Genomic DNA, 59361 nt, shown 5'->3' with positions numbered 1-59361 from the left:
TTAATATTTATACATATACATGCACCCACAACAAAAGCATCCCAAATATTATAAAAATGTCATTTACTGCAGAATTACGTATCTTACCTATTGTTCTACACCTTAGGAGGGCCCAGCCCCTCAGGACCTACATTCATACACTCTCCTTAATTGAGCTGGTGAGCAGCTGATTTATGCTGCATTCCAGACACAGTTTTAAGTCCGTATGTCACGATTTAAAGTTATGAACACACAACTTGGTAGTGTTCCAAGCAAAGTCACCACAAACCCTTCTAGCTAGCGGCTATCTAACATTGACGTTAGTTAGCGCTTGCTGGTACTAGCCATTTCTAGTCGCCAACATATTTTGGGCTTCATTTAATAAACATAACCTGTAGCAGTACACAATCGTATGTGTATTGTTTTGATTACAATGTGTGCAGTTACTTTACGTTGCCTATTTATGTATGTTTATTTCTATTTCTCACAGCGTCTGTACAGCATCAACAGGGATCGCCATTGTTCTTTATGTGTGTGTGACGTCAAAACTGTAACTGGGAGTACAACGATCTTGTACGAGTTCATGAGTAGTAAGTTAGTAAGTTAGAAGATAGAAGGTTGTAAAAACACAAGTTACGAGTTGCCTGGAATGCAGCATCACAGGCAGAACCAAAAATACTATGAACCCATAAACCCACTAACAGTGATGGGAAAAACGGCGTTATAAATAACGGCGTTACTAATGGCGTTACTTTTCCAGTAACGAGTAATCTAATTGATTACTCTTACCATCTTAATGACGCCTTTAACGTTATTGCCAAAAAATGCGGCATGCTACTATAATTCAAGCTGTTTTTTCATCAGACCAACTAGATCTCTGAGCCGAAAGACAAAGTGCACACTTGCTGACGATTGGCTGAGGTTGATTAAAATTTCATGGTAAGACAATAGAGGTAGAGTCGGGCGGGTGTTTAAAAGCACGCATAGTTGGACACACAACAAACAACACAAGGGAGGAAGTCAACAAGAGACAGGTATGGCGAGTCCAAATGAGGGGCAATAAATATAAAAAGTTCCAAAACATCTAGTGTGTTATTTGTATCGAACCACTATATAAACATAATATCTACATACATGGCATTTGATTGGAGGCTAATCCCACTTTGTCCCACAGCAACTTAATATAGTTTATATTGTGTACATTGTTTGTGTTTATAATGTAAGTGTCCATTTCATTATAATGTTCATATTTATCATAAATAATTAAACATGCACGTGTATTTTAAGTTCCATTAAAGAGGGGTGGGGTCATATTTGAGCACTTAAAAATGTACTTGAAAGTACTTTCTGAAGTAATTAGTAAGTAACTATTTTTAACTGAGTAACTAATTTAGTTACTTTTTGGAAGAAGTAACTAGTAACTGTAACTAATTACTTTTTGAAAGTAGCTTGCCCAACACTGCCCACTAAACAGGTCTTTGTCAAATGATAAAGTAGCAAATAACCTAAAACATTACACTAAAATTAAGGATTAAGGGACAATTCCGGCACAAAATTAACCTATGGGGTTAATAACTAGGGATGAGCGAGTACAGCATTATCTGTATCTGTATCTGTATCTGTTTACCACATGAATTATCTGTATCCGGATCCGTACTCGGACTGGGCGGGGCCTAAACCGGAAGTGGTCCGATTTAACCCGGAAGTGGGTCGGGTTCTCTTGAAATGTGCGGGGCTTTAACCGGTATGTTATTTAAGCATGCAATTGATATGAGTTGATCAAAATTTTTATATTTATTGCTGATTTGAAAACTATTTACATGACAGCATCAAGCTTCAGATCAATGGTGTTGTCATGGTAACAAACAAACTATATACAGAACGTTTTGCAACAATTAATACAACACATGCGGTTGCAATTATGAAGTAAAATGTAATGAACAAGAGTTTTCATACTCAATATAACTTTCTTTTTTTAAGTTTTTATGATCAGTGTGATTTATTATTTTTTTGGTTCTTTTTATTTTTTTATTTCCACACCAGGTATATGTGTGTGTGTGTGTGTGTGTGTGTGTGTGTGTGTGTGTGTGAGTAAGAGAGAGATACAGAGAGAGAGGGGGCAGGGGGGGGCAGCTGACAGTAAAAAAAGTCTCCGATGGCAGAGACGCAACGGGAGTTGCATTTAAACCAAGCAGCATGTCTGAAACCCACGTTCACCAGAAATCTACTGGTTACTATGTAAGGACTACAAACCGAAGTTAAAAACAAACCTGAAGCTGAAGAAACCCTAAACGTTAACGGAACAGATCCGCAGACCCGATTGACTGCCTGCCTGACGGAGCGGGAGCGGGAGCGAGAGAGAGAGAGAGCGAGAGAGAGAGAGAGAGAGAGAGAGAGGGAGCGCATTTCTCCATGTTCTGTGTGTGTGTGATTGATCCGAGCGGGTTTGTAGGCGGGGGGGGGCGCTGTGACTATCACAGAACGCTGCGCGGCCAGCTGAGGAGTTGTATTCAATCCGAGCACGGATATTGACTAATATTACTCGTACAATACTTGTACTCGGCAAAAGTGCTTTACTCGTTTCAGCCGGATACTCGGATCACCCCTATTAATAACATATGTTTACCAAGTCGAACGTTCTCTGGGACATGTTTTCATGCTAATCAAATGTGTCTCTAGCTTTAAACAAGCTACCCCAAACAGTGATTAGCTTGCTAATGCTAGCTTTTGGGGCATTGAGTAAATCTGTATTTTATACTACTAACAAGGCTCAAAATAGCACCACACTTCAACGGTAACATAATGAGGGTCCTTACATATAAACCGAAACATTGAGAACTTTGTAAGTATACAGACAGTTTATTAAAAAGATTATATTTATTAAAAAGATCATAAAGACAGTGGCTTTCATGTTTACATCATAGACAGCATAATGTAGAGAATGTGTGACGTGTACCAACAACACCAAAACAAATTCCTTAAATGTGTTAAAAAGCGTACTTGACAATAAAACCTTTTCTGATTCTGGAAGAAATGGACAATTTGACGGCGTTGTTTTCAACAGAGACCAGTGAAGTCTATTAGAAGCACTTTTCCGGTGATGGCTAAGCGTTACTGCGCAGCCTCCAACTGAGCTTGACGACGTAGATGTGATGTGAGATAGAAGGTAATTGAGCCTTTTAGAAAGCCTTTAGAAAGAAATAATGGACAAATAGAGACTTTAAACGCTTGAGAAGTTATTTGTTATTTATTATTTATTTATAAATTTATTATAAAGTGATTTGCTGTTAAAGTGGCTCCAAAATGAATGGCAGTCATGGGATGCTAACGAGGAGTGATGGCTTGACAGCATCAAAATGGTTCCATAGGACGTACACTTTGTGGATGCTCGCTTTCCCCCTTGGTTTATATGCGGGCACCATCTTGGAAAACAGTCATGAGCAGTCGAATGACGAATGCTGTACAACCAGTAACATAGCTTAAACACAGCGTTCGTTGATTCATGACTTCTATTCCAAGATGGTGCCCAATAGTGGTATAAAATAGCGATTTACCCGATGCCCCGAAAGCTAGCTTAGCAAGCTAACCACCGTTTGCGTTATCTTGTTTAAAGCTAGATACGCATTTGATTAGCATGAAAACATGTCCAAGAAAACGTTTGACTCGGTACATATATGTTTTTAAACCCTAGGGTCATTTTGTGCCGGAATTGTCCTTTAAGCAGACACAAAAAAATGTTATGTTTGGAACAGAGGCTAGTGAAAAAGGAGAAAGGCAGCCTTTTCACACACATTATAAACTAAAATTATATCATCACTTGCATTGTTACATAACTCCAAGCCTTGTAGAGCAACCTTAAATTAAATGAAAGGTTTGAGGTTTTTGTTTACAGTATACTGTGCATGTTACTAACATGTGCTGGGCAAGTTGCCACAAAGTAATTTCTAAAACACAATTCTCATTTACTGTTGGTAAGATACTTGCCTTCACTTAATTTCTTATTTTCCCTTTTCCACAAAAGGCTTGCAGTGTAGTCAGGGTACCATGAACAGGTGTCCTTTTCAAAATCGCATGAGAGTTGGTCTGATCCTGCAGGTACATCTCCATCTGCACAGTTCTCAAAGCCGATATCATCCAACATAAAGTCCCTGGCTTCCATAAATGAAGGGTGGAATGAAAACCGCAGCTGTAGAAAGAGAAGTGTTTTACTTTACAATCATTCTGAAACTCAATATTCAAAATGATTTAGGAAGAAGCAGATTACTGTAACACTGAGTTTTTTCCCCCGGGGGGAAAATAAGGCTCATACTGACCATACTCATACTGTTCACTCCCAGTGTATTATGCATGTACCTGTTGCCTTCAAGCACGCTACAAGTCCTAGAACCCCACAGACTTTATATACATGGAAGCTACATTTAGCCTCGAACCCTAGAAACCAACCAGTACATCCAATATCTTAGATCCACCTGGCCCAGGTTTGCTGTGTGTCTGTATGTCTGTAAAGACATTATGATAACCTGTAAAGGTTTTGTATGAGCAGCCTTTTCGTAGGGCTGGGCAATATGGAGAAAATCAAATATGACAATATTTTTGACCAAAAAATTTGATATTGATACTGCAACGATATTGTAGTGTTGGTGAATAATTGTGAATATAATGACTAAGTGGGTAATGCCATATAATAGAACAGTTTCAACAGTCTGGTAAGTTCATAAACTTACATAACTTTACTGTAATGCAGCCTTTACAAACAGGAAAAAACACCACTTATAAATTATTACGATGCTACGATATCCAAACTCTAAGACGATATCTAGTTTCATATCACAACATTGATATAATATCGATTTACTGCCCAGCTCTCCCTGTGTGTTCCTTTCGGCTGAAACATTTGGATGTTGATATGTAACACATAAACATGTGCATTGTGTTTATTTTCCAAGTGAGGCTATGTCTTGGGTTTTGGTGAGGACTGCCTAGCCTAAAAGCTAGCGTTAGGAAGTATATGGCCACTAAATAAAGTTTATTTTGTTGTTGGTTCTTTGCAATGCATGGAAATATGTTGGTGAAAGCAACCTTCCTGTAGATTCTCCTCTTACATTTCTTACTATTGAGAATTGTAAAAGATAGTGGAAGCAAATTAATATGTATAGTTCAATTTACAAGTTTAGAAACAGTTACACAGTGAGAAACAATAAATCATGTATAGAAATAAAAAAAAAAACTGAATCAAATCAAATTGTTAGGTGCATAGAGATTCCCATTTGTAATACCAACCAAATCCATACAGGAATATGTACGGTAAGGTAAGCATAATGACAAGCAAAACAAATTGATAAAAATTGAACATAAAGGTGTTTTATTGATCTCCTGGGGGAAATTAGTTGTTATATAAGAAAAGAAAACAGAGCAGAGAAAAATACAATAAATGTAGAGGTACAATAAATATTTAGAAATAAAGATTTAGGAGAGCTACACCATGAAATAACACCTTGAAGTAAAATTGAAGCTATATACAGATACAAAATAAGTAGAGGAGTAAATGTATTTTAAAAAGTCATACCTACCTTTTCTTCAAGGTCAGTGGTTTTCAATTGGACATTCTGGGTTCCCCTTTTTCACTATTGATTGTCTTTGGCTATCCTATTCTGCAGATAATCATGTATCATGCTCTAAGTTTAGAAACTACAGTTCCCATAATGCTTTGGGGATGTTATGGCTTCAGTGATGTAAGTTGACTACAACTTGAGTTCTATTTGCAATGTACCCGTAGAATGGACAACTATCACTGAATTCCACTGATGCTAAAGAAAACTAAAACCATTCTGATGATTCTCATGCAAGTTCTGCAGTTGCAAGAAGCATCTTTGTCCCTCTGATTTCAAAGCAGGTTTATGCACGACTGTTTTAGATGACAATGTCTGTAAACGGCCTGAAAGCATCCAGGACATTTCACTAACCTTGTATCCTCCTGGGCGATTACCGATGAAAGCTGTGGCATTCTCCCAACCGTCCATCATACTTTTGGAAATATCTGGCAGCAGCTTTTCCTCAGAGCTGCCTCTGACCATTACTACTTCCAGGTATGATGATGATGATGACTTATTATTGTAAATGTGATACCAGAACCTGAAAAATGTTGCCAGATCACAAAACAAGAAACAGCTTGCACAGGGTGTTTGGCATAGTTAAGAAAAATCCTAGTGAAATAATTGCTATGCATTGTCAGTCAAGGACATATCTAATTGTAAAACAGATATCTTTAAAACAGTGTTTGTTTTTAGTACCTTATCTGGCATCCTAGAGCTGCCAACTTGTCGACAGAATACTCCAACTTAGCCATTGACAAAAACCCTCCTTCTTTGCCATCTATATGCATGACATGTCCTGTATCCAGCAGAAAAATATCCAATAAGATTATCATCAAAGGCTAGATCGTATCATCTAAGTAAACATTAATATCACAAATTTCAAATGTCACCATATGCCACTGTTTAAAATTAGTTATCAATAGAGTAATGACACAAATGAAACATGGGAGAAGATTAATGTTTACCAAAGGGACTATGTGTGGTATGGTCCAGACCAGGTACTGAGGTGATGTTTGCCATCTGCCGTCTCCAGCGGTTGGAATCAGCACTGGTGTCGATCCAACCACAGGAGTGATGCTCAAAGTCACATGAACCTTAACATGAGTGTTAAAGTAATCACAGATTTTGCAAAATAACCTGAAAGCATTCTTGTTCCCAGTGTAGCATTGTTTATTCCGTTGCATTATACTATTTATTATTGTATTTTTTTTGTGTAATAAAAAGGTAAATACCTTTGCAAATACTGCATTCTAAATGCAAAATTCTTGAGTGTCTCATGTTCTTTGGTGACATTTGGTTAAAAAAACTTCAATTTAAGTAGATTTGATTTGAAAAAAGTTTGCCAAACTGTCAGCATACCACAAAACTCCTCATCTGAGCCATCTTTACAGTCCTTCTTAAAATCACAGACGAGTTCAGCAAGAAGACATTCTCCAGATGTACAGTTGAACCCCCCATCAGGACAAGAGGACACTATGACCAACAATACTGCACAGAGAGATTTTTATTACAAAGAGATAACAAGAAGAGAATCTGACGGGGGAATGTGACTATATATTTTAATGTCATGTCTTTTTCTCTTTCTAAAGCTATCCCACAACATAGACACATTCCACAATGTCCGTTGTACGTGAATGTACATTTTCCAAACACTTCTGACATTGCACATACTTGTCATTCTGTAGTTTATATGAGTGACAGCGCTACACCCCTTATTTAAGCAGGAGGCACATAAATAATGTACACTACCTTAAAGATAATATTGAGCTATAAAGACTCTTACCTGACAGCAGAAAAAATATGTGCTTCATGTCTGGAGAAGCATGACACATGGTGAGAAAACCCAAAGAAAACGAAAGATCCATAAAGCAACTTTTATAACAACAAAATGAGCAAAGGCCGCAAGTCCTTATCGGAAAACCCAGAAAGCTTAAAGTCCAGAGTTCTCATTAGTAAATTCGTTCACCATTACATTTCTGTCGCTTGTCTTTATTACCCTCATTGCAAATTCCACTTTAGCAAACCAGAGCTATATTTTGCAAAAACTACCTGAAGTATATAATATATAATATATTTAAAAACATGGCACTAGCCTAACTAAATGTAAGTTTTGAATTTGTCACGAGTATTTATATTAACAATACAGTGGGTAGCTCTTATTTCTCTTTTCACCATTTTGAGGAACGTGATAAGGCCAAGCTTTACTGGATCTTATCTGACTTACAAAACTGGGAGATAAAAAAAACACAAGGAAAATTACGTAGATCCTCCATGTTCTAGTTTCAATGTAAGAGGTCAATAGGTATTCTGCAAAATAAAGGGGAGAAAGAGCTTTTAATTTGAACTTTGTCAACTCTCAAACAGCTCTGGGTAAATCCTCATAAAATAAACTTACAAAAACACTACAAACCACTATGTGTGTAACAGTTCAGGTCAAAAACCCAGGGCATTGTAAGTTTATAACCTTCATTTGAATGTGCTTTGGAACAAACAACTAATAACTAAATAACTGACCCATCCTCTAACTTTTTCTGCTGCAGGGGCTGTAAACTGTGAACTGAGTTCTCTGTCAGGTGTGTCTGACTGGACAATACACAATGACATCATCTCACAAACAGCATACTATCATAGTGCTTGAGCCAAGGTTTGTGTTTCTTCAGGAAATTATTGGAAGAAAAGGGAGAAGTAATAACTCTGTTAATGGAATAGAGACGGGAAAAGCCACAAAGCACCCAAACACCCAAATTAAGATTACCCAACAGGGAAACTATTAAAATCGACAATGACAAAAGCCGTCCCAGCCTGCTAAAACATGCTCTGTCTGACCGGGGCCCAGAAGAGGCTGCTAGCATGGTGAACACATGCGTCTGTGGCATGCTGAAGGTAAACGCAGAGCAGAGCAGTCCACTTTTTATCAAATCTTAAACCAGGTTGTGACACCTTTTTCCCTTTCATCTATTATAACTATGCCAAATTAAGAATGACCCTTAACATTTTTGAAGACAAACAGTCACACATTTAATGTGGTACAAAGATAATCAGGAACTACACCAGTATAAAACTGCACTAGTCATCCTTACAGGTCTTATAGAAACAATCACTGCAGTCCCAAAGGTCCATATTTCAGCAGATTCCTCAGCTCCAAAAAGGAGAATAATCGAAGAGGAAGTGAAAATACAAAATGCTATGATATATGTTATGGCAAAGCTAAATGCCTCTGCCCCCTAACAGGATATTGTGTTGCTACACTCAGGATGCACAAAATTTTCTCTTCATCAGCAACAGTGCAATATCACTCTGCTTGAATAACCTCACAAGCTATCATGGCACTATTAATGTATAGAATTAAGTGACTTTCAGCCACCTTTAATGCAATCACGCACTGTTGAAAACTAGGGTGTTAAGTATGACTTCTAAGAGGGCAGTAGGGTATTGCAAAGTAGAAGTCAGTGGTTGTTTGGGTGTTACTAAGAGGTTGCAAGGAGGTTCAGGCAAACTAAGCAATTAATAGCAAAAAGGAGTAAGTGGATATGGATTCAAAGCCTAGTCAGCTCTGATTGGGCAGTTATTGATCGTTTTATAGTAAAGATACAATGGCTCAACAGTATATATAGTACATAATTATGCAGTAACAGACTGACTGACTGACTGATGTATTGATTCACGCCTCACGCTAAGCCCTCTCACAGCCTTTTCTCTCTATTGAGAAGGTACCTCATATACCAGGCCATGCAGGTTGCCACTAGTCAAAATGCCAAGGGTTCAGTTAATAAAATGGCATGTTTTTTGTTTGTAAATTGGGCATAATAAAAGACAGTACATTAGTAACTTGCATGGATAAATAAAAAAAAATCATGCCATCACTGAACAGAGATCACTTGATACAGTACTTCCTGCTATAGACCTATCATAGTCTTTAAAAGTTTATTCTCTCTTTATTGTTTCATAACATCCATTATTTTTTTACTTTGATTTGCAATGAAAAGTTAGCTCTTTCCAGAGCCCTTGCAGAAACCAGTGGCTAGATATCAAGAATGTGCATCAAAGTATATGAGCATTGATGCTGCACTTGACCATTGACTTTGATGAGTCATGTTTAACATAAATCTCTTACACATCATTTTGTTCCAGGACAGGAAGTGAGTGGGGCCACTTTTTGCCATTTCTGGAGCGTGACATCCGTGCAAGCAAGACTATGTGTATGTGTTGTGTGTGTGTGTGTGTGAGTGTGTGTGTGGGTGGGGGGGGGGGGTGTTTTGTCTATGCTGACCCTACTTCCCTCCCAACCCCCCCTTTTTACCAGTAGCTAATGTTGAAATGTGCCAATCTGAAACATGACACTTTATCAATGAGAAGGAAAAAAAACTGACAGTGTCCGTAGTATTAAGAGTCCCTCCTTTGCATGTCCATGCTCATAAGTCATCTGCTTGCAATGCGTGGACAATGTCTAATACTCTGAGACTTATCAGAAGAATGCTGACCCAGAGGATAACTCTAGCAGCCTTTGTACTCTTCATCCCAACATCTCAATGTTCAACAAGAAATGGTACAGTATGCACTCAAGCTTTCTTATGTGACATAATCTGCATGTAAGGGCTATGTTCTAAGTATGTATTGTGGTAGTGAGTGCATTTCTAATTGGTCACAGTATTCTATTCTTTTTTTTTACTTCTATTCGCAGATTCCCCATTCTCACTCTCTAACAAGGCCACTGGTTTCTGTTTGCTGAAAAGATCAACCCGCTGCCTTGAGATGCGCTGGACAACCGGTGATCGTCTTTTTGTTACCTCAACCAAAAAGTGCCTGGGAGCTCAGGGCAAAAGTGTAGGGAGTGAAGTGAGCCTCTACGATTGTGATGACAGGAGTGAGCTACAAAAGTGGGAATGCAAGAATGAAACTCTGCTGGCCCTCAAAGGCCAACAGTTGTACATTGAAGTCAAACCTGATGAAACAATTGCTCTCTCCAAAACTGTCGGGCTGAATAACGACTTCACAATCACAGGGACAGCCAGCGGTGCTTGTTCCAGAACATACAGAGGTACAGTATAAAAACTCAATAGCCAAGCCTTAAGACTGAACAACACAATACATGAGCAAATATGCATGATTTTTTACTGGGATTCCTCAAACACCTACAAAATTATTGATACTTAGTGTCAGGTGACAAATGATCAACTTGAATGGTGCATCAAGTGCTTCCTCACTAGAGTTTGGTTGTGCACGCCTTGAGTAATCTGTAGTAAAGAGAAGCAATAGTTCAATTTAAGTTTTTATGTGAATAACCTCTTTTTTCCCTTTTAGAACTTTACACCATTGAGGGAAATGCGTTTGGTAAGATCTGCTCGTTTCCCTTCCTGTACAAAGACCGGTGGTTTGGAGACTGCACTACGTACGACTCCTCAACGAAGCGACTTTGGTGTGCGGTTGAAACAAGATATGAACACGAACAGTGGGGACACTGCCCGACTACTTGTGAGTACTGCATTTATGATTTTAATCTCACTACAGTGAGTAAAAAGCATGATTGATGCACATACCAGCACCACACATATGTATGTTCAGGCAAATTAATTTGGTTTCGGAGCACACATTAGATTATACAAGTAATCAACAAGTTGTTGTTCACTAGTTAACATATTTGATGCTTAACATATAGCTCTCAATATAAGAGCAACATTTAAGGCTGCAGTAATACAATTAAAATGTTTAGATGATTAAAGTATTTTGTTTTCTCTATTTCTGTATTGATGCACAGCATCAGACAACTGGGAGAAGAACATTATATCAGGAGCGTATTACCAGCTCAACACACAGTCGGTTCTGACTTGGGCCCAGGCTGAAGCCAGCTGTAAACAGCAGGGGGCCTCCCTGCTCAGTATCACCGATGTTAATGAGCAGGCTTTTGTCTCAGGTAAGATGCCACCTGGTGGATGTTTGCTTGTTTTGAAACAGATACTGACCCAACACAGTGGTTAGATAATAAAGATATTAAAAACTGTTTATATTATGGGTTAAAACTGTTTTATTATTCAATCAAAAAGCTCTTAAATGAGTATTCCATTATGTTATGCTTTTAATTATACATGATCATATACATGTACCATTTTTTTTATAAGTCATTTGAACTGCTGTTTAATGCATCAATTCTAAAGAAGTATAAAACATGTTAAATAAGCAGTCTAATTGCCAGTATCTGTTTCATTAGAATATTAGAATTAGAATAAAAAATTAGATAAAATATCCTTAAATACGTTTTAGAAATGTAAGACTTGATTGATCTTGTTCACAGTGCAGTTCTCCATGTTTGAGTGTTTCTAAGATGAGATTCAATTGCTTTTTTTTTTATTGTTAGTCATTTATTGTTAGTCATAATAGAGACAAAAATTGTAACTCTGTTTTAGTGAATAAGCAAACAGAAAATCATTGATAAAATGACGACTGTTTATTTTTTGCACACATTCTTCTCAAATTGATGTTTGATCAAATTACACATCAACTTTTAAAACACCAGTTATTTCAGAAAAAATGCTTGAGGTCTACATACTGTTGCGTTAAACATTGAGTTCAAGGATCATTGTGACATCGTGAGCACAGAGGAGAGATTGTGTAATCCATTTTGTTCAGGAGTCATATGAAGCCTCTGCACTTTGGTTTCAAACTGAAAGTCTCACAGGAACTAAAGTGTCCCAATCTTGCTAAATTTATACAGCATAACTTTATCAAACATTATTAGATACACTGATACATACAGCGTTTGGTTTAACCTGATACTTAATAGGAACATGATTCCTCTTGTAAGATTTCCCTTATATGTTTTGATGTGTTTGGTTTATTTTTTTTGTGCTAGAGCTTGAATTCTGTCTTTTTGCTGACTTGTTGCAATGAAAAAGAGGAACAATATGGAAAAGAGGAACAATTTATTTACTCCGTCCTTTTCCTTTTTATGTTCTTCTCAACCACACAAACACATATAAACACACAGCACTATTGAGATCCGGAAAACATAAACTTTGGACCGGGTTGGTCTTGGACCCACAACATGGCTGGCAGTGGTCTGATGGGAAGCCCTTCCGTTATCTGAGATGGAGTGCAGGTAAGTCTTCACTCCAATAAAACAGCCTGAAACATACATGTTACGTTTCACCCTCATGTTTCTACCCACAAGGAGATTTTAAAGATTAAAAAAACTCTAAAAACCAACTGTACGATATCTTCCCAGCAGTCAGTGACTAGCTGCGAAAGAGACAGACAATTCCTTCAGGAGTTGGTAGAGAACAAATACATTGCTAATAGAGAGTGAGATTTTCAAGGATGCAATGAATATAAATCTCCACTTTTGTTTTAGGAAATCCACTTCCTAATCCGGGACACAACTGTGCATTTCTTGACTCTACTGGGCAGCACTCTTGGCAAAGTTCATCCTGCATCAAGAAACTGGGCTACATCTGCTACAAAGACAAGGCCCCGCCATCTCCTCCACAAAGTACAGAACCATATTCTGCTCAATTTTATTCCAACCTCCTCTGGCTGTTTCATGTGATGACGTTTACTCTATAATTTCAGTCAATCAATCCCCTTTATCTTTTGCTCATCAGTTGAGCAAGGATTTTGTCAGCCCCTTGGATTCCCTACAATGGCCACTGCTTCCACCTTCATCGTGCTTTGCAAACATGGTCTGATGCTCAGAGAGAGTGCCGCAAAGAAGACGGAGACTTAGTGAGCATTCGCAATGTGGAGGAACAAAGCTTTGTCATCTCTCAACTTGGATTCGGTATGTCAAGACAAAAGACATTAAGACTGAGTTTACACTGTCTTCTTTTGTATTCAATATACAAATCCCAAAAACTCAGTAAGTCTGAGTAGGAAGGCAGGACACATGTATACACTGCAAACGCATGTGTATTATCGTCTATTAGTTTTATTGCTGACTGAGTTAAGGATGTCTACAATTGTCCATGTCTAGCAATGTTCACATTGTACAATTAGTTTTATTAATATCAGTTTGTAGAACATCATGTTAACAATGTTAAATGTTTTCCACTGGTTGACATGCGGTACTTTCTTGACTGCAGGAACCTCTGATGAGCTCTGGATTGGACTGAATGACAGGAAGACAGAGGGGCTATTTGACTGGAGTGACCACTCTACTGTCAGCTTCACCAGCTGGGAGTTTGGGAAACCGTCTGTCTCCACTGACACAGAGGACTGCATTCTCATCAGGGGAGAGGTAAGGCATCCTGGTATTATCCATCCCATTTGTGCAAAAAACATTCTATCCTATTACCACCCAGAAACAAAAACAGAAGAGAAAGAGAGAGCATTGTGAATATGAGATGTAGTCTATCTATCCAGTACATCCAATCCACAAGAATGCAATTGTTTACAGTGTTGTTTTCTTGCAGAATGGCAACTGGGCGGATCGCTCGTGTGATGAGAAACATGGTTTTATCTGTATGAAGCAGAGTGCCACTGAAAGCACTGGAGATGAAATAGATGTAGATATAGGCTGCAAAGCTGTGAGTACACTTACATGTAATATATGAAAATAGTATATGACCTCTATAACCACCTGGTTAATCAAAGTGCAGGATTAGACAAAGAAATTTATTTTGAAAACTGATTTTAATATCAGGTTCAGTGGGAGGTCAGCTAAGCATCTGTCTCGTGTAAATCCAATGTCTTTTATGAACAAAATGGATATGGTTCATTTTAAAATCACAACTTAACAGTTCTAATCAGCGCTCGGTTTTCTACAGGGATGGAAAAGACATGGCTCATACTGCTACTTTGTAGGAACGGAGACAAAGACGTTTGATGAAGCTAAAGAGGACTGTAAAACTTCAGACTCCTACTTAGCTGATGTTACAAATGGGTAAGAACAATTCATGTGTTTAAGAGCCATGGTATAACGGTGTTTGCAAGTCCTTAACAGTATATTTCACATAATTCAATGAGACATTAAAATCTGTAAATATTTTCAGGGTGGATAATGCCTTCCTCATCAGCTTGGTGGGGATGAGACCAGAGAAGTACTTCTGGCTAGGCCTCTCAAACCAGAAAGACACTGATCAGTTTGTGTGGACCAACACAGACTCAGTGAGGTTTACTCACTGGAACGCTGAAATGCCAGGTATGGAGAAAGATGCAATTTACTCTTTACTGTAAAATAGAGGGCATAAACAGCATTTCCACAATTTACATTAATTTACAATTTTCCCCCTCAACAACTCAAGGTTATAAAAAGGGCTGTGTTGCCATGACAACTGGGATTTTGGCCGGACTATGGGATCTGCTGCCTTGCACCAATCAGGAAAAATACATCTGCAAACACCTGGCAGAGGGGGCAGTTGTAACCGTTGCACCAGGGACTCAAAGTCCTCCTCAGTGTGAGGAGGGTTGGACTCGAGTGGGAACAAGAAACATGTGCTCCAAGGTACAACCAGAGGTCAACCTCAGCTGAACAAAATTAAAACATGATAGACTTACCTGCTAATACCAACAAAACAAGACCAGTGTCCTGCCACAATCACAATGACATATTAAACATGTCCCCAGCAGGCAATTCAAATAAAGCAAATGCACTCCCTCCTCTCCGGCTCAACGAGCCAGAAAGAGAGAAAGCAGCAGAGGTTGAACGAGCTAGAAAGTGAATGATGAGAGAAAGCCACGCTGGCAGGAAAAAAACCGTGAATCAGAGGAATAAAACATTATTTTCTGATTGTTTTAGTGGTTACTTTCTAAAGCACAAATAAACACACCCACACATCCGCACAACCCTGCGGAAAGGAGCCGCACTTTGTGTGGATGCAGAGCTTCATCCTGTCGCTGCATGTGTGTAAGTGTTGGTCAAACCAACGCAGCACATCCACACAGCGATGTGAAGACACAGCAGACACACAAAGTTAGCATCCAGCTGGTTAACATTATTTAGCATTTGGCAGCTAAAGAGGCCGATATTTGCTTCAGGAGTTGGTGTATTGTTAGTATATCATACCATATCAACTGAAAAGGTGATAATATGGGAATTCTGCTGCTCCTAAGTGACAGAAACAAAACTATTGTAGCTTTAGAAATATGTCGCATATATATTTTTCTAAGCAAATGAATCAGTTTTTCTCTCACTGATACACACATCATGGCTAAAATAAATATAAACAAGTCTATTTAAATTATCTACTCTACTGATGTACATACCTGGACTACTTTAAACAGGCATTCATTCTTGTGTTCAAGTTTTTCACAGGGCCTCGTGCAAATGAGAAGACCTGGTTTGAGGCCAGGGATTACTGCAGGGCCATTGGAGGAGACCTGCTCAGCATTCACAGCGCTTCTGAGCTACATGTTGGAAGGTATAAGCTAGTTAAAACAATTTTAACTTTGAAGTTGAAGCACCAGACACCTATAAAGCATGCAACATTTAAGATAGCACACATTAATACAGATTATTAGAACCCTCTGTATGCAAGAGGATTGAACTCAAAAACTGGCTCATAAAGGCATTTGAGTGTACCATGTGTACTATGTTTTATACTTACAGTGAATAAATAAAAAGTAAAATGAAATAGAATACACTATTTACTCTGCTATTAAGATGGCTTGAGTACTTCTTTGTTGCGGTACTCATCGCTTAAGTTACGTCCTGCCTTGAAACGGCGACAACATGCTAAAGCTAAGGTCGCATTCATAAATAATTTATAACTTTTGTTCAGCAGACATGGAAGAGCCTGGATTGGACTTCATATTCCTGACACGAGCACTGGTTATACATGGAGTGATGGATCCCCGGTAGGTTAACTGTGTTTTACTTTTCAGAACTTAATCTGATACCCCAAACATTTGTTATTGTTTTCTAATTTCTTCCATATTTATTTATTCCAGGTAAACTTCCAGCACTGGCAGGAAGGAGAGCCAAACAATCACAATAATGATGAATCTTGTGCTGAATTCAGAGTGTATAACTGGGATGACGCTGGGTCTTGGAACGATGTGAACTGTGAGAGCTACAATGACTGGCTATGTCAGATCCGTGCAGGTACAGTTGAAAAAGTTATTATTTTTTGTCAGATATCTTTTGTCTCTTCTGAAGAGAAATCACTTTATATTTTATTTCATCCAGGAAAAACTGACTTGTGCATGCATGCTTTTTTATGCCTTTGATTGCCGTCCCCAATGCTGCAAAGCTTCCCAACATATCTTTATCACAAACCCCTTTCCAACAACAGGTTTTAAGAGTTGTTGATTTGACCAGTAGCCAGATCAACAAATTAACAAATCAATTAACTCAGGACAATCAAGTGAAACTATCACAATGGTCAAATCATCAATATGATTACTTGGACCACAGAGAAAGTAATAGGATAAGTTAACATGAATGTAAATAAAGTCACTTTCCCAGCCAAGTTTATATGTTTGCTGGTCTATATTGACAATCTATATATTAAAAATCCTTATCCTGCTGCATTGTCCTAACATCTGAGGGACTATGTATAAAAATGACTACAAATCCCACACTGTTTATCCAACACAAATGTAAACCTCTATGAATGCTGAAAGTCAGCCTTTTAACCTTTGTTATGTTTTCTATAATGTACAACACCTGTATAAAATTAAAAAGCTAATTCTTTTTACATGAACGTAAGGTCCGGTTATCAAATACTGACTCAAGAGATCGTGAGAAGTACGTCTGGTATATTAATCAATGCAAACTTATTTTGCTCACTTTGGCAAGACACATACTGTTACTGTGACTGGGACTGGCAGATTTGTTCGCTTTCTTTCTTCATTAAAATAACACTTGTTTGTGGCCTTACAGGAGTGACTCCAAAACCACCTCCAGAAAATACTGCGGTAGGTAAGTTGACATTATATAACCATACACACGCCCAAGGTGACTGAAACCAGCGATGGCTGGTTTACCTTCAGTCACTTTTAACCCTTTTTGGTCTACTTGAGCGGACCAATTTACTGTATCTTAAAAATTTAAAAAAACAACCAAACAAAAAGACAGGACACTTGGTGTGAGTAATGTTTCTAGCTGGTACCATTAAAAACTATTCACTTTTATGTTGTGTAATATTTCTTTAGACATTAAGATTGTATGCTGTAAAAGATGTATAACAGGAAAAAACTTTCTTTTTTTTTTTTTAAATACACATAAATTATCAATATGTTTCTAAAACCTTTGCAGACTTTAACACCACTTCAGATGGTTGGCTTGTGTGGAGAGGGAATCAGTATTTTGTGAACACAGACTCATTGTCCATGGAGGATGCTCGTCACTTCTGTCAGCAGAGGCATGGTGACTTGGTATCTGTCACCAGTAAAGATGAAAATCTATTCTTATGGAAACAGGTAGATGTTTATTTGTTTGCTTAACAAACTTGTCAAATTTTACACATATTGAAAGAAATTACAAACTAGAAAAGTAGGTCATAAAGCTTGTGTGTATTTCTGTATGTGTGCATTTACAGGTTTCCAGAAGCTATGGGTCCTATTATTTAGGTTTGTCAGTGGATCTTGATGGGTCATTTTGGTAAGTATCAATGAATTCCATTCAATGTAATATAGTGAATCAGGAGGTTAGAGACAACGCTTTGGCCTATAGATTTTTCTTTTTTTTCTTTTTTTATATTATTGGCACTTACAGTAGGCCGGCTGGCAGCCTAAATAGCATAATAGTTAGTTTTATTTCCCCTTAACTCACTCATTAAACTCATAAACCTTTTTAAGCGGTTTTAATGCTTCAGTCTGACTTCATAAGAATTATTTCTTGATTTTTGGTGGGGATTTACAGCTACATCTCTAGATTTTATTTGTATTCAGTTTATTTACCATGCAAAACAGAAACAAGTTGGATAACGAGTTCTAATGTAAAGTCATTATTGTTTGCATGATTTCACATTATGCTTCTACTAAACCACGTGTACTTTAAGGTGGATGGATGGTTCTCCAGTGGCATTACAAAAATGGGATGAAAATCAACCAAATTCTGATGCCTTTGATGAGAACTGTGTTCTTATGACTTATTATATGGGTGAGTAATTGCACACTGAAGAATGACAAATAAAATGCTCTGGATAAGATTAGATTAAGTAAAATGTTGCTGGTGAAATGTCACACATCATATTTCTGCTGTAATTACAGGCTTCTGGCGTACTTGTAATTGTGGCCAAGAGCAAAAGTCCATTTGTAAACGAGGAAACTCAGCACCTGTCAACACAACTGCCGCCCCCACAGTTCCTCCAAAAGGTGGCTGCCCACTCAAGTGGACCCAATTTGACTCAAAGGTCAGAAATCACTGTTGACAGTTAGTTTCTATCTTCAGCAAAACTTCTTCTGATCCAAAATCACTCTCATTTAGTAGTCTTTGGGACTGAATTGATTAGTCTAGGTGTGTTTTACAAAACTGTTATTCAACATCTCAACAAAATTAAAGTATGCCACCACCACCGCCTTATTTAAGCAGGAGTTGCAACTACTGGTGTATAACAGAATACGGAAGGCTTGTCATAGTTTAATTTGGAAACTTTACATGCATAAATTGGGGCGGCTGTGGCTCAGTGGTAGAGTGGTTGCCTGCCAATTGGAAGGTTGGTGGTTCGATCCCTGCCCCTGCAGTCATTGTCGAAGTGTCCTTGGGCAAGACACTGAACCCCGAGTTGCCCCCGGTGCTGCGCATCGGAGTGTGAATGTGTATCTGATGAGCAGGTGGCACCTTGTATGGCAGCCCCGGCCACAGTGTATGAATGTGTGTGAATGGTGAATGTTACCTGTACATGTAAAAAGCGCTTTGAGCAGTTGTTAAGACTGGAAAAGCGCTATATAAATACAGCACATTTACATTTAAAATGGCATGATGTAGAAAAGAAAATCAATTATATTTATCATAGTTTGGGCTTTAAAGGCAATCCCACATGCATAGGGCCAATTACTGAAATGTTTTTCATGTGATACATTTTAATATGAGACTTGTACATGTATAACAACTTTATTCACATGTGTTTTTTGTAAATTTTAGTTCTCTTTTAAATATATGTACGATTTTAGGGCTACATCAAAGAAGGAGTAATGAATACAGAGTTTGGTGAATAAGCACAAAAACATGTTTAAGATGATATCAGATGGCATCAAAGCATAATGAAAGATGGCTGGTGTTTAGTTATAGAGCAAACAATCACTATTTTATTTCTCATCTGCAGTGTTACAGTATCAATAGTAACCGGAAGACAACCTGGGAAGAAGCAAGGAAACAGTGCATTACCATGGGAGGCAATTTAGTCTCAATTCCAACAAGGCGTGTGCAAGGTTTGTTTTACTGTTTTTTCTAAATATCTTTTATATTGATCATAATCGTACATAATTGTGTGTACAATGTAAATAGAGAGTGTGAAAGTTCAATCTTGACCTTGGAAACAACAGCAAAAATATCTTCAGATTAAAATGTTTGTCATACTGATTTCAATCTAATTTAATCGTAATCTTGAAATGGATAAATTAAACCTTTGTTAAAAAAGATACATTGGAAATTACTTCCTTTCTACCTTTCTACCTTTTAAATTTTCAGCATTTTTGACCACCAAAATGGCTGAATCAGGAACTACAGACCTGTGGATTGGTTTAAATAGTTTAAAACAAGATGGGTTTTACTGGACCGATGGCAAAGCAAGGCGATTCACCAACTGGGGCCATTCTGTAAGTACACACAATCTACTAGCTTGGTGTTTGTGGTACTGTTTAATTGAAATAAAAAATGTGTGAAATATTATTTATCTTGTTCTGCTCTTAAGAAACGTCGACGTCCTCAAGGGTCCTTTTATCAGAGATGGAATGAGGTAACACATATCAAAAATATCATTCCTTTTTACTGTTTGCCATGACATAGAGAGCAAAGCATTGCTGACAAACAACAAAGAGTTAGTCATCAGGCCAATCAATCAATCAAGATCACTGCACGTTTACCAGCCAGTCAGCATAAACTTTGGTGTCACACTGAAAAGATTGTTGAAATCCAAACCACTCCCAATGTTCTTCACCAGGAAGAATGTGTTGTGCTGACCAGCGGTATCACCTTTGGCATTGGTAAATGGTTAATTAAGTCCTGCAATGACACCAATGGATATGTCTGTCTTCGGAATCTTGGTGAGTTTATTTTTTTTTTCTCTTTTAGAAATTGTCTGAGGCTTAAAAATAAATCATGCAATATCTTGTTTAAGTAAAGTATGTAGATCTTATTACGTAATTGGTTTACGCACCATTCTGCCCAAACCTCAATATACATTCCATGCAGTAGAGTAAACATGGTTTGGAAAATTGTTCACTGTCAAATTAAATTACAGTTCCTGAGACAATAATGATGTCTGTAAAACAGAAAATTTTATAAATTTATTTATCTCTCATCTCAACAGACCCAAATATCCAGCCTCAGCCAGAGCCAGCAGTTAGTAACATCTATGTTACTCTGGGAAATGACAGCATCAAGGTTGTGACTAAAAATCTGACCTGGGACGATGCCAAGAAACAATGTGAAGGTGAAAAAGCCAACCTAGCTAGCCTGCGAAATGAGTGGACGCATGCCTACGTGGAGCTGGTGGCTATGAATCTCAAAGCTCCTCTTTGGATTGGATTAAACAAGAAACAGGTACTGAGCTGCAACCAACTAAAATTGCTACACTGTAGCGCAAAAATCCCAACAGACTAGTTCCAAGAAAAACTAGAACCTTGAAAAACTTGTCTAATTTACTAAAAATAATTTGCTTTTATCCATAACATATAACATAGAACCTTCACAAGACAGCTGACCATCTACTTTGTGATGTCATATAAAAGCGTAGATTCGTTTAATCTATTAAACAAAGAAAGACAGATAAAAAAAAACATTTACAATGCATCCCCAAATTCAAATGTTGATTTGATCCATTCTTGCTTTCAGACAGGCGGTTTTTTTAGGTATATTGATGGCTGGCACTTGAATGCTGCCAGCTGGGCTGAAGGTGAACCAAGCAATGACCAACCTTGTGTGTACCTGGATGTGGATGGAAAATGGAGGACTGCTTTCTGCAATCAGACCATGAACAGTGTTTGCATGCAGTCCACAGGTATGATCTCTAGCAGGCAATGTAAATGAATACAATCCTTGTATCATGCTGTCATACCAGGATATAGTGTCAACTACTGTAGGTTAAAGTAGTTATACTGTAAATTCTTTAATATACTTTATTTTGGTTACACATTTGGTATACAGTGTGTGCTATGTTAGCTTGTTGCTTGTTAGCAAGCCATAAAGGAATACTTAATCCTTCAGTTACTCTAAAATATGTCACCAATACTTCCAATGCATGGTTTTCACTGAATACAGCACTACCGTAGGTTCCTAAACAGTTCTGCTTTAAGATGTGGTCTTGTTACTTTATACCCACCTTGATGTGAGTTTGTGATTTCAACAGTCTTCGATTATAGAAATTCATGAGAACTAACTTTTTGAAAAAGGTCAATTCACAATATTCTAGCCTTTATCAAGGATCTTGATCAGAGCTAGTTATTAGAATGACAGTATATAAAGTTTACTGTATTTAATAAATAGTAATTAGTTGGTCCCCTCATCATTGTTTCTGTCACTCACAGATGTGGCACCAACAGAGTCAACTAACTTCCCAGGGATTTGCCCTGAACAGACAAACGTGGAATACCACCAGACTTACACCTGGCTGCCATTTAAGGGTCATTGTTATTTGTTCATGACAGAGGAAATTGAATGGGCAGATGCAGCTAGCAGCTGTGTCAGACATGGTAAGAGACACAGAATTGGACAGTTTAAGATCAAGGGTATGATGTGTTGTTTAATGATGTCAGCAAAAAGGAATAAATAGCAACTACTAATAAATGATTAGTAACTGTTACAACTCGACTGTTTTTTGTTGTAAAGGTGGAATCCTCACTAGCATCGGAGATCCTGATGAGCAACAATTCATTAAAAGCAATGTGGAAAGATTTCAAGATAGCCACAGTGCTTTCTGGATCGGCCTGTATAAAACTCATAAAGGTATGATTACACTCTTTGAAAAAATATTTCAGAAAAAAAAATGTATTTTTCTTGTAAACAAACAAAAGTTTCAGACTTTTCAGATCTAACAAGCCATTGAGACATTTCCTTTCTCATAAAAAATTAAAACGCATCTTTTGAACACAGTAAAAGCTGCTTTGTTGGGGGCCTGTAGCTCACCTGGTAGAGCATGCTCCCATTTACAGAGGCTCAGTCCTCACTGCAGCATCTGCGGGTTCTGTTTCGACCTTCGGCCCTTTTGCTGCATGTCATTCCCCTCTCTCTCCCCTTTCATGTCTAAGCTGTCCTATCTAATAAAGGTCTTAAATGCCAATAATATTTTTCAAAAAAAAAAAATCCTGCTTTGTTTACATTCATGTTTTTTGTCTAGCAGTCTTCTTCTTCACTACCTTTGACGGTGCTTTGATGTATATCTTGGTGCATTAATGCCATATGTATCAGTAGAGTAATGTGAAACAATTTGCAGGAATACGTATCACATCATCATGTGAAAACTGTAATACATTAAGTTTCTGTTTGACCCTAGGGACATGGCTGTGGTTGGATAAAACCATCATGGACTACACTAACTGGGCTGCAGACGATAGTAATAATGACTTTGCAGAGATTGGAACCTCAGATGGGGCTTGGAGGACAGGTCGCAGATGGCACGACAGAGCATACATCTGCAAAACACCCAAAGGTAAGATCATCATTCCATTGTAGTTAAATATATGGTGTTTCAATAAGCACTTCTCACTCTCACACTTCACAAAAACTCAAAAGTAGAGGGAGCCATACTCATACTCTGGACTCTATTAAAGATCCATTTTCCATCAAAAAGTTAGTAAAAATCGATTTAAAAAACAAACATACGTAACCCATTCATGTTTGGACAGTTTATACTAATATGCGGCTTGTTTCCAAACAAGAAAAAAGTTCATCCTCCATCAACTGCCATAAAATCAACATCCAGTTCAGATCATCTGATGTATTTTGGTTATTTTACGGGTTACTGTATGTGGATACATCTAGGCTGGACGGTGGCAGGGATCAGAGTCTTCTATCTAGGGGAGCTCAAACTACAGACTCAAACTACACATTTTGTTCTTTTAAGAGTGTTACCAATCTGAGCATTTTTCACTTCTTTTCCCAACAGTGATGCCCATAGATTCAGGATCAAAACCTGGTAAGTTATACCTTTGTATCTCCTTAAGTTATGTCATATTTGAATTATTTAACAATTATATTTGATAAAATGGTACATATAATGCAACATTGACGGTTAAAAAAAGTTTGAAGGTAAATTTAGTTTTGAATTGTTTTGACTAATCAAAATCTACTGAATTTTGTGCAGAACCTCATGGAGGTCAGGATCCTCGCAGTCGTGTCCACATGAGTTTGATAGTTGTGCTGATCATTGCTATCACTTCTACACTGATAGTCATTGCATTCTTCTTCTACAAGAAGTCTCCTCGTCCCCTACCCACCTTTGACAATCCACTCTACTTTGACAGTGAACGATCCCAGCCTGACGTGGTTGATACCAATAAACTGATAGAGAATGCAGAAGTAGAAAACCCTGAGCCTATTATAACTCTGTGATTTATAAAGAAGCAGAATCTAGTGGGACATACACTATACTGTACTGTGGCCCAGACCAATGTATTCACATTGATGCTTCATGAGTGTTTATGCTTTGTTTGTTTTTTACTATATTTGGTATATATTCAGTTATTTAACAATATGTGTTAGTTTCAATGGAGTTAGCAATGTCTGACCTCATGGAACAGAACAATTTAGGCTCTAGGATGTCTCAATGGGAATGATTGGTATTTGATTTTGTCTTTTATATATGATTGAATGTATATAATTGTTGCATGTTATGCTTATGCTCACTATATACTGTTCATTGCTTACTGCCTGTGACTGTTAAATGAACATTCAACTTGGCACTAAGCAATTGAGTTCTCTATCATGAAATAAAATAACCCAAGGGATCAATTCACTTCCCATCATGCTCCCTTTTTTGTCCAAAAAAAGTACCAACCATAGTTCAAAAAGGAATTGAGTTAGTGCTTCCATAGTGTTAAAATTTTAGTCATACCGGTATCATAATGTGGACTAGTATCATATGCACGATGTATTATCAATAAGGTTGAAGGTCTCCTGTATTTTTTATACAGTATATTTATTTATTTGACAGGGACAATGCACAGCACCTTAGCAGTGCCAGAGTTAGCTATAAGGTAATTTTCATCTGTAGTCCCTGGGCAGGAAACAGAGAAAAACAAGGGTTAGGTTTCAAGGGAAACCACTCCGACAACAAGAACCACAACATGAAGACAACACTACTAGTATTGTACTATTATGTTATGGATAACTTCTAAGTCTAGACCAACTGAAAAGAGCCCTTATATGTGGACCTGGCCAATCTTCAATTCACCTGTATCCATTAACAATCCTTTCATTTTGGTAAACTGCATGTTTTTTTAATTATTTATTCAATTAATGTAGAAGCAAAGAGCAACTTTCTCCAACCCCATCCTAAGCTGTTATAGCAAGATGGCAGAGGTCATAAACACTCAGAATTAAAATGAGAAACAATCCCACATAAAACCCATCAAGACAAATGTGTTCAGTACATGTACTAACTAATCCTTAACACCAACATCCACTTAAAGAATCATGAATGTAACTTTGCATTTTCCTTATCATGTTACTTATTATATTATTATGTTACTTACTAGTCAGTCAAAAGCTCAGTGAAAGACAGTAAACTAAAAGTCGCAAAAGCAATCACATGGCAATAATTCAGTTAAAGCTACATGACAGTTCATCTATTAATGAATATAAACAGCGCTAGTTTAGGCATTTTTTTTTTTTTACTGAACTAAAAGAAACAATGCAGCAAACCAACTGACTGAACCTAAATGATCTAAGACAATAAGACAAATGACATGTCATTATACTCCAATGACAAACACAAACTGTGTAGTACAGTGGAAGGAGAAGTTTGCTGTGTATGGAATGCCGTTTCATTCAATATTAAATAAATGAATAAATACATAAATTAATACATAAAATAAATAAATATGCCTTTGAAATTCATCATTACATAAAAACATAAATACTTAAATAAATGAATCAATTACTTAAGTACATTTTTTTACTTTATTTTTTATTTTTACTTTATTATTTCATGGCACTTTTATTTCATAAGTCCACGTTCATTTATTTCAAGGGACTTTTATTTCATAAATCCACATTTATTCATTTCCCCGCTCTTTATTTCTATGCAAATCAGGGTGCGTGGCTATCTCTCACTTTCTGAACACAGCCGTGGAGCGGCAGCTTGTGGGGCTCTGTACCCAGCGCACAGTTACCTATTCTGGGGTAACTGAACCGCCAACTAGCACTGACCAGATGGAGCAGCAAGACTGGCAGTTTACGGTGCTCCGTACCCAGCCCACAGTCACCTGTCCAGTATCCTTCATCACATGCCGTGATGCATCTGTTGCCTTTAATTTAAGTTTTGGAGCACCAAAGGGCAGTGCAGGCATTTAAGGGGCACCTAAATGAGGCACTACAATTTGCATTGCAATTCGGCCTGGTAGACACTGGTCATATAAGAATTGATACCATGTTGTCTCTAGGTACCGAACCCTATTTATTTATTAACAAATAATGAAGTGGGTTTATATGGAAAGCCATGGGCTTTAAGGGTATGTTAGGTACCCATTAAGCCCATGACAGACTTTTGAAATACAGTATTTTGACAAATTAAACAAAAAGCACTTAGAAATTGATATAAATTAATTATTGACACTTCAAATAAGACATAATACTTTCATTTTAATAAAAGTTGTCACTTAAATTGGGTCAGTTTATATAAAAAATGTCTGAAAAGCGGATTTGCTGGGCTTAGAAGGGACGTTTACGTAGAAGTTGGGACTTCATATCAATCAATTCCTGAGAAGTTTATGTTTGCTTACAGAGACTAAATAAGACCTGACTGTCAGCGTTACAATGGCTTCCTGATTGTAATTATTGCACAACACTTTACCACAAGGTCTCTCTTCTCTAGAATCCAAGTGACTTATTTCCAATTATTTCCAGTTTCCAAAATTCTGACTTTTTGGTTGATAAAAATTACTTATTTGGCATTGCATTCTATTTTATCCTATTTCCGTTTTTTGTTTGTTTTCTATGGATCTCTAGATACGTTGTTGGCCTTTATTAAGGGATTATTTTTAATTGATGTTGTAACTGTCCCGGGTTTTTGTGACCCCTGGCTATGGGGTTTAATACATGTGGTGCGTGTTTTTTTTTTCTGATGTTACTTTTTGTTACTTGGTTTTTGGCATTGGGGATGGCACTAAAAGTTTGCAGTGGGAGAATGAAAAAAAAGAACCGGGGTAAAAAATTTTAAAGTAGAGAAAACCCTTTCCTGCAGCTTTTTCCTCCCCTCCCCTTTCCCCTTGCGCAGAACAGCCAGGACTCACCTTTTTTCCCTCTCCTGGGCTTCCCCTCTTTTTTTGTGATTGCCCAAAAAGTCTCTCTCTCTCCCCCGAAATCCCTTTGTAAAATTTTTAGATTGGGATTAGTTTATCCCTTTTTTTTTCCCCCACGGGGGGAAAATTTCTGGGGGGTTAAAAAATTGAAAGCATAGCAGAAAAACGGGAAAAACCCCCAGAAAAAAAAAAACAATAACACACAAACAAGTAAGCCGAAAGAAATAAAAAGGGAAAGAAATACAAGGCAAGAAATACGGGCAAAGAAATGGGACAATGAAAATAGGGGGGTAGACTGAGTAGAAAAAAGGGCCGTCAAAAAAAAGGGAAATTTTAAAAAAAAGGTGGGTTTGCCATGTTTAAAAAAAACAATAGGGGCGGTTAAGTGACTTTAAAAAAATTAAGTTAAGTTGAATGTGAAATTTAAAGGGGAAAAGGAAAGGCAAGAGGGGGGGGGCAAAATTTTAAAATTATTTTCCCCCTGAGACCAAAAATATTAAAAAGTAAGAAACTTGAAAATAAAATAATAAAATTACCAATATTAAAGATAAACGGGAAAAGTGTGTGATGTAAAATGGGAAAAAAAAAAGGAACAAAACTCCCAACACTTTCGGGTTTGGGGGCAGGTGTTGTAGATTTCTGAAAAGGGGGCCCCGGGATGAAGGGGGAACCTGCGGTCCCTTTCTCCTTAAACACCGTGGGGTTCAGTTTTGCTGCTAAAGGGGCCCCGGGCTCAGGGACCCCCACAGTGTCTGTAGGGGGTGGGGATTTTGTTGTCCATGATGGATTTTCAGGTTGGGCTAAATTTTTCCTCCCCTCGTACCCCTTTTCCTTCTATGGGGCCAGAGGGACAGTCGGGACAGGGGCTGGGGCTCCCCCCCGGGATCAGTCTATTGGGGGTCTGCCCCCTGTCCCGGGTTTCCCGAGCGCCCCCCCCCCCACAAAACCAACGGGCGGGGAGGATGGCAGAGGCCACCCAGAGTCATAGAGGTCTGAAGGGGGAGTACCTAAACCCCGTTTTTCCCCAAAGGCCCGAGTCTCTCGGAGATGGGGGGGCGATTTGGGCCCCTTTTTTCCTTTTTAAAAGGTTTTGGGGTGTTAAATCAGTCCATTTCAGTTTATGTTTAGGTAAAACCACCCAGGTTTTGTACTTCCACTAAAATCAATGCCCAAATTTTCCGGATGTTTAAACCGGGGGAGAAGGGGGGGTTTTTCCCCCGGAAGTCGGCCCTACATCTCCTTTTTTTTGCTGGTTTTAAAGTGAAGCGGTTGACTAAAACACCACTGACAAATCCTTAAAAAAAACCGCCCGGGGATTCCAGATCGTTCCCTCAGAGACAAAACCAAAACAAGGGGCCTGTGTATCAGAGAACTTCTGGATGTGGGGGGGGGTTTTGGGGTGTGAATTTCCGAGGGGTAGGGGGTAAAAAGGGAAAGGGGGGAAAGGGGGGCACCGTCCCCTTTTGGGGGCCCCCCTGTGCTGCAGTGCCCCAAGTCAGAAAAACCCCAGTGATGGACCTAATCCTGTTTTTCTGTTGGTGGGGTAGTCCGTGGGCCCCTTTGCGGGCCGGGTTTTTTTGGGGGGCCCCAAAATTCGGGGCCATCTCCATCTTGAACTCTGAGGAGGGGAAGGCTGGGGGTGTTAAAAGCAGGGAAAGTCGAAAAAACAGCCTCTCACAGTGCTCCGCTGTCCCCCCAGGTAAAGGGGCAGGGATCTGGGGGCAGCAGGTAGATCACTGGTCTTTCCCCCTCCAAGGCGGAAAAGAAAAACGGGAAGGGGGGGGTCCGGGGCCGGTTTTGGGGCCCAAAAGGGGGTTTCGAGGTGAGCAGGATGATCCTTCTCCAGGGGTCTTCATCCAGGTGAGAAGTCGGGGGCAACGGGCCTGAAGTGGTTTGGCTCCTTTGGGGGCGGTTTATTTGGTACCGGGACCAAAAGGAGGTTTCCCACAGGGTTGGGGCCCTTTCTCCAGGCTCAGGTTTAAGGTTGAAAATTTGCCTGCCCCCCCCCCCCCCCCCCCCCCCCCCCAACCCCCCCCCCCCCCCCCCCCCAACGACCCGGGTCAGCCATTTCCCTGGGGAGATTTGGGGCGGGTTGCCCTTCCGGGGCCCCCGGGGGCCTTTCCCCCCCTTTGCCCTTTGGAGCTTTTCAGTTGGACTTCTCACCTGAATCATCTGTTATGGAGAAGTGGGGGGAGGAGGGATGGGGTGTGTGGTGGTAGGAGGTGGGGGTCTCAGGGGGGGGGGAGAGGGGGGTGGTAAAATGTTTTTGGGGGCGGGGGGAGGGGGGAGGAGGGGGGGGCTGGGGGGTTTCATTGCTGAGGGCGGGTCTTTTGGAAGGGGGGAAAGGGCTGAGGAGGGGAGGGGGGGAGGAGGAGAAGGCCAGGGGAGGTGTGAAAGAGGGGGCTGGGGGGTGTGAAGAGGGAGGCGAGGAGGCAGAGTCAAATCTGTTAAAAAACAGATTCAGCTCATCTGCCCAGTCCTTGTCTCCTCCGGCTTGGCTTCTTCTTCCAAATTTCCAAAGTCTCCTGTGACGGCTAGATCTAAAGCCTGAATACAGAACCAAAAGGTGGTGCAGGAGTCTAGTTTTCTCTCAGAGCACTTGACTTACAATACGCTGAAATATTATTATGGAACGTTTACCTAAAAACAGCAAGAATAAAGTGCTTACATCAGCTTTAACACTGGTGTATACCTAAAGGACTACATCCAGCAAAACATTCAATCTACATGCAAGCTATATGGCAGTATGTTTCAGCTAATCTCCAAGTTTTGATAAGATGAGAGATAATGGGGCCAAAGCGTAGCTGGCACTGTTTGTTCGAAATATTGGCAAAGAGAACTTCATGGAATGACCAAGGCTCTGTCATGGCTCTTCTAAGGTACACCAGCAAACAGATGTACATGGATTAAACAAGGTGAGGAGGGGCCTCAATGTGAAGGACCAAAAATGTTTAAAGTTGGGAACTGAAAGGCCACCATCCTCTCTCCTCCTCTGTAAAGTAGACGTCTTAAGTCGCAGCCGTTTGCCCTTCCAGATAAATTTGGATACTGCTGATTGTAATTTACGCCAATAGCCAGCAGGAGGGGAGAGAGGTAGCATGGAGCTCACAAAATTGAACCTTAGTAAAACATTAGTTTTGACCACTGAGATACGGGCTTGAATAGACATGGGGAGACCCATCCATTTTTCCATATCCTTCAAAACACTGTTCAGATCAACAGAATAGTTCTGTTTAATGATCTGGTTTAAGCAGTGGAAGACCTCAATGCCTAAATATTTAAACTGCTTAACAATTGGGATGTCGGCAGAGATGGTTGAGTTGCAGAATCATTTAAATGAAGTGGTGCAGATTTTGACCAGTTCATTTAAAAGCCTGATAAGCTTCCATACTCCTTGCATAATGATAGAAGGTGAGGAAGAGAGTGAGAGGGGTTCTCTAAAAATACCAAAACATCGTCTGCCAATAGTGAGAGATGATGCTATGTACTACGAATGCATATTGGTAGTGCTGAATCCATAGTTTGATAGAAGGCTTGCCGCTGCTCGACCGTAAAGTTGCTGTAATCCAGGGAGAAGCTAATTTTACGACCCTGAATGACGAGCGGAGATTGCCTGCCTGGTTGTGTAGCGGAGGAAGTTAAAAATCAACTTACGATTAGTAGGGGTGTTTTTCTTTGGGTTATCACTGTAAATTCTGAACATCTGCTAGATTCGAGAACCATTTAGGCAGCGAGCGTGAGAGATACTGGATAGCATTAGCACCTTTTAGCCCCTCTTTCAGCCCGATGATGAGGATGTTGCATTTCCGGTTTCCGTCCTCCATGTCCGCTAGCTTCACCTCCAGCTCTCGTAAAGCATGGCCATGACTGTCAAGAATACTTGCATTGCTTTCCACAGTGACTTTTAGGTTGTCCACATCAGATCTAATAGAGCCAAGGCTTGCAGTCAGAGATGCTAACTGGGCATGGATAGCAGTTAGCTTGTTGTCATTGTCCATCTGTTGAACCTGAGAAAAATGTGGCTCAAGGTAGCTTTTCTGTTTCTCCAGCAACGCCTCTGCAATGGCGTCCATATCGTCGCGTTGGGATTTGTTCTTGTTTGCCATTCTGCTTCAAGTAACTCTAACAACACAAAGTTGTAACATATTGAAGTTGGAACCATATAAAACAACATTTGACAAATTTGGACGAGGAGCTACACCTTGACCCGCCATCTCTGTCCAGCCGACCACCCAGAAGCCCTGAGATAGACCTTTTAAAAACCTTTTTTAAGACCTTTCTGTTAAACAGCGCTGAGGTTGCTAGCGCTAAACCCACCAGAGTCCATTTAAAAAAACAATACTTTTTGCGTGTATAGAGCAAACGTATTTTTACATGGAATTCAGTAAACTATGTGTTAGGGCTGTACAATTAATCAAATTTTAATCACGATCATGATTTTGACTTCCCACAATCAAATTTGCGTGACCGAGCGATTTCTTTTTTTTAAAGGGTCATTTCATAGAACGCTCCGGGTATTTTTACATAGCGCATCTACCGCTCCGTAAACCACTGTCTGATTATGTGCCAGTCAGTTGTTCCCTGCATATCCCAGCTTAATTTCTAGATGTAGACAGTCCCAGAGGACAGAGTTACGGGAGGAGAATTCAACAGATAGCAGTCGGTTATACATCAGTCTCAAGTTTTACCAGTTTACCAGTAAACGCAACATTGTGTCCCGTCTGTGTTGTTTTTCAGACAACAGCAGTGACCAGTGTTAGTCGGTGCTAGTAAGCGTCTGTTAGCTGTTAGCTCCTCTAGGACGCACCGGTGCTAACGTCCTCGCATCCGCTGCAACGTTGTTATATGGATATGGTTTAATTTTGCATTACATGACCCATTTCTTCTGTAAAGCCGTGCCTGTGAGGATCTCTCCTCTACTCTCTCTCTCATCTTACTCCGCGCAGCCCCGCCACACAGCGCCGGTCCACACTTCTGATATTTGTCTACAGTTGTATATTGTACAGCTGTATATTCTTAAGTATGAGAGGCAAACCTGTATTTGTACCAGTGTTTCCGTGGGTAACTGCTATCGTGGCCGCCACGGCGAAAAACACAGAAGAAGTTATTGAATGCAACTAACTTCAGTTTGTAGAATAATAGCGTGTGAGACGGAGCCTGCTGGACCTAGGCCAGAGATGTGACCCATGGCCAGAATATCATAGTTCATAAAAATGCACCGCAGTGACGATACAGACATTTTGTACACACAACGTGTGTATCCGCCATTCGACCCGTGCTGGACCCGTTCATAATGATCAGACGTCGCTCTGTGAGTAGCGTCCATCGCACTCCCTCTCTCTCCCTAGCTCTTTTAATCAGTTATTGTTGAAAACAAGTGAAAGAGCTGAAAATGAAAATATCCTACGCTATTTATTTCAGATAGCTAATTTTCATTTAAATGTCTTGCAGCTGTATGTCTATACAACATTCAACTTCAACATAAGAGGAATGTAACATAATATAGATGTGAAAGCAGTTATAAACAGCCTATGTGACAATAAAATTACTTTTGGTTAAAATCAACAAATAATCGTAAGAATAATCGTGATCACAATATTGATCAAAATAATCGTGATTATCATTTTGGCCATAATCGTGCAGCCCTCCTATGTGTTCATTTCAACCGAAACTATAGTTCAGAAACCACAGTCAGTGACTATGAATAAAGTTGCCATTTAGTTTTACAAAGTCCAGTAGCTACTGCACTGCAAATTGACCAGCTGCTCCCGTATGTATTATTCATCTTGAGATATTCAGTTAATGACAGAGTAAGCTGAAGCATGCTCATTGTTCACTTGGGAGCAAGTGCATTGGGAGGAAATGCTTTAGCCAAATTGTGCTGGCAGAAGCAACTTCTTCAACTGTCATTGGCCAACTTTTGCATGTGACATTTTATTCATTGCCTATGTCGTCACAATTCACTTTACAGATGCAAAGAAGCGACTTTCTCTCTTTATATCACGAACACTACATTAGTCATCAAGCCAATTCATACTATTTACTGTCAACTCCAATGACAAGATAAACTGTAAAGTACAGTGGAAGGAGAAGTTTGCTGTGGAGGATATGTTATATTTATAAAAACATGCATACTTTTAACAAGCTGGCTGGAAGATAAATGTTGGCCCTTTTCAACACAAATTCAAAGTTGAAGTATTAAAGAGTAATTTCCACTTTAGTTTTGATTCAGTTTTTTGTCTACATTCCAAAGAAGACATGTTGTAAGTTTAGCTTTGCTGCGTTGTTAAACTGTGTTTATTTCAACCAAAACTAGAGTTGTGATGGTTGGAAAAGTGGAAAGACAACCCAAAATAGCTTTTCATAGTTTTCTTTTGATTCTGTCAACTTTGAATTGACAGTATGTTACTTAAACAATACTTAAATTACTGTTTATTTACATGGAGTCTGGTGGCTTTTGCGAACACAATTTCATGGATGTTATATTCTCTTTAACAGAAAGGTCGACCTCCTTAAGATCCTTTCCATAATGTTGTCAGACACTCAGAATATTATTCTGAGCCTGTCAGTGGCAAAATGAGCACTTTTGTGAAGATAAATACAAGCTGCACAATTGACCTGTTAACTTACATTATAGCTTATTTTGCTGCTGCCGACTGCAGCAATCTTGCTTAATACTGGACCAATTGTTGTTCCCATCAGTCACTTACTCACAAAATATATGGGAAAATAGGGTCCTGGTTGAAAACAATGGTAGTTTCCCTTCAAAAGAAACACCAAATACTGTATCAGCATTTGCCCTTTGATGTTCATCTGAAATACTCAAAAAATATTACGTGTGACTGGATGAGGGGTTCTGGGAAAACAGTATAGTTGACAAATACTGTAAGTCTGAGACATGATGCTGATTCATTTAAACAGAAGGGAACACTGTGGCGTGTCTGATATATGACGTCACAGGATGGGCACAGTAAGTGCTATTAAAATTCCCCTCTTTCCACAATCTTTCACACAACTCATAAATCATCTGTGAGAAATGCATAGATAACGTTTTCAGCTGTGAGACATCTCAAAAGAATGCTAACAATGAAGACAACTTGCACAGCCTTGGTACTTCTCATCCAAACATTACAATGTTTGGCCTCAGATGGTACAGTATTCAAACTTTTAATTTTTAGGTTTTTGTGGGGGTTTTCCTGAGCACATTGCTCGACATACCTAACTCTATGTAAGATTGTTGTGTCCTTTCCAAGTGGCAGTTTGATGCCTGTGTTACCCTGTTTGTAGATATGTTACAGTTCAATGTTTTATGGTGGTTGTGATTAAAATTATAAAAATGTAAAAAAAAAAAAGTAAATATATGTAATAATAAAAATGTTTGGTTATTACATTTGTGTCTATTCTGTGAATATTAACAGTAGTATTGTCCGTGTTCTATAAAATCCCACAAAAGACACAAAGGAAACAACTTCAATCTGGATTTCTTCTGCATTCTATCACAACAACTGTAATTGTTGATTATTTGAAAAATCTTTCTCTACAGATTCACCATTTCAACTAACTAACAAGGTGACTGGTTTTTGTTTGCTTAAACAATTCAAATACTGCTTTGACATACGCTGGACAACTGGTGACCGACTACTGGTTTCCTGGACAAATAAGTGCCTGGGAGTCCAGGGGAAAAGTGTGGGAAGTGAAATAAGCCTCTACAATTGTGATGAAACCAGCGACCTCCAAAAGTGGGAATGCAAGAATGGAACAGTGCTCGCCCTCAAAGACCAAGAGCTTTACATTGAGCTCATTGCAGATAACACAGCAGTTCTCTCCAACACTATAGGACCCAATAACCACCTCACTATTTCAGGGACCTCCAGTGGTGCTTGTACAAGAACATACAGAGGTATAGTATAAAACGCTATTCTTTGTCCACACTGTGTCACTTGTTTGTAAATCCCTAGATGAATTATACTATTTTTTTTATTTGACTTATGACAATAAAAAAGACACTGAAAGGACTCCTTCCCAGATTTGAATTATTAAGTGGTGAAGTAGTGTGTCATAAATCTTCATAAAATGTCAATGACTACAGGTACATATGTTCTCTAAATACTCAAGCTATTATTTGATTTGTTATTTTTGTCCATTTAGAACTTTATACTATTGGAGGAAATGCAAATGGTAGGCCCTGCATGTTTCCCTTCGTGTACAAAGACCAGTGGTACTCAGCCTGCACTACCACTGACTCAGAAAATCTCCCTTGGTGTGCAATTCAAACTAAATATGAACACGAACTATGGGGCTACTGCCCAACTTACTGTAAGTACTGCCTTTTTTTGTTTATTACTGCAATGGATACAACACACGATTTTTTAAGTGTACACTTATTCACAATGAAGGGGATAATAAAGGCTTTCAGGATACTAATGGGTGTTCTCTGATTTATGACCTACCACTATTTTACTTTTAATTACATTTTATTATTATTTACTTACAACTTGAGGTTACAAAAACATTTTTTTTTTTTTTACATATGCAAAGCATTTCTATTATATATTACTGTTTGTACATTTCACAGCCAGAGATAACTGGAGCAAACACCCATCAGGAGCGTATTACCAGCTCAACACAGAGGCAGCGCTGACTTGGCCCCAGGCTGAAGCCAGCTGTAAACAGCAGGGGGCCTCCCTGCTCAGTATCACGGATCCTAATGAGAAGGCTTACATCACAGGTAAGGAGAAACTACTATACAACTACTACTATAATATACTTTATAAACACTACTTGTATTGATACATTAAAATGTGTGCATGAATACATTTCTGTTCTGACAGTAGCCAGGCTTGTGGTTGTTTGAGCCTTACTCCTTATCATTTTATCGTCTTTGCTTTGTGTGTCTTTTTTATTTTTTAAACACACAAACACACTCACAGCACTACTAGGGACAGCGGGCAGGGGACAGGGGGACAAGCTTTGGACTGGGCTGATTCGGAACCCAGAACATGGCTGGAAGTGGTCTAATGGAAGCCCTTATCGTTACCTGAATTGGGACTCAGGTGAGTTTTAATTTCCATTCTGACTTATAAGTAATAAGATTACTGTATTTATATGTAGATATTTCCTTTATCATTTGTACTTTAGACACACCATGTTGCCTGTCTGTTGTGTTTTTTGCAACTTTCTATTACAAACCCCAACCAGGGCTACGCTGCAGATAGTTATGGGAACAGAGGAATTCTGATTGTTCAGCAGTTTAGTTTCAAGACGTACAATAACAGTGCCTGAACTTAGAGACGTCGTCCATGCTATTTGCATTTAAATCTGGTTATCGTAGTGTTCAAAATATTGTGCACATTTCAAATCACACGGCATTTCCCATGAAACTTGATGTATTAGCACACTACAAAACATGTCTAGAGTATCCCGGATGTACCAATGTCAACTCATTTTCAACATCATGATGAATCTTGACTGCTCTGCCAAATAATCAGGCCATTCATCACACCAGTCCAGCTGTTAACAAGCATATCATTCAACTTTTTTCTTTTCGCCTCTTTTTCTATTTTTACATATTCTTTTTTCATTGCGGATTCTACTGTTCTCTTATACTACTTACATTGTATTACAATTGTTGTTTAGACCTGCTATACTACTGAATTGATAAAGATGTCATTTATTAGCATTATAATTTTCTTAGGTGTTATGAATAAAATTATCAAAAGGGTGTGAATTTGATAACTCAGACACATCTGAGAACTGAACCTCCTCGTTTTAGGACATCCACTTCCTAATCCGGGACACCACTGTGCACTTGTTGATGGTGCTGTACAGTACTCCTGGCAAAGTTCATCATGCACCAAGAAACTGGGGTACATCTGCTACAGTGCAGGACCTGTGGCTCCTCCTACTGAAGGTAAAGAAAAACATACATTTTATTCTATTCTATTCCCACAGTTTACTGTGTTACTATTTTGTCTTTGGTTAATGAATTGCATTCAATCTGTGACTCCATATTTATATTTCTGCGTTCTTTTCTTGATCAGCTGTTGAGACAGGATTTTGTTCAAGCCCTTGGATTCCCTACAATGGCCACTGCTTCCACCTCCAACGTACTCAGAAAACATGGTCTGATGCTCAGAAAGCGTGTCGCAAAGAAGGAGGGGACCTAGTCAGCATCCGCAATGTGGAGGACCAAAGCTTTGTCATCTCTCAACTTGGCTATGGTAAAGAAAATTAAATATAACTTGATAGAAGAAGTATTTACAACAACCAACAGACCTTAGGAAAAACTTTACAGGGGGAATACTTCTTTAGCGCTTCAATACCAATTACTGGTGTTATTGTCGGATGTTGCACACAAATCTCTCAACCAGTGAGCCTCCCCCTCCCATAGCAGTGATGACCAACAAGAATTTCCAACTGACACACACAAAAGTAAAAAAGGCAGAGCTCCACAATAAGATCTACATATAATTTTTTTGTGCACATCTACAGCATCCACGGATGAACTTTGGATTGGACTGAATGACAAGAAGACAGAGGGGCTGTTTGACTGGATTGACCACTCAGCTGTCAGCTTTACCAGCTGGGAGTTTGGGAAACCTGCTGTCTTTACTGACCAAGAAGACTGTGTTCTCATTAGGGGAGAGGTAAGGAGCTATGGATATGGTGCATATGCCCAGCCTTTTGTAAAAAGATTATTATTTATCCAACTAACAAACCTACTACAGTAAATTGGCAGATTGTGCAGTTACGTATTACACTTTATTCAAATGAGAAGGAAAACTGCTGTCCACACTTTTGTGTACTTTTTCACTTGGGATGTTTTAAGCTAGGCCCTTCAGTTCCATTTGCTGAATTTATGACATTTTGTATCCTCGTATAGGTATGTATCTATGACAATAAAAAAAAAAGTAAAAGTAAATTCTTCTCTGACGACATATACTGTAGTTCGCTTGTCTGTTGGTGCATCCAGATTTGACATGGATAGACATTTGAATGTGCTTCTTTGTTTTTAGAATGGGAACTGGGCTGACCGTATGTGTGACGAGAAACATGGTTTCATTTGTATGAAGATGAGTGCCTCTGAACCCTCTGGAGATGAAGTGGAGCAGAATGTAGGCTGCAAAATTGTGCGTGAACTTTACTTCTTCTAATTTATGAGAAAATATCTGTTCCGGCTTTATTCTGTAATAGTTTATTCCCCAGCAACCATGTCAGATTCCTGCAGACATATTAGTCATTTTGTTGTGTTTAGCTTTTTGTTCTCTGAAAATGAATACATCACACTAAATAAGAACACAACATAATGACATTTTCCACTTGTTTTAATACAATCCAGGGATGGAAAAGACATGGGTCCTACTGCTACTTTGTAGGAACGAAGACAAAGACGTTTGATGAAGCCAAAGAGGACTGCAAGAGCTCAGATTCATACTTAGCTGATGTTTCAAATGGGTAACAAAATTATTTTAAGCAAACTAAAAATGAGCAAGGTATATTTTTTAGTTCAGATGTAATAGGATTTATTAGGACTTCAACATTTTTGACAAAATTCAAACAAACAGTGTTGGGTACATCATTCACAGATATGACAAATCCTTTGATCCTAATTGTGTAAATATTTCCAGGGTGGATAATGCCTTCCTCATCAGCTTGGTGGGGATGAGACCAGAGAAGTACTTCTGGCTAGGCCTCTCAACCCAGAAAGACACTGATCAGTTTGTGTGGACCAACACAGACTCAGTGAGGTTTACTCACTGGAACGCTCAAATGCCAGGTATGGATACACTTTAAACTCCATCTGGAAGATTTGTTGGAAATTGCCCTGACAATTGACAGTTTACAATTTTTCCCTCCACAATGCAAGGTCACCAACAGGGCTGCGTTGCCATGGCAACTGGTTTTTTGGCTGGCTTATGGGATGTTATGCCATGCACAAATAAGATCAAATACATTTGCAAACACCTGGCAGAGGGGGCTGTTTTAACGCCTGCACCACCAACTCCTCCCCCTGTATGTGCTGACGGCTGGAAAAAACTACCAACAAGAAACTTCTGCTATAAGGTGAAATTCAAAGCAGCTTAAAAACATGAGTGCAACACATACACCTGCAAATCTGATGTATTAAATTGATCGTCTAAGCTTACTTAGAGGAGCAATAGTTTCTACTAGTAGTACTAGGAGTAGAGTAATTCCTCACCAATACTAAAGTCAGGCATGTTATGCCCTGTTAAAAACTGACTAATTTGCAAATGATTGGGGTGAGCAAGGCCACCATGACAACCAAACAATGTAGCTAGCGTGGTAGTAGATATAATCTAACATACTGTATAACAAAATTAAAGACACCAAATTACATTCACTTACAGTACCTCCCTTACTGAGAACAGGAAAAAACAATGTTATCATAAGTGGCTGCCCACCCAAATCCAAATAGTAAGGCCATCAGCAAAATGTGTATATGCTTGTGCCATGATGGAACTTGAAAAACTACATAACATTAAAACTACTCTGATAGGCAAACACACAAAGAGGGCAAAGACAATAAACTGTTTGCTTGTTATAAAGTCACACTACCAAAACATATTGAACGTCTTTGTCTTCTGGTCAAGCTGTTTCCAGAGTCCTCTTCAAAGAAGAGGACGTGGTATGAGGCCAGAGATTACTGCAGGGCCATCGGAGGAGACCTGCTCAGCATCCACAATGATATTGACCAAAGAATTGGAAGACGGTACAGTATGACCTGGTCTCATACAATTAGGGGTACAATTGACAAAATCTTCTTAGTCTAAATTACGCTGTAGTTGTGTCAAGGAAGAACATTGTCATTCTTTCAAGATGCTGTAAATATTTGTTGTTTGTAAAAATAAATATCAGGCGATCAGGATGATTATTGACAGAACATCTTGTAAGTGTATAGTAAATGGCAAATTACAAAATTAGGATTTAAGGAATTTAAAAAAGTAAAGAACTGGTTGCAAAAGATGAAGGTTAGCTAGTGTCCAGGGGCCTAATTTATAAATGTGGCATACGCACAAAAGAAGACATACTGTACACCGTTCTCTACGCAAGAATTGGGATTTATACAAAGAAAACTTGACGGAAAAATGCGTGGTACTCCGCGGACAATCTGACCCAGGCGCACACACAGAAAAGGGTGAAATGAGAAACGGCAACACCGACAGTAGATGGATGAAACACCTGAAACTTGTGAATCTCAGACCATTATGTAAGACAAATCAAAATACTCCCTTTATTGATAATAATAAGAATTCACAAAGCCACTCTTACATATAATATCCTACACAAATCCATCTGCAGTAAAAAAAACAACAAACAAAATAAAACAAGATACTTTCGTAAATTCAAACAAAGATATATTTGCAAAAAAAAACCTCAAATGTTCTATAATTAGATTGGTAAATTATGGAATTTATTCTCATGAAAAATACTTTACCCAGGACAAATGAACTGATATTTTTTCAATGCCTCCTACTGGCGGAGCACATTGTTTTAATATGGTCATCACACAGCCTGCACTACAGCCGCCCATCATAGTTTTTTATACAGGGTTTATTTTTTATGGGTGGAAATTAGGGCTTAACGATTAATAGCATTTGCAGTAGTATTGCAATATGTTAAAATGCGATGTCCTAATTGCAAAGGCTGTGATTTGGTCACGTGACTCGCGAGAGCAAATCAGTCAGCACTCCGCAGGGAAAGCATCAACTTGGCACATTAATACTACGTCATTCAAACAACTCTGAGTTGTAGCTTAAAACTTTTACAGCCGTTTTAATAAAATGAGGGGTTTTATTCAGGCTTGAGTCAATTTATGCAGTTAATGGATACAGGCACGGAGAACTGAAGGCTCTGCAAGCACTGATTAGCGCTGAATAGCGGTTAGCTAGCTAGCTCCTAATAAAGATATGAAGCCGAGGAGACTGCCGCAGAGAGGGGTAACAACCAGACTAACAGTACAGTCATCCCACGGCAAGACTACCCCGCAGCATGCTACTACTAACGTGTATATATATATATATATATATATATATTATATATATATATATATATATATATTATATATAATATTATGGCATGCCGTTTAGGAAATAATATATATATATGAAGTTTATCCATCTGAATATATGGAATGAAGTCTGAATATATTGAATGGAAGTCTGATATATGGAATGAAGTCTGAATATATGGAATGGAAGTCTGAATATATGGAATTGAAGTCTGAATATATGGAATGAAAGTCTGAATATTGGAATGAAAGTCTGAATATATGGAATGAAGTCTGAATATATGGAATGAAAGTCTGAATATATGGAATGAAGTCTGAATATAGGAATGAAAGTCTGAATATATGGAATGAAGTCTGAATATATGGAATGAAAGTCTGAATATATGGAATGAAAGTCTGAATATATGGAATGAAGTCTGAATATATGGAATGAAAGTCTGAATGTCGTGTCGTTTGGAGTATGACCAGTTGTTTGCAAAAAAAAACCTGCAGTTCAACAAAGTATTGGACTATTTCAGCCGATGCCATTTTGTAAATCCAGTGAATTCAGAAAGGTATCCCTTTGGTGACATTTCTGTCAATGTATTCCAACTTTCATTCCATATATTCAGACTTCATTCCATATATTCAGACTTCATTCCATATATTCAGACTTCATTCCATATATTCAGACTTTATTCCATATATTTCACATTTTCATTCCATATATTCAGACTTTCATTCCATATATCAGACTTTCATTCCATATATTCAGACTTCATTCCATATATTCAGACTTTCATTCCATATTCAGACTTTCATTCCATATATTCAGACTTTCATTCCATATATTCAGACTTCATTCCATATATTCAGACTTCATTCCATATATTCAGACTTCATTCCATATATTCAGACTTCATTCCTATATTCAGACTTTCATTCCATATATTCAGACTTCATTCCATATATTCAGACTTTCAATTCCATATATTCAGACTTCATTCCATATATTCAGACTCCTCCATATTAGCTACATATATTCAGACTTCCATTCATATATTCAGACTTTCATTCCATATATTCAGATGGATAAACTCATATATATATATATTTCCTAAACGGCATGCCATAATATATATATATATATATATATAAACAAAACTGCAATCCACACATTTAAATATGTTTATTACAGTAAATCATATTTACATAATCTAAATACTACTAAGTGTGGTGAAGCCACATATTTGTTTTATATTTCTGCAATCTGCACTTTAGTTTGTTTTTGACTTTCACATGTATGTTTACACCAGGCTTGGTCATTGTGCATTATGCTAGTGTGATTAAAGTAGTTAACTATAGGTCATTTATGTAAATTCATGCATCACTTAATTTCATCATTACATACAGAACTGGCCTCCTGGAAAGAGCAGTTTGTTTAATCTATCTAATCTTGTGTTGTTCATACTATACAAGGATTTATTGCTTGTCTTTGTTGAATAATACAGAAGACAAAGAGCTTAAAAAATTGCAATTAGATTATTTTCCAAAATCGTTTAGCCCTACTCACGATTGGATTCCGATTCAGAGGCCAACGATTTGATTATAAAACGATTATCGATGCATCGCAATGCAACAATTTTTTAATGTACATTTCTATGCGTGATTTAAAAAACATACATATAAATCTGAGTTTGTTAGATTTTGACATATGCCGTATTTGTCACACACAAGTTTTAATGAAATGTTTTGGCTACTGAGGTTTTTATTTGGTAGTCATGCTTAAATATATAATCCAATAATCTTTAAACCTTAAACGTGCTTGCAAAAGGGATCTCCTTGTCAGAGTCTTGTGTAAAGGTGGAGAATCGGCTTCTTAGAACATGAAACATGAGGTGGTCAGATGTAATGTGATAAAGTAGATGAACCTTTTGGACATTTTTTTTCTTTTTCTCATGCCTAAACTAAGTTGCTGTCCATAATCCTATCCTCTTTCAGTCACTCTTTTTTCGGATTTGTAAACGTCTAGAGATAGTAACTTTAAAAAAAGTCATCACATTTAAAAAATAAATAAATAAATAATAATTGATTATTATCCAAATCAAGCATCAAATCGTTTGAGAGATAATCGTGATGCATCTAAGAATATTTTTTTTCCCCCACCATTATTATTTTTAGCGCTTTAGATCATTTTATTTTTGTTGTTATTGTTTGTTTTTATTGTAAATTCACACTATTTGTCACAACTTCACATTGAGTGAAAGGCCGTTGCTTTGTTTTCCTCTGTGCGCATGATGTAGATATGGATGAATATTAATTGGGGGAGTTTCACTGACTTTAAGTATTTAAGTGGGCGTGACATGAAACCGCCAAAGCTGCGCCACATTTAGAGTCAATTGGGATTTATAAAGGGAATCCAGCGTAGGATATACGTGCGCACAGTTTTATAAATCTGAATATTTCTGTGCGTACTCACATCCTATGTTTCGTCCGTACGCCAATTCTGACGCAAATTTGCCACATGGTTTTATAAATAAGGCCCAAGAGCAATGGGAAACTGCATAATCAGACAACTAGGAAATTTATCAAACAATTGTTCCTTAAACATTTTTCACAGGTTGCATGTTTAAATCATTAATATAAGGTGGTCCGTTATAGCTCAGGAACAGTCTGGATTGGACTTAGTGCCCCTGACCCAGGAACCGGTTACGTATGGAGCGATGGATCCGCAGTGAGTTGACCGTTTTCTCTTTCTACAGTTGTTAAGTAAATCAATTTTAGCTATGCAATCTTAATTAAATGAAAATAAATGAATTTGTCATTGCATGATTAAGTGTTTGCTTTTGTTTAAAGGTAAACTTCCAACACTGGAGGGACGGAGAGCCAAATAATAGAAATAATGTGGACTCTTGTGCTGAATTTCTACCACATCTGCAGCTTCGGCAAGGGTCTTGGAACAGTGTGCATTGTGAGAAGTACAATGGATGGCTGTGTCAGATCCAAGCAGGTAAAGCATGGCCATTCGGTTACATAAGTTTCAAAGAAAAGTGTGTAATTCTTTTGTTGATGATAGTTGAGTGAGTGAAGTTTCTTCTTTCATCAATGTCTTCTTCACATGTGTTCAGGTGCATGACATTACTACTTAACTATGTTTATTTTCTATCCATGTCCTTACAGGGTCAACTCCAAAGGCACCTCCAGACCCCGTCACTCCTGGTAAGTGGGATAATTATGTGACCACAAATACGCTTTTTTTTCATGATTGCAGCACAGCTTGAAGTACAACCGAAATCAAATGGATAGTTTTTTCCTGCTGCATCATTTAGATACAATCAGTGAAATATGTGTCCTGGGCTCTCTTTAAAAAACAGTAAAAACTGTACCCAAAAAGAAAAAGCATCTTACATAACTGTTTCATTATTTTTTTTTGTTTTATTTTAAACGTTAATGTAAGTGTTACACTCAAACAGTATTTTGTTTTTGCGTGGCTATGAGGAACTTTCAGTTTGTGTAGATCCTAGTGTTTTCACCACAATTGCTGTCATAAAGAGCTTTTCTAGGGCGTGCTGGCTGGTGCTGTATTACAGAGTTAGCATTAACAGGAGGTCATATAGTTGCAAGGATTGTTTTGCCCAGACACAACCTTATTCATTTACAGTTAGAGAATATGTTAATGCATTGTTGCATTTCAAGTGTTGCATACTGTAATTTAGCCTACTTTGTATCATCAATTATCATGAGCTAAACAGGGTGTCACTGTGTCACAAGCCAGAGTGAGTTAGTAGTAGCAACCAACGTAAAAATATTACGATGCAAAGCATACTGGCACACTGAATAACTTAGATTTATATATGAAACCCAAGGACGCTTTATACAAGTACAGGGGCACCACAAGAAAAAAAGCAGGCTAACACAAACAGGACTGAACAGAAATAAAAAACTGGATGCTTAATGCAAGGGGGACGTAATTTCATGTAGGTAACTGATGTACCACGTCTTACACACTCTTACACGCAGTTAATTTATGAATTAAATAGATATACATACAGTACCCATCAAGAAGAAAGAGGGACAATTCAGGGTTGGTTTTGAATCCTTTACAATCCTGTAATTGTCTCTGCCCGACCAACACATTCCCTTTTAGCTTTTAGTTGTTCTTTTTTAATTTCTTTTTTCCTGTGATGGCCCTGCCCCAGTATCAGCCATAACTACAACAGACAACTTCTAAAATAAAATTTAAATACAATTACGTAATGACGTGTTGGAGTTACTCACCCGCAATCATCTAACACTTATAACATATAATATGTACAGTAGATTTGTAGGACAATTTACAATTGTAACAATTTATCTAGAAATGACCATAAGTTTATTCGCCAAGGTTTAGAGATATTGCTTTCTGAGATTCGCACCGCCACCCAACTGAATTGTTGGTAAGAGAGATTTTGTTTGTGATGCTAAAAGCATTGAAAACACATATATTGAAGATATATTACATCTTTTTAACATGTTTTCAGACTACAATAAGACCTCGATGGGTGGCTAGAATGGAATGGGAATCAGTATTTTATTAACAGTATGTCGATGGCCATGGACGAAGCTCGTAGCTTCTGCCAACAGAGGCATAGTGACTTGGTAACTATCAACACCGAAGCTGAACGGGTCTTTTTGTGGAAACAGGTAAGCAGTGCTATTTATTCTACATTTAACCATTAAAGCAATAAACAATTAAAGTAAAATAACCATGGCATTTAACTTCAACACAAAAAATAAGTAATGCTTCTTTTAACATGTCCCTCTGTTTCTGTGTCTAGATATCCCAAAGTTATGAAACTTGCTGGATAGGTCTGAAACTAGATCTTGATCAAACGCTTGAGTGAGTATGAATAAAATACAAACGAGGACAAGAGTCAAAAAAGCATAACATTTAATACAAAATTAAAATTAAAAATTTAAATAAATCTGACTTTTGGGGAAAATAAGTCCCAAGAAGGAGAATTAAAATAATAAAATATTATACATGATTACAAATTTGAAATGTCTGTTACACATTAAAAAATACGTTTCTGTGGCTTTGTTTTTGAATGTGGCTTTTATTCTATACAGTACAGACTAATGGCAGAAGTTACTGGTCACATTAATTTGCTTCCTATTTTCTTCCACAATCTAGCCAATTTATAATTTGTCTTTGAGATGTTAAGATGGAAGAAACAAAACATAATACAGTTCAAGCCTTTAGAATTGAATCGGAGTTGAATATTTTAACCATGAGTTGTTCTCTGACAACATTTAAACGGATTTGTTTGTGTTACATTAAGGTGGGTGGATGGTTCTCAAGTGGTGTTTCTGAGGTGGGATGCAGGTCAGCCTGATTTCAAGAACTATGATGAGAACTGTGTTGTCATGACGTATTCTACTGGTGAGTAAATTACTATATGATTCATCTTAACTGACATACATGCAAATGACAATTGCACCTGCAGCTGTGATTCTGCACAAAGTAATCCTTAAGATGTCAGTACTGGTTAATTCAGTGACACTTGTGTTTACCATGGTAACAGTATAAAGCAGTTTAATACTACAGCAACACTTGTTAAGCTGCTACTTTGTCAAAAAAAACAAAAAGAGTAAGTGGTCTGTTTACAGCGCTACCAAACAAACTATCTTGTACTGATAAAGAAGACAATCCATACAATAATTTCAACCCCATTCTGATTTCATGTTTAAGTAGTTTTCCACACAACAGCACATTAAAGTCGGTATCATTGCTGTGGAGTTGGAGACTTCCAGTCTGTTTCCTGCACCTCTTATCTCACGTTTCACTGTGGCTGCTCACTCTTATTCCATTATTGACTTGCAAAACTAAAAATTGATTCGCTGATAAAAAATGAAAATGAAAATGGCCGTTGCCTTTTGTGATATTCGCTAATCACGGTGTCACATGTTTCCTGTAGCAGCTTGACAATAAGAGCCATTATTGTCAGGCTGCCTCATTGTTTGGCCAGTTGAACATTTTAAATGTGAAGCAGCATCAGTAGGATGGTTTGTCTTAGTAGTAAATGAATAGACCCAATCACAATGTTTGTTTACAATAACTTCTAGGTATGAAACTCCTGCGTCCCGTACACAATTTAAAAGCGCTGAGCAACGGGACGTTTAAACGTTATAGTTCTGGATGATAATGACAACAGAAATAAACTAGAATATATCAGCTTGCCGATTTTAAATATCTCTGCAATTCAAATGAACGGCCATTTCTGTACCCGTAAGTAATATTCGTGTTAATATGACGCCATGGTGATACTCTGAGTGTAAAGACAGTGAACAGAATGAGACTATATATACTACATAATTGGACTATATAAATCTCTTGTAATATAAATCCTCTACTTCTCTATTAGTCAAAGTCAAAGTCAGCTTTATTGTCAATTTCTTCACATGTCAAAACATACAAAGAAATCGAATTGCGTTTCCCTCTATCCACGGTGACAACAAGACATTTTAACCAATTTGGTCCACAGACAAACATAACATTCAAGTAAACAGTATAAAAAGTAAAATAAGAAGATATGTACAATGAGGAACATAAGAGCAGCAAAATTTGAGTTAAGAAAGTGCAATTATGCATACAGTTTGACAGTCAATGTAATGTGCAAAAGTCAGGCGGTAGCATAGTGGTGCCGGTTATGTAAGAGCAGCAGAAATGTGTTCCCAAGTGTTTTTCAGGACAACAAAAAGTGTGCAATGTGTGCAAGTGGAGTAGTGCAAGGCAAGCAGCCATTTTGGGTCCAAATCCAGATATTTATATAACTGCGGGTAGAGGGGGGGAGAGGTTCAGCCTCCTAACAGCCTGGTGTATGAAGCTGTTGGTGAGTCTGGTGGTGCGGGAGCGCAGGCTTCTGTACCTCTTTCCAGAGGGCAGTTGGTCAAACAAATTGTGAGCGGGGTGACTTGCATCACTCACAATTGTGGTGGCCTTGCGGGTGAGGTGGGATGTGTAATGTCCTTCAGGGAGGGGAGTGAAGCACCAATAATCCTACCAGCTGTGTTCACTATGCGCTGCAGGCCCTCCTGTTGTATTCAGTGCAGCTTCCGCCCCACACAGCAACACAGCTGGAGAGGATGCTCTCAATGGTGCCTCGGTAGAATGTGGTCATGATGGCTGGTGGAGCACTTACTCGCCTGAGTTTTCTGCGAAAAGTACAGGGGGCCCCTGAGCTTTCTTCGCCATGATGTAGTGTTGGTGGTCCAGGAGAGGTCTTCACTGATGTGCACCCCCAGAAATTTGGTGCTGCTCCTCTCTCCACCAACACACACCGTCGATGGTCAGTGGCAGGTGTTGGATGTGACCTCTCCGGAAGTCAACCACAATCTCTTTAGTCTTGCTGACGTTCAGCAGGAGGTTGTTGTCCCTGCACCACGTGGTCAGAAGGTCAAACCTCCACCTGTATTGAGTCTCGTCGTCCTTGGTAATGAGACCCACCAGATTGTGCGTCGGCAATTTCACCATGTGGTTGTTGCTGTAGGTTGCAGTGCAGTCATGCGTCAGCAGGGTGAAGAGCAGCGGGCTGAGCACGCAGCCTTGAGGGGCCCCCGTGCTCAGTGTGATGCTTTTTTGAGATGTTATTTCCAACCCTACTACTTGAGGCCTCTGACAGAGGAAGTCCAGTAGCCAGTTGCAGAGGTAGGTACTGAGTCCCAGTTTGTCAAGTTTGCAGATGAGTTGTTGTGGTATTATGGTGTTGAATGCAGAACTGAAGTCTATAAACAGCAATCTCACATATGAGTCTCTTTTATCCAGGTGGGTGAGGGCTGGGGGAGGGTGAGCAGATTGCATCCTCTGTGGACCGCTTGGCTCGGTATGCAAACTGGAAGGGGTCCAGGTGGGGGGGAGAATGGATTTGATGTGTGACATGACAAGCCGCTCGAAGCACTTCATGATGATGGGTGTCAGTGCCACGGGGCGGTAGTCATTGAAGCAGGATGGAGTCGTTTCTCTTCGGCACAGGTATGATGGTGGCAGCTTTGAAGCATGATGGGACGATGGCTTGCTTCAGGGAAGTGTTAAAGAGTTCTGTGAGACATCCTTAAGCTCCTCAGCGCAGTCCTTCAGCGCACGACCTGGGATGGTTGTCTGGGCCTGCTGCCTTCCGGGTGTTGATAGCAGCAAGTGTCCTCTTCACGCTATCGGCAGAGAGACACAGAGGCTGCTCGTGTGTAGGGGGAGGGGTCTTCTGTGGGCAAGTGCTGTTTGTGCTTCAAAGCGAGCAAAGAAGCGGTTCAGATTGTTGAGCGAGGGATGTTGCTCTCACAGCTCTGTGGCGCGGGCTTGTAGTCCGTGATGGCCTGAATGCCCTGCCATAGGCTTTTTGCGTTCCTGCTGTCTTGAAGTGGGTGGTTATCTTGTGAGTGTGTTGCTTTTTTTTCTACCTTGATGCCCACGGGAAAAGGGTTTGGCTCTCGCTGTTCTCAAGCCAGCTTCATCCCCAGCTCTGTAGGCTTGGTCTCTAGCCCTCAGCAGCTTGAGGACATCCCCTGTCAGCCATGGCTTCCAATTGCCCGAGTGATGATGTCTTTTGTGGGTCACATCATCAATGCACTTGGTGATGTAAGAGGTTACAGTGTCTGCATCTCCTCTACGTCTGTCCGGTTGTTGGAAGTGGCTGCCTGCTTAAACATTTCCCAGTCTGTTGTGTCAAAGCAGTCTTGAAGAGCGTCAGAGGCTCCCTCAGGCCACACTTATATATACACTTATTATACATAGTAGAGAAGTAATTGCAGAGTAAATACATTAAATGGCTGTTACATGCAGCATCAAAAATGGGGGGTTTGATTTTTGAGAAAACTTAAGGATTATAACTTTAACCTGATATTTGATTTTAAATCGAAACAGCACATTGTATTTGCTAAAGTATTTATTTTCATGTATTGGATTGGTTCACAGGGTTCTGGCATGATTATAATTGTGGGTTTGAGCACAAGTCCATTTGTAAACGCAGTGGATCACCACCTGCCAATGCCACTGTGGCACCTACAGTGGCCCCTAAAGGTGTCTGCCCACCCAACTGGAAAAAATTTAAATCAAAGGTCAGATGTCACTTTAAGCCTTTACGTTTTGTGTTGCAGGAATAAAAACTGATGTAGGACAGAATTAAATTCTCAATGCTAGTAATGGCATTGGCCTTTGATTTCTCAACACTGTCTATTAATCAGTGATCTTTTAGGTTGATAAGGATGATCTTTGAGATGGGACAATAGGCTGTTTTATCTGTAAAATTGGGATCAATGTACTAACCAGGACAATGTTTGAGTGGCTGTATTTTCAGGAGTTGTAAATCAACTTATCATTCCTCACCTCTAGTGTTACAGAATCTTTAATGACCAAAATGTAACATGGCGTGAAGCGAGGAAACAATGCCAAGATATGGGTGGAAACTTGGCCTCAATTCCCTCCAGACATGTGGAAGGTTTGTTGCATTTTCTTTTTTTTCTGGTAAAATACGCGCCAATCTTTTAACTTCTTCTACTGTTTATGGTTGCGTGTTCAGGTCCACGTGTAGCAGAACCCTGAGATGGGAGGTAAAGAACATACACTAGTAGCCGAGCCTAAATGTAATAATTTTAAATCTTTTGGATTTCTTTTGTGACTGTTTTAAATGGAGAGATTTTGATTGTTGTGTGGCTGGTTCAATAACCACCTTAATACAAACCTGTTTATCGAGGAATAGGTTTTAAAACATGCCAATGTCACTATTGTTTAAACAATGTAAAAAAATAAATCTAATTTCTTTTTGATTTACTTCTTTATAAATAAAAAGGAAAACTTATTTCCGTGAGATAAAAGCTACTCGGGCCTGAGTTTTCCTAGTAACCTTGCAAATGTTTTATAATAAATAATATGGCAATGGCTGTTGAATTTAAGACTAGGGTGACCATATTTTGATTTCCAAAAAAGACGACACTCGGCCAGGCCTCAAAACACAAATTCAGACAGGCTTCTCAGAGGTCAAAGAACATGCTTTATTATGCCTCAATGGTATAAAAATAACTTATGTAGTAAAATTAAATATGTAACAACCTGTCACAGAATAATAGCTCTTTTCAAATAAATACATATGAAATAATGAAATATGACCTATTCTGTGTCAGTTTCAAAATCCAGCTTCAACTAAATAGCTCTTAAAACCTTTTCAATGTAATGAGAAAAGGTTTTTCGGTGTCCATGTGAGCTTTGAGATCTCCAGCACCTTTAGACAATGAAACACATGCGCTAGCTTTGTACACGGTGCACTCCGCCTCCTACTTGTCCAGACCGAGACGGTACGTGTTAAGTTTTTTTTTGCAGTTCGGCTGTGAAGCTGCACTTACGCTTCGGCATTTTATGTTCAACGCTGCTCCGCTGTCTGATCTGCTCAGATGTTTGGATCTCTCCTATTACTCCCCCCGCAGACCCGCCACCATTTACTCACACATGACTCCCAGCAACAGAGACACAGCAGCAACAGTGCCAGTCCACAATACTGACATTTGTCCACAGTTTTAATTATAATTAACACAGCTGTATATTGTTAAGCAGGAGAGGCAAACCTGTATTTGTACCAGTGTTTCTGTTGGTAATTCTGCTATTAACACAGAAGAAGTTATTGAACACAACTAACTTCAGTTCGTAGAATAATAGCGTATGAGACGGAGCCTGCTGGACCCATTCATAATGAGTCAGCCGTCACTCTGTGAGTACGTCCATCGCACTCCCACTCTCTCCCTATCTCTTTTAATCAGTTATTGTTAAAAAAAAGTAACGAACGTGTGTTACATCAACCCGTTCTCCCCATGGATGAATTAAGAGGTTCTCACTCCCTCTTGGTCAGTAGCTCTCAGAGAGTCGCGTCCTCAGAGTCACATACTGACAAAAAGTCTGGCACGTGGGACTGTTGCAATTGATTGAAGTCACAGGAAACTCTGGTCATTGGCCAAATTAAGTTGCGGTGATTGGTCAAAATTGGGAGTGGCACCAAATTCACGGTTGAATTTGTCTGAATTGCTGCAATCAAGACATCGCAAAATCCTGGAGGGACTGACTATACTGTATTGCACAATGCACATTCAACATACAGAAAATACAAAGAGCACATGTATGTGTTTTAGGTGGGGCTGGGTGTTGCCAATGATTAACCAAATCAATTCAATTCCGATTCACAAGGTCCCGATTTGGTTGTATTTCAAATTCTACATCAATTAGGTTAGGAAAATTTTGCTTGTTTATACTGTAAAACTGATGCTAAAAGAACTTATGCTGTAAATTGTACAAGCAAGAAGCTACCCCAAAATAGTTTTTATAATGCACCTGGTTTACATTAAGAATTGACCTCCAAATAGGGGGCACATTTTTTAAACTTTCATGCAAATATCTGATATTTTAATTAATGTTATCGGTTAATTTTTCAGTTTTTTTGATGACTCAAATGGCTGAAACACCTACTACTACAGACGTTTGGATTGGTTTGCACAGAACAAATACACGTGCGTTTTTCTGGACTGATGGGCGACCAAGGCAATACGTCAACTTGGATTTAGTAAGTGGAAAGAATCTCAATAGTGTTTTATAATTGTAAGAGGACGTGTGTAGCACTGCTGATAATTTGTGTACACATGTGACACTTTGTTTCAGGGCCCGGTTGTAATTTTATAATGAAAATTGTTAACTAAAGTTGCAAACATCTGGGTTTACATTGCAGGGCAGAGAGGGTGCTCGCATATATGACCAAGTATATAATGGACAAGAGGTATGACATTTTAAAAACTTTGTTGTAAAGTGAGAAACTACGTATTTTGTCATGACTTGGAGAAAAATGATAGAAAATTACATTTGTCTTTACATGGTAACAAGTCAAAATCTTGACAGCTAAAAAAAAAAAAATTGAATTCCAAGATTTGACTGAGGCTCCACACTGTGGCAATGCAATGGGGGAGGAAAACACAAATTCAGTATTAATTTCAATATTATATTACTGTATGACCTTATCCATCCATCCATATTTCCCACCTTAATGTAACACAAACAAATCACTTAAAATGTTGTCACAGAACAACTCATGGTGAAAATATTCAACATTACATTAAACGTGTGTCTAGAACTGCCTCCTCTTCAACAGAGGCATATATTGACGTTGGTCTTTATGTGAGCGAGATGTCGTAAGTCACATCTTTTCTATTAAATGGGACAGCAATTGTTTTCAGCATCCTGGAGGCATACAGGTCCTGGAGAGATGGCAGATTGCAGCCAATCACCCTCTCAGCAGAGCGGTTGATACAGTTTTCTCACTACTTTCTCTCTTCTGTGCTTCCACAGGAACAGTGTGTTGTAATCAAAAGTGATTATTCAGTTGGTATTGGGAAATGGATACCAAAGTCCTGCAATGACAAAAATGGATTTGTCTGTCTTCGAAATACTGGTGAGTCCATCTTCTGACCTTGATTGTCACATTTTTTTGTTTTAAAGCACAGGTTGCTATGCAATTTTTAGACTAGACTTTTATGCAATATAATATCTGACCTTCGCAATGTACCACTACATTGTCAAATTTAAAACATTTATTAACAACATATTGTAACAATAACGTCTTCAGTCAATTGGAATTGTCATATGTTCAGTCAATTGGAAACATGGCAATTTGTCAATAAAGTAAAAAAAATAAAATAAATGCCGACATGTTGAGGCAGACGCTCGCAGCACAGCGGTCTTAGCAGCTAAGCAGACAGAGAGCAGAGAGGGTGACTCTGCATTAACTAACTAACATTCACTAACTTGTTGTTCTCTCTAATATAACCGATAAAAGCTGCTCTGTTTAGCCTACAAAATGTGCATGCAGGCTGAAATTCAACCATGCGGTTTTGTTGGGATTAAGTTTAGCAGAGAGAAATGCTACTAGCTGCAAGGCTAATGTGCAATGGTAAACAAGTTCTGTTGATGGGTCTCCTGCATTTTGACTGGCTGTAACGTTAATCCGCCGTACTTCAACACATGCTTTTTTTCCGCTTGGCAGAATGTGAAATAGGGGCGTGCAAGGCAACTTGGGCGGGCGCAGTCCCGCGGGTCCATTATGCACGTTCCTTATGCCTAGTTTAATAACTCTGGATTCAGCTAGTAGTGAACGTTACACATTTTTTAAAACGTGACATTTTAAACAAGGACCCTTTAAATTTTGGGCTGGTAAGTTGACGTAACCACCAAAAAAATTGTCCGCTGAAAACATAGAAGTTTCTTTAGCCATGTAAAGTTTCTGGGAAACGTCTTTTTGGGTCAGAAGGGTGCAGTTCCACCGTAGGCTGCTAAGCCCATGGTTGCATTTAGACACGGAGCTGCTCCTGGGGGCTTGGGTGGCTGCTTGACAAGCCGACCAGACGTGACGTGGCAGTATCGATGATTCCATTTTTTTATTCAAAATTTGAGATTGTCACTTAATTTCGCTGATACCCTTAATAGTATTGATAAGTATTTCTTAAAGCGGCTATAGTCAATAAATTACAATAAAAATGTATTAAATGATGAAACAATGTGACAATGGTAAAAAGGGTTGCTTATAGTGATGAGCCTACAGATAATTATTATTTCTTGAATCTTTAGCTTCTCCTCTCTGCTCTCTTTATAGAGGCGCCAGCTGATGTTTATCCATAATTGATGTGCAGCAGTTAAAAACAGTTTCTCCTTATCAACTAAACTGGTTACTGTATATGTCAATTCTGTGTTCAAAAAGCCAAAAATGTTTAGTTATGGTGGTTTAAGGAAGTTAGTCTTAAGCAACTGACCTCTTGACCTTAAGATGAACAAAAAACTAAATGTGTCTAATTTCTCACCCTAAACAGACCCATCCCTCCAGGACTCCCCAGAACCAACAACATCTACCAACTATGTCAGAATATTCAATGACTCTATCAAGGTTGTTACACAACAAATGAACTGGGATGTAGCCAAAAAGCACTGCGAAGGTGATGGTGCCAAACTGGCTAGCCTGCGAAACAAGTGGTCACAGGCCTATGTTGAGCTGCTGGCTTTGAATCTCAACGCTCCTCTATGGATTGGACTGAACAAAGTGCAGGTACAGTGCTGGAAAAAAACCTCTAAAATAGCACACAGAAAAGTAACATAATTAACCTCTGCTTGCAAATACTTACTACTGTCTAAATTCCAACAAAAAGGTGTGTCACTTATGTCTACACCAACCTGTTACAGGGTAGATTTTTAACTAAAGAAATATTATTTCCTATTTTAAAAGGAAAAATTATTGGTATTTGCATGATAGTATGTTTCTTAAAATTCATCTTACTTGAACATCTGTATTTAATAAAATGGCAATATATTTACAGTAACAGTTTGTTGAGCCATTTCACTCAAAACCACAAATGTCAATTATGGGGGCATGGGTTAGGAGATCAGTAGAATTAATTCTCTGGGGACCAGGGATGGTTGGAGAAAATTGCAATCCGTCCTGTAGTCTGACTGAGATTTCAATTTATACAGAAATACTACTAATGTGGCTAAAATGCTCTTTCATTCATTGCTTTAAAAACCAGAGATTTCAAAGTGTTTTTCAAAAAGAAATTGAATAATAAGGTTGAATGCAGTCTGACCAATTTTTTCTTTCAGACCAATGGGCATTTCATATTTATTGATGGCTGGCGCATGAGCTTTTCTCACTGGGGTAACAATGAGCCAAGTGGCGACCGACCTTGTGTCTACGTAGATCTGGATGGAAAATGGAAGACTGCTGACTGCAATCAGACCATGAACAGTGTTTGTATGAGGTCTACAGGTACGTCAAAGTACACTAATGTTCATTTGAATAAATTAATGTGCAACTTATCTATAAAGGCCAACATGTCTGCTATTTTAGGCATTAACCTGTAAAAGGTCAAAACACGTCTTGTGCTTATAAGTTTGGAACATATTTTTTTTCATTTTTTTTTATTTTAATCACTGTTCATGTGTTATTTATATGGGTTATACACTTTCACCTTTTTATGCTTTGTTCTTTTATAAAATATTGTTAAATATATGAAGTGCCTATTTCAATGTACTGGATTTAATTTGAGTAAACTATGAAAAAAATCTAATTAGTTAATCCCAGTATCATCACCGTCTCTCTCAATCACAGATTTGCCACCAACAGAGTCCAGTGGTTTTCCGGGAGTTTGCCCTGAAGATCTAGATACATCAATTACGAACAAGCATTACTTCTGGCTACCATTTAAAGGTTACTGTTACATATTTTTCACAGAAGAAAAACTGTGGGCAGATGCATCTACTAGCTGTATAAGACATGGTAAGTCCTTTTGTGAATGTTCCAAGATATTTTTAGGCACTAAAATGCTTGTAGCTTTTAGTAAGGACTTTTCCTTTGTTTTGTGAAGGTGGATCCCTAGCCAGTATTGAAGATCCCTTTGAGCAAGAATTTGTTCAAAGCAATGCAAACATGTTTAAAGACAGCCACACTTCGTTTTGGATTGGCATGTTTCAAACTCACAAAGGTACAGTTACATATGCTGATTCTTTCATGAAAAGTAATATTCATCTCCACAGAAAGAAAAGAGTTTATTAATGAAAACTTTTTTTCCACTTATTCTGGTGTAAAAAGACACTGAAAATGATTTAAAAAACAAAAACAATCTACCGGTCTGTATCTCCAGGGGAATGGTTGTGGTTGGACAAAACAGTCATGGACTACACTAACTGGGCTGAAGGTATCCCTGGTTATCGCAGCTACGGAGGGATTAGCGCTTCAACTGGGAAGTGGAATGCAGGCCATCCGTGGTATCGTAGACCATACATTTGCAAAACAGCCAAAGGTAAAAATGTGTTATTCTTTTGTTGTGTTAACTCTCTGTGTTTGAGAGTTGGAGCAGAGTGTTGTACCTATGCCACTGTTTTAAAGGTAACTAGTGTTGTTGTAAGCTATCTCGCCATTAAAGACAAACTTTAAAGTGGTGAATTGAGTAAATAAATTGCCTGCTGAGAAAAAACATTTTAGACATTCACCTTTCTGGGGGGAATTAACCTGCACAAGCATTACATAATTCTTTCTATACTCAATTTTAATTAATTCATGTTTACGGAATACAGTCATAAGTCTTGACAAATGCTGTGTTGGTTGTCTTCCAAAATGACGCGCTACAACGGAAAAACAAATCATTGTCACTTTTGCCTTTTCTCTCTCTAGTATTACCACCAATACCTCCAACATCATTACCTGCTGGTAGGTAACACCTTTTTACCATCTTTATTTTACAGAAAATTGTGACAATTTCTTTTTGGCTGATAATCTACTTTTTCAATCTTACAGTACTTGATCTTCGTCACCGTGGCCGCATAGCTTTGGCAGTTGTTGTGGTCATTACTGGAATTGCCACCGGGTTAGTCATAGCCTTCTTCCTCTTCAAGAAGTTCACTCGTCGCTTACCCATTCCTGACATGTTAACCACCTTTGACAACCCAGTCTTCTTCAGCAATGAGTGGTCACAGCCTAATGTGGTTGACACCAATAAACATGTAGAGAACGTAAAGGAAAAGAGCCCTGAGCCCCTTGTAACACAAAAATGAACAGAATCAGAATCTAATGGTACACATACTCTATCGAGGGCTCATGGTTAGTGGCTTCTCTTTTGCTTATCCAATGATTTCACATTCATTATAAGTGTTATAAACTGTGATAATGTTATGTATTTTAATACTTGTTACAGATCAGCTGCAGTGTAAAGTCAAGAGTTGTAATCTAGCTAACATTAAACAAAGTATACCAGATATGACTATCATTACTGCTTTTCATCCTGCTTACAGTTACATGATCCTAGGACTGTGACTTTATAGTTTTTATTGTACCGCGGTGAAGAAGCAACGTATCAACGCAGTATGGTGATAAACAGCAACCCCCCTTACAAGAGTAGCGTAAGTTAAAACAAGAATGCCGAAGGCAGACGCTTTGCAGCACAGCGGTCTAGCAGCTTATCAGACAGAGAGCAGGGACGGCGAATGGGTCTGCTAACTTGTTGCTCTCACTAGCAATATAAGCTGCTCTGTTTTAGGCTTCAAAACCTTCATGCAGGCTAAAATGTAACCGTGCATATTGTTCAGAATTAAGCTATAAGCAGAAGGAAATTCCGCTAGCTGCTAGGCTAATGTGGAATGTTAAACACTGCAGCGGTAACATTAATGTGTCCACCTCAGCTGAAAACAGTGAAACGTCTTTGCCCTCCCTACCTTGAAGGCCTGCATGATATTTGAAGTAAATGACAGTGCGATATTTATTTTCCCTGTGATATGAAAAAAGAAAAACTAATTTTTAAAAGATGACATAAATAGCTCTATTTAGAAATAATAAATCATTCTTGACTACTGCTGTGATCTTGTAGGGGATTGCATCTACATAGAAGATAAAATTGAAAAAGAACTTTTCTAATGTGAACCATTCTTTGTCACCGTATGAACACACCACCGCCGACTTGAGCTGCAAAGGAGCTCTAGCTGCCCTGTGAAGGACGCTTGTCAAAAAGTACGAGGAAGCTTTTTGACACTTTGGCCGCTCTGACATGGCAGCGTTCTCTGTTCGATTGTGAGAGAAGCACAAGCAGCCACTGCATTCCCAATACACTGACACTTGAAACCTTTTATAAATTACACATATAATGACAGAATTTGTATTGTTAATTGGTCGCAGAGGTGTCTGTTAGCAGTTAGCTCGCTTGTTAGCCGCTGAGCCGCAGCAGTGTGCAGGCAGAGCACACAGCCGCCAGACTAACCTAGTGATGCGAGGAGGACTTCACTGTGAGTGGACCGTTTAGAGACGATGTGACCGGCAGGTAACGTTACTGGTCCCTATGTACAAACAACGTTATAACATAAACAATAGGCAACCCAGCAACGGCAATTATGAGCTTGTCCTCAGAATTAATGTTTTGACAGGAACGAAAGTTTACATTGTATGTTTCTCCGGAATCAGCCAGCGTGAAGGACGTCTATATTCCGATTGGTTGCTGGCGTTAGGGCGTTAGGGCGTTAGCCGCTGCCAGAGTGATAGAGAAAGACAGACGCATCACTCTGTCAGCGGCAGCTATTGCCTACGGTACTTTTCTACACACGGAGAGCCTTACTTACCGTAAGAATAAACCCCGTCGGTCTAACGTCACATACACACGTTGCCCACATGGCTACCTCTCTTAAAAAGGTTGGACGGT

General features: G+C 38.8%; 3 protein-coding genes across 3 annotated transcripts; 2 read left to right on the top strand and 1 right to left on the bottom strand.

The window, feature by feature from the left end:
• Positions 1–2915: 2915 nt before the first annotated feature.
• Positions 2916–7438, bottom strand: LOC116699257 (MAM and LDL-receptor class A domain-containing protein 1). Its single transcript, XM_032531768.1, has 6 exons — positions 7357–7438; positions 6933–7061; positions 6539–6667; positions 6270–6369; positions 5943–6111; positions 2916–4165 (listed from the first exon to the last, which is right to left on the bottom strand). Exons 1-6 carry the CDS (start codon positions 7436–7438, stop codon positions 3938–3940), a joined length of 837 nt encoding a protein of 278 aa, XP_032387659.1. The 3' UTR covers positions 2916–3937.
• A 2466-nt stretch (positions 7439–9904) lies between these two features.
• On the top strand, positions 9905–24619 carry LOC116699250 (macrophage mannose receptor 1-like). The gene is given in 32 exon segments (XM_032531756.1): positions 9905–10119; positions 10255–10611; positions 10875–11045; positions 11329–11484; positions 12556–12666; positions 12919–13056; positions 13169–13183; positions 13186–13344; positions 13646–13800; positions 13976–14089; positions 14330–14445; positions 14555–14703; positions 14807–15006; positions 15807–15922; positions 16286–16358; positions 16452–16605; positions 17386–17424; positions 17761–17924; positions 18044–18105; positions 18506–18606; positions 18717–18859; positions 19772–19877; positions 20137–20264; positions 20360–20404; positions 20609–20711; positions 20978–21210; positions 21502–21667; positions 22194–22358; positions 22495–22611; positions 23159–23314; positions 23771–23800; positions 23969–24619. Coding segments are annotated over 32 exon segments (4293 nt in total). The 5' UTR covers positions 9905–10016; the 3' UTR covers positions 24217–24619.
• A 9499-nt stretch (positions 24620–34118) lies between these two features.
• LOC116699305 (macrophage mannose receptor 1-like) lies at positions 34119–57929 on the top strand. The gene is given in 31 exon segments (XM_032531829.1): positions 34119–34275; positions 34669–35025; positions 35274–35441; positions 35701–35853; positions 36056–36178; positions 36898–37035; positions 37166–37345; positions 37617–37771; positions 38141–38254; positions 38464–38579; positions 38753–38901; positions 38992–39188; positions 39737–39855; positions 43795–43867; positions 43990–44143; positions 44314–44352; positions 45654–45665; positions 45668–45816; positions 45951–46012; positions 46455–46555; positions 50081–50223; positions 50498–50603; positions 52582–52731; positions 53361–53588; positions 55000–55232; positions 55781–55946; positions 56289–56456; positions 56545–56661; positions 56821–56979; positions 57351–57386; positions 57474–57929. Coding segments are annotated over 31 exon segments (4395 nt in total). The 5' UTR covers positions 34119–34202; the 3' UTR covers positions 57731–57929.
• Positions 57930–59361: the final 1432 nt, after the last annotated feature.

The sequence above is a fragment of the Etheostoma spectabile genome, chromosome 12 (genome assembly GCF_008692095.1).
Source record: "Etheostoma spectabile isolate EspeVRDwgs_2016 chromosome 12, UIUC_Espe_1.0, whole genome shotgun sequence".
In the NCBI taxonomy this organism is placed as follows: Eukaryota; Metazoa; Chordata; class Actinopteri; order Perciformes; family Percidae; genus Etheostoma; species Etheostoma spectabile.
The sequence above is the reverse complement of the archived record's forward strand: the minus strand, read 5'-3'. Positions and strand labels throughout refer to the sequence as shown.

Coding starts and splice junctions, on each gene's coding strand:
- LOC116699257 (XM_032531768.1), bottom strand. CDS start 7,438: ATGGATCTTTCGTTTTCTTTGGGTTTTCTCACCATGTGTCATGCTTCT. Junction 6,668..6,932: donor CTCAGATGAGGAGTTTTGTG/GTATGCTGACAG, acceptor ACTCATGTTAAG/GTTCATGTGACTTTGAGCAT. Junction 6,370..6,538: donor TACCACACATAGTCCCTTTG/GTAAACATTAAT, acceptor TGCTGGATACAG/GACATGTCATGCATATAGAT.